The sequence below is a fragment of the Elaeis guineensis genome, chromosome 15 (assembly GCF_000442705.2).
Source record: "Elaeis guineensis isolate ETL-2024a chromosome 15, EG11, whole genome shotgun sequence".
Classification (NCBI taxonomy): Eukaryota; Viridiplantae; Streptophyta; class Magnoliopsida; order Arecales; family Arecaceae; genus Elaeis; species Elaeis guineensis.
The window spans coordinates 59,673,383-59,745,471 of NC_026007.2; the positions used below are offsets into that span (position 1 = coordinate 59,673,383).

Sequence of the window (72,089 nt, forward strand, 5' to 3'; positions counted from 1 at the left end):
ACATAATAAAAACCCAATTAATTGCATATTAAGACTTATAAATGAGTATTTAAAACTTGTGATCTATCTCTTTTCCTACTAATTCTGCCTTATAAATGAGCAACCAATGTTCTGTTCTTTCTGCCTTGACTTTTTCTTTTTAGATCCCTTGCAAGTCCTTAAATTATGGCTCCATTTTTTGTAATTTCCACATCTCAGAGAACCACCCCTTCTACTAATTCTAAAAGAATTCTTTGGCTCATCCACTTCTTTTCTTCTTGCCTTTTGTAGGTCTACTTGGAGGGGTCCTTAGAGGAGGGAGACATATAGTGGGGCACTCTATCCTTAGTCAAGCTTTCATGCTAGGAACCGGCTCAATGATCTTCTCATAAGCCTTAAAAAATACTTTTTTGGTGTACCATGCATTGACAAAATGGTGTACATCCTTTCTAGCATACATAATAGCTACCACAATATGACAGTATGGGATGTCAGTTAAATCCCACATCTTACAGCCACATGTACTCTCTTTCAAGTTGACAACAACTCTGTCACTACGATGTTTTACTTCAAATTTGTACCCACCTCTCCATATGCAATTGCAACCCATAGCTTCCAACTTATTTCTCTCCAACTTCTTCTCAATCTTTGGATAAATAAGACCTATAATTTTATCCAATTCTTCTCTTTTTGCTTGAAATCACTGCAATAAGAGCCTTTTAATAGTCTCAAACAAAGTGATAATAGATTTATCTCGAGCATCAGCGATGTACTTGTAGAATGACTCACAAATATTGTTTAATAATATACTAGATTTGCTTCTTGAAGAGAATGCATGCCTTGACCACAACTTAGGTGGATGCTGTGTCAGCCATCACCATCTCGTTTCATCCAACTGATGCAGCTCATCCATAATAGACTGAAAGTCAAAATATGTGGTCACCATGGCATATTTCTAAAGGATATCTCCATAATTCTTGTCCTTAAATTTGGTACTTTTAAAATTAGCGTGCAAATGCCACACACAAAATCGATGATCGACGATAGGAAGCATGGTTTGAAATGTCTTAACAAGACCTTATATAATTATTTAAAAAGTAAACATCATTAAGATTACCTAAGTACAATACTAAAATAATTTGAACTGAAGTTAAGTATTTTTGAATAAAAACTGACCTTCTGTCTATCTGACATAAAGGTCCAACCATGCTCTTCTAAAGATCCAATGTCACTCAATAAACATATTAAAAATCAGGTCCAACTATCCTTTATCTCTGCCTCGACCATGGCCCATGCGATAGGGAACATATTGTCATTACCATCTTTTCTGACTGTAGCTAGAAGCTGTCCTCCAAATAAGCTTTTCAAATGACATCCGTCCAGTCTAATGATAGATCTACAATCATTGACAAAATCATACTTGCATGTTACAAGACAACAATATAGTCTCCTGAAGATAGGCTGACTGGACTCATCTGGTCTATAAACCTCCATCAACATTGTACTTCTAGGATTAGTTTACCTAATTATCTGGCAATACTCCCATAGATAAGCATACTGGACCTTATGGCTCCCCTGCACCATCTCTAATGCTTTCTTCTTGGCTCTGTAGTATTGTGACTTTGAAATAGAAATCTTGACATCTCTCCTTACATGCTCTCTGAAGTCCTTGATACTCCATTTTGCATATGATCTGATCTCCTTAAGATACTTCTTCACTAGAAACTTGGGTGTGATGTTGTGATTTATGAATTGCCTCCCACATTAATGCTCTAATTGGAAGGTTTTGATTTGAAAGGTATCTTCCTTCTGTACTGATGAAGCATGAATCCTCCACCCACAATCTTGCTTGCAAACAGCCATAACCCGACTTATCTCATTCTTTTTATAGATAAAATCAAAGTTCTGCTGTATAATGTAAAGCCACAACATCTTCCTAAACTATGTGGCATTGCTAAACTTCATTCCAACTTCAAGTTTGATGGTCCATTTCATATCTATAGAATCATTAATCTCAGTATAGTGTGGACTAGAGATCCCATCATCTAAATCTATCACTACCTAAATTTTGAAGATGAGAGCTATCACTACTCTCTACTTTCACCCAAGTAGGTTGCTCATTTTCACATAAATCTATATCTTCATGGAGAGAAGAATGTTGTGTCCACGATCTCAATTTCTCATCAATAACATCTCTATCTACATACTCATCAAATAGATTATCATCATTATCATCCTCTAACTCACTTAATTGACTAAGTGATCAACTAGTCTGTTGGAACTATCAAGTGAAAACTCTTTCAAAGGGGCAATCTTTTCCTGTATATTTACAACCCCTTTTTATTTATCATTAACTTTAGACTTTTCAAATGTTGGTGGTCTTCTTCTGCCAACATTTTTTACAGCTAGTCTTTTAATTTTGGTTTTTCGAGTGGAGGTAGTTGCTTCCTGAGTAGGCATCGCGGCATTAGAAGGGGGTATCTCTTGAATATCTTCCTGGGTAGCAGTAGTACTAGTTTGAATCTATGAATGATCCATATATACTTAGACTATGTCAGTCCCTCTCGTGCAAGCAAGCATATCCAAAATATTAGTATTGGCTCTAAGCTCCCTCAAGCCATTTTCAAAAGTATGACCTGACATGAGATAGTAAAAGTGGATCCCAATTATATTGACATATCTTAATTGATCCATCATGTCTTGTAGCTCTGTGATGCTAAATCTATCTAGATCGCAGTTATCAAAAAATCTAGAGTAGCCTCCACTATAGTGATAATTACGATGATACTTGATGGATCCACCATAGTAGATTTGTACTGTGAAAAAATCATTCTCCATCTCTATAATAAGAAAGAAGTGATACATGAAAATCCAAACATAGGCTATATTTAAATCCCTACGGCCATATTTAAGAAGTCTTCAGTATGAGTGGACCCAAGAATGGAGCATACATTGGTTTCACATAATCAACTAAAAAAATCTAAACATCGACATAATAAACTAAAAAAATTGGCTTTATTATGTAGCATACATTTAAAAAGTCTTAAAGAAATATCCATATTCAATTGAACATCGATATGAGTGGAGTCAAGGATTTTTAAATACTTTCACAAAAGTGGCACATTAAACTAAAACAGAGATGAGGCTACATATTCAAAAAATCCACAATAGGACCATGATAAAGAGGTTGATGTTAAGAAAGCACTTATGAGGGACCACAACAATAGTCCAAAGAAGTTTTAAAGCAACACAAATGGGACCACAATTGCATACAGCCATAATCTCTATCCTATACCTATTTAACAATTGGAATAAAGACAACAATCAAATGCATACCAAATTTGGATTTCATGGCCAACCATCAATGGCATTTTAAAAAGCCTTTTTGGATGAAAAAAATGGTATCATCGTGGACTAAATCATTATTCATCAACCCAAAAATTAAGAAAGAAAGAAAAAATGAATATCAGTCTATGAAAAAGAGAATGGATGAGTGATTGGGTACCTCATCAGAGAGAGGACGATGAAAGGATGATGGAAGGATGATGGAAGGATGAGTTTGCATGACTGGGTCACCTAAAATTTGCTGGAGAGAGGATGATTGGAGGATGGAAACCCAACTGCAAAATCCTTGAAATTGGGATGGATGTGGTCGAAACCCATTTCAAACAATTTTCATGATAGAGAAGCATTTTTATCCATTGCAACAGCAAGCGGACGCCGTTAATGGTTAAGTGACCGTCGAGGCCTCATTAGAATATTTTGAAAATTTCAAAGATATATTTGATACTTTTTAAAGTACAGAGGGTGTAAGTGCAACTGGTCTAAACTTAAGGGGGTGCTTATGTAATTTATCATTTTTTTTGAGGAAATAGGAAGCTAAGAAAGCAGCCACCTCTTTATCGATCAGAAAAAAGAAAATACAATCAGAGTAAAAAGAAAGTGAAGCAGCAGATTACAGGTAAGTGGCTATGGGGTGAAATATTGCCATTTTTTCTTGTTGAAGGATATTGTTGTATGGAAGTCGACAAAAACATACTTCCATGCATCTTATGTTAACATGGAAGCAAATGTGGTTGCTGATTCTCCAGGAAAACATGCTTTGGAAGATAATTTCATTATAACTAACACCGTACATGTTCATTCTTATCTTTGGGAGTTGGTGAATGCTGACAGCATAGAGGAATACTCTCAAGGATATTTTGATTCTGTATCTTGACCAGTGGATTTTTTATATGGTAGTCGCATGTGGAGTTGATGTAAACTTATTAGATTTCTTTTGTAAATTCAAGGAGCTACTTTCATGCTGAAACACTTTCATTTTGTAAGTTGAGAAATAGACAAGAAGAGATCTTTTGGAAGGGAGAGATCAAAGGAGATAATAGAGCTAAATCTTCACAGTAGGATATTTATGATTTTGGAATCTTATATTTATGATTCAAATCTTCATAGTAGGATATTTATGATTCTGTGTAATCTTGTATTGATAGTAGAATCTTGTATAATCATATATGATTCTATATAATCTTATATAATCATTTGTAACCATATTTATATCACCTATCCCTCTATTTAAACATAGCAGACTCATCCTGATGAATAAGGTGAGGTTTATAGAATTTTCTCTCTCTCAAATATTTTCATGGTATCAGAGCCAATCTGGATAATTTTCTCAATTTTTTTTAAAAAATTTTTGAGTATTCTTTTACAGATCCTCAACACTCCACTTTTCTTTCAATCATAGCCAATCTCTCAAACTCATCAAACACACAAACACTTCCTCCTACTATAACTTGTCTATCAAAGTCAAGGGTCCAAACTACTATCTATAGAAGAATATGATGATTCCACTTTTTCGAGCTTACAAGCTTCTCGGATATGCCGACGGCACACTCAAGGCACCATTGATGATGCTCACTGACAAGGATGGCACATCCAAACCAAGTCCCGAATATGATACATGGTTAGTTCATAATCAATTTACTCTCACTGTGCTCTTGCTCTTTGTGGATTCCTCCGTCGGATCCTTGTTAGACTCTCCTCTGCTCACATCGCCTGAACTACTCTTGCCAATCTCTTTGATTCTCACACCATGGCTCAAGAAGACTTTATTGATTTGCAAAGGCATAAACTAAGCAAAAATAATAAATCCATGATGGCTTATCTAAAAGAGGTCCATGATGTTGCAAATCAATTTGTACAAATCAACAAGCCCATGACGTCAATACAGATTAATCGATGAATTACTTCAGGTCTGGGCTTGAAATGGGAGCCACTTGAGCTCGCCCTTGCTCCCACTCTTTCAACCCTGTCCACCGATGATTTGTAGGCGCTACTTCTCCAGCAAGAGGCATGACGTAACTTTGCAACCGCATCTGAGCCATCGCCACTCCTTATCAGTCTCTTGGGGCCAACTCCACAACCCACAGTGCACTGGGCAGATGGTTATGATGGCACTTCCTATGGTGGCGGTCGGAGCTCACCCGACCGATGGGGTGGACATGGTGTTGTGGCCGTCATGGTGGAGGTAGAACTTACTTCTCTCCTTCTCAGACTGATTCTTACACTGGTTCTAGGTGCAACAATGGCATGGGCTTCTCTCCGGCTGATTATTATGATTGAAGTGGGTCTGGCAATTCTTCAAGGCCCAACTTAGTTGCATCATGGTCTGGCCGCTTTGGTCAGCCAATTGGGCTTGCTCGTGATTTCTTTGGCCCAGCCAACCGAACTTGGTCCACTTTCAATAATTCACACTATGGGCCCAATAGATTTTTAATGCCAATGATCAAGTTATTTGTCAGATATGTGCACAACCTAGTCACATAGCCCCATTTTATTCTCTTCATACACAGATAGCCCAGGTTCATTCTTTATAAGGATCAGTATCTGGGACTCATGTTCTGGACTGGTATATTGACTCTGGTGCAATGCATCATATGATATCTGATCTCGCCAACTTCAGCATTAGGGATGATCAGTCAACCACAAATCATGTCTTTATCGATGATGGTTCAGGTTTGCCTATTCTTGCCTCTGGCTCTTCTACTTTACATACACCTTATTGTCCCTTACATATGAATAACATTTTTATGTGCACCCAAATTTTTCAAAAATTTACTTTCCATATCCAAATTTGTTCATGAAAATACCTGCATTTTTTAGCTTCATCTTGATTCTTTTATTGTTAAGGACCTCCACACGTGCCAGGAGCTTCTACGGGGACCAATTAAAGATGGGTTGTACAATCTCTGCCCCAATGCTAGTTATTCTTTGAACCTATAGGCTCTCCTATCTACCTCGGATTTAACTATCTTATGGAACCAACGTTTAGGTCATGCTTCATTTTCTATTATTCAGCGTAGTTTATCTTCTAGTGTTTCCTTAAATAAAGATCATGCTATCCATGTCTATTCAGCATGTCAAATGGATAAGATTGTACCATAAATAAAAGTTCTATGTTATTTAAACTTGTGCATACAGACATTTTGGGCCTGGCACCTATTACTTCTCATTCTGATCATTTATATTATATTCATTTTCTTGATGATTATAGCAAATATTCTTGGTTCTTTGTCATGAAAAATCATTCTGATGTTACATGAATATTTCATACTTTTCGCTTGCAAGTTGAGAATCTTTAATTTATTCCTATAAAATAAAAAATCTTCAATCTGGTGCTAAGGAATTTCTTTCCCATAACTTTCAAAATGATTGCAAAATAATGGTATTTTTCATTGTATATCATGTCTATACACACCTCAACAAAATAGTATGGGTGGCAATCGAATCAAGTCAGATCATAAACGGGTCGGGTTAATGCGGATCGGATCAAAAAATCATCAATCCAAACTCAACTTGTTTATTAAACGGATCAAAAATTCAAACCTAAATCGAACTTGTTTATTAAACAAGTAATCCAACCCGATCCGTTTAACCAGTTTATTAAATAGATCAAATTAGGTTAAATGGGTTAAAGAGGTTAAACAGATTAAATGGATTAAACAAGTCGGATTAAATAGGTCAGAAACATGTTAAACAAATTAAACGGATCTTAAATGGGTTAAACAGATCCGTTTAAATGGGTCAGAAATAGGTTAAACAGATTAAACAAGTTAAATAGATTATCTGACTCAATCCGACCTGAATATTAAACAAGTTAAATGAATCAGATATCTAAAATTCGAATCCAATCAAATTATTAAACGGATTAAAAGGATCAATCTATTTATGATCTAAACCCATTTAGCCTAAATCCAAACCTATTTATAGTGGGTCGAACATGGATCAGATTAATGGATCGGGTCATATTTTGTCAGTCCTACAAAATGGTGCTACTGAGCTAAAACACAGATGCATTGTTGATATAGGTCTTACGCTTCTTACTCATTCTCACCTACCTCCAAAGTTTTGGGACTATGCATTTGAAATATCTATTTTTCTTATCAACCGTCTTCTCACTAAATCTCTTCATTTTCAGTCATCTTATCAACTTTCGTATGGACACACTCCAGATTATAATTTTCTTCATATCTTTAGATGTTTGTATGTTCTCTATCTTCGATTCTACACACAACACAAACTTGAACCACATTCTCGACTTTATATTTTTCTTGGATATCCTCGGCATTTTCTTGGGTATAGATGTTTAGATCTTGCCACTGGTCGCATTTTTGTCTATCATATGGTAGTGTTTAATGAATATTCTTTTCCCTATGGATCCAAAACATCTACATCAGCCAATTTCAATACAACCCATGCAGGCTCCATGAATGCTTTTGGTACATCTTGCCCTCCCTCTGACTCTTATACCCTACCTGTTCCACCATCTGGACCATCCACTGATAATTTGGTGACTGATCCTCTCTCTTCGACTGGTGCGACTTCTGATGTCTCTGAGCCACCTCCTAGTTCACCATCACAAACTCATCACATGGTGACTCATTCTCATGATGGCTCTCTTTCTCCATCTCGGTTCGTTATCTCCAGACATCCAATTGCCTTTTCTGTTTCTACTATTCTTCAAGAACCAAAATCTTTTACTATGGCTCAGAAAGATCCCAAGTGGGTCTAGGCAATGTAGGAGGAATATCAGACTCTTATTTAAAATCACACATGGGATCTTGTTCCGCCCTCTTATATGCAAAATATCATTAGCTGCAAATGGGTCTATAAGATCAAGCAGCATGCTGATGGCACCATCGATCGTTATAAGGTCCGTCATGTGGCTAAAGATTTCAATCAACAGAAAGGGATTGACTATGAGGAGATATTTAGCCCTATTATCAAATTGGTTACTATTCGGACTGTTCTATCCATTGTAGTTTCTCTTGGTTAGCCTATCTGATAACTTAATGTTAAAAATACATTCTTACATGGGCACTTGACTGAAGAAGTATATATGAAACAATCATCTGAATTCTTGAATACTTCTCATCCTCATTTTGTTTGTTGGTTACAGCGATCTCTATATGGTCTTAAACAGGCCCCACGGGAATGGTTCCAATGCTTGAGCAGCTTTTTTCAGCACTTTGGCTTTTCTAATTCTCAGGCAGACTCTTCTCTATTTATACTATGACGGTCTGATTATATGGTGCTTCTCTTGATCTATGTTGATGATATTATTCTCACTGACACATCTGGTGCTCCATTTATGTCTCTTCTCACCGATCTCAGTCAAAAATTTATGGTGAAGGATTTGAGGCCTCTTCATTATTTTCTTAGTATTGAGGCTGTTTCTAGTTCTTATGGTCTTCATCTTACACAGTCAAAGTATATTCATGATGTTCTAACCCATTGTGCTATGCTTAACTATAAGCTTCTCCATACTCCTGCTGCCACAGGGTCTCATCTCTCCTTATTTGATGGTGATCTGTACAACAACCCCTCTCTCTATCAAAGTATGGTTGGCAGTCTCCAATATCTCACCCTTATGAGACCTGATATTGCTTATGTCGTTAATCAAGTTTGTAAATTTATGCATACGCCTACCACGTCTCATTGGGCAATCGTCAAATGAATCCTTCATTATTTGAAAGGTACCATTACTCATGGCCTCTTTCTTCGACATGGTTCTTTATCTCTGTTGTATGGTTATTCTGATGCTAATTAGGCTGGCAACCCTGATGATCGACACTCGATTAGTAGATATGCTATTTTTCTGAGTCCAAATCTCATCTCTTGGTCCTCTAAGAAGCAATGCACTGTTGCTCGGTCAAGTGCAAAGTCTGAATACAAAAGTTTAGCTAACACCACTGCTGAACTCATTTGGATACAGTCTTTGCTTCGTGAACTTTGTCTACAGCTTCGCTCTCCTCCGACCATGTGGTGCGATAATCCCTCTGTTATCTATCTCACGACTAATCCGGTGTTTCATGCTTGCACCAAATACATTGAAATTGATTATCATTTTGTTCGAAAGCATATCTTTTAGAAGCAGTTATCCATTGGCTTTATTAATTTCAATGATCACCTTGTGGATGGGCTTACTAAGGGATTTGCTTCACCACGCTTTGTGTTTCTGTGGTTTAAGCTCAATATACTTGACTTCCCATTATGCTTGCGGGGGGGGGGGGGGTAATAGAGCTAAATCTTCATAGTAAAATATTTATGATTCTGAAATCTTATATAATCATCTATGATTCAAATCTTTATAGTAGGATATTTATAATTCTATGTAATATTATATTGATAGTAGAATCTTGTGTAATCATTTATGATTTTGTGTAATCTTGTATAATCATTTGTAATCAGATTTGTATCATCTATCTCTCTATTTAAACACAGCAGACTCACCCTGATGAATAAGGTGAATTTTATAGAATTTTCTCTCTCTCAAAAATTTCAGGAGGCAAGAGAATAAACGAGCTATGACACATGCCTCCAACTCCTTCTCTTTTTATGATAGTAGGGCATAAAGAAAGAGAAGGAAGCCAAGCAACCCTACTCTCTCTCCTTCCCTCTGCTGCCCCCTCAAACCCCAACCAAATCCAAGCAAGAAAAAGAGGTAAAAAAATCCACAAAACAAAAGACAGAACCTTTTTTTTCTCTATTGCATGACTCTCGAAACGAGGAGATATAAGCTAAGAAAAGCAAAAGAAAGCCTTTAGAAAAATAGAAATGGCAAGAGTTGGAGCAAAGGAGGAGAAGATTAAAAAAAAAGATAAATTAGGAAGGAGGAGGGAGGAGGAAGGTCGGCAATGGAGAAGAAGAGAAACAATGGGAGAGGAAGGAGGAGGTAGGATGTGTGGATAAGAGTACTTTGGTCATTTTATAAGATAGTGGTGCCATATGGTAATCATGTGATATTATTTCATTAACAGAGATAAATGAAATGATTATTTTAGAACATCTCAAAAATTTGAAAGACTAATTTGATATATTTTTTTTTTTAAATTAATGGAGTACAAATAAAATTGAATGAGAGTTGAGAGTGTGTTTTATAATTTATCTTTAAATTTTTGATAATAATAGTATTTCTCTAAGAGGACATTTGGTATGCGGTGATCATCTAAGATTAAAGATGATGTGGGTGGAGGTGACGAGATCACCATGTTCGATTGCACCACAATGATCCTCTATGACAATAATTTCAAATCAGCCCCATTCCTTAAATCACCTCCCAACTCAGTGATGGGATATTTATCCTCGAGATCAGAAGTCTAAGATCACTCTCAAACAATGATCTTGGACTAAAATATAAGGGTCACTACAGTGAAAATGGTAAAAGATGATGCTATAAAAGGTATTTTACGACACTAATAAGCATTTAAAATAAGCTTTACGATGCTTCAAAAAGTGTCGCGAAAGCGTCGCCTATGTAAGAGTGGAGACGAAAAATGCCGATGTTTTTTAAAAGCGTCGCAATATTTTCTAACGATGCTTTAAAGCATCATAAAATTAAATTTTACCAACACTTTTTAGCGTCGTTAATGACAACGTGTCCTCCACTCTACCAAGATGCTTTTCGAAGCGTCGGCAGTTAAGTCACTAGCGACGCTTATAAGCGTCGTTAATCAGTCTATTAACGATGCTTATAAACGTCGTTAATTTTTTTAACAGAAAAAAAAATATAGATTTTATATATAAAAAAAAAATACATACATTTCTGTATAAAATTATATCAATTATTCAAACATAAACCTGTACAATCACCACCATTCACACCAAAAGCAAACTTCAATAGCAAATTTAACCAAACCAAAAGACATTGTTTTATATAAATAAAAATAAAGTACTAATCGTCCATTACAATCAAGAGTTCAGCCTAACTAAAAATATACAGAAAATATAAGACTACAATAAAAATAAAATGATGTCAATCTGTAGGCGGATGGTCGTCGCTATCTCCACATGACGTGCCGCCGTCTCGACGGGTGTCTGATGTGCCAGGAGCCTACAAAAAATATATGAAAAGCTTGATTTTCATATCTATAAATAAAAATATATAAAATTTTAAATTAATATAAAAATATATATTTAATAATATGTGTTTACCTGAGATGGGCCATACATCTCTAATAAAGATGTAAGTCGATCAATCTGTCCCCTTATGGCTTGCATCTCGGCACAGCTCTGTCGCATCTCCTCCATCTCAGCGGTACGACTCTGTCTAATCTCCTGTATCTCCACCTCGAGTCTGCAGATGCGTGAATCCTGAGCATCTACTGCAGCATGCTGCATATATCTACTAACCTCAGATAACTGAGTAGGGGTGACTCCTACTCCATAATCCCTCACTCGACCGTAGCGCTCTGGTCCCATCAACTCTGTGAATATCTCGACCTCGATACGGCTCTACTGCGTAGATACTGCGGACTCGTCATCACGCTCCACAATGAGAGATGTAACCCTCTCCTATATTTATTTTGAAAATAAGAGTTATACATTAATAGCTAAGAAAATTATATTAAAATCATTGCAAAAAATAGAATATTAATAATATCGTATATATAAATCTCTCGACTCATCTCGAACAAAAATACCATCCTGATGAGTATGAGTCATTCGATAAAACTTCACTTTATCGGGTTCCCTTCCATGCTCATCCACCTACATAAATAATTTCAATTTTAAGCAAACAGTTATAATAATTAAAAAAAATATATGAGTATCATGATACAAACATGGTCCACGATACATAATGATATTAGTTATATAAATATTTTAACATAAAAATTAGAAGTTAATTATGAAAGTTTAAGGAACATACAAACTCCTGTCGGAGTCGTGCATAACTCTTCGACCCCGATGTATGAGGAACAGACTGAGCTACTCGTGCAGCTCTACCAATAGCAGAATAAGTCTGTAAAATAAAGTAAAAAACTTGTTATATATATAATATATAATATACAATATAAATCAATATTTTTATAAAATATTTAAAAGAAAAGATAATGAGCAGATAATATATCTGTGCCCTCTCGGAGAACCAATAATGAACCAACTCCATCCACTGATGAGGAGGTACATCAGGAGGATAATTCCTAGCAACCTCTTCCTCTGTCATACCCTGTCTCATATAGTCCCTCTTCAATTGTGCTCTATATTCTTTTCATTTGCGGTTGAGAGACTTCATTACAAAATCATGAGTGGATGGAGGGAGAACAAACTTGCTCTATAAAAAAAAAAGTCGCGGTCACCGCGTCGGAGAAGCTGGAGTTGAGGAAGCCGCGGTCGCCGCCGGGACCTGCAAGGGAAGTCTAAACCGGAGGTGGGGTTGCTCCGGCAAGACCCTCCGACGCTCAAGTCAGTTCTCTGCCTCAACAAGAATGGAGTGCTCGAACGGAGAGTTTAGCAGAATTTTTAGATAAGGCAAAAGAGCTTAGAGAATAATGTATCTGGGTCCCCCTTTTTATAGGCGGGGGAGGCAACAGACTGATGGCGACGTTTGTAACCGTCTGGTAGTGGGCCGCCCATGGTCAGGGGAATTGATTGCGAAAGATAATGGAGCAGACACGTGGCCATCATCATAGCCCGCCACATAGGGCCTATTGCAGGTAGTGGAGCGGCGTCCGTTGCCGCTAGTTGTCAGCGAGTAGTGGGATCGTGCAGCACCTGCCGCAGGGATCGGAGCAGCATCATAGCTGTTGACACAGCCTGTCAGAGAGTAGTGGGATCGTGCAGCACCTGTCGCAGGGGGAGGTGGAGCCGCGCGAAATCTGCTACAGGAAGTGGAACAGGATCTTGGCAGTTATTGTTATCTGCCAAGGGACACGGATCTGTTGATCAAGGCTCTACAACGGTCGGAGTTCGGCCTTTGCAGGAGTCCGGGAGGAGCCCCCCCTGTGGTTGAGGTCGTGGGTGGGGTCCGACTCCAGTAGCTGATACTGAGGTCGGAGACTGGGGTCGGAGCTTGGCTCCCGTAGGAGTCCGGACGGAGTCGTCCTGCTGCTGATGGAGGAGCCCGGCTCCCGTAGGAGTCCGGGCGGAGCCGTTCTGCTGTTGATGGAGGAGCCCGGCTCCCGTAGGAGTCCGGACGGAGCCGTTCTGCTGTTGATGGAGGAGCCCAGCTCCCGTAGGAGTCCGGGCGGAGCCGTTCTGCTGTTGATGGAGGAGTCCGGCTCCCGTAGGAGTCCGAGCGGAGCCGTTCTGCGTTGATGGAGGAGCCCGGCTCCCGTAGAAGTCCGGGTGGAGCCGTTCTGCTGTTGATGGAGGAGCCCGGCTCCCGTAGGAGTCCGGGCGGAGCCGTTCTGCTGTTGATGGAGGAGCTCGGCTCCCGTGGGAGTCCGGGCGGAGCCGTTCTGCTGTTGAATTCGGCTGCGGGTATTTTTATACCCAACACCAGTCCCCCTACTTCCGAGTTTGAATTTCAAGCGAAGGAAGTACACAGAGAGAGATGCGCGCAGCCGGAATCGCCCCTTCGAACTTTGCGCCCTGCCGCCCCCATTTAATGCGCGTACGTCAGAATCCGTTTTTCGGTGAAGGTAACTTGAAGAGTCTTTTCGGAGCTCCCATCGGAACGCGATCCTAAGCGTCGCTCTGCGGGAATTCGCGAGCGGTCAACCCTCAATGGCGGTGAAGGGGATAAGCGCGCCACGCGGCACACATCAGTTGGCCCAGGAATACCCGCCGCCATAATTGCGCCAGGATCCATCGGCTATTTAAACCCCTTAGTCCCTTCGTGGTTTCATCCTGGCGCCATTCTTTTCATTTGAGAGTCCTGCTTCTCTCGCCCCAGTTCTTGTCTCCTTCCCTTACACCATGTTATCTACTCGGGAGGCTGTCCTCGAGAGAATTCTTAGGGTTTGGAGGAAGGAGAGAAGGAGAATGGCGGCCGGTGAGAATCTCCGTCGTCCCAAAAGGAGCCCAAGGAAGAATTCCTTCAACAACAGGGGTTTAATAACGGGGGCTGTCGGTGAAGTTATTCTGCCCGCGAATCTCGGAGTAGCAAGGTGGGGTGATACCGGTCAAGAGGGCAGAATAGCCGTCATAAGCCATGACGGGATCCTTGACGCCGTCGGGGCCGAGAGACCAGAGGCGGTCGGTATCGACGGTGGGGCAGTAGAACTTGTTGCGGGGACGGTGGAAGTAACGCATGCCGACCTTGCCGGAGCGTCTCGGGTGGCGGCCGTCGTTGCCCCTTCCGTCTCCGGAGATCTACCCCACCCCTTTCCCGCTAAGGTTGGGACCTCGGGAACAGAATGAGGCGAGATGGGTGAGAGCTGTTACACGCACTGGAGAATGCGACTGAGAAGGATAGAGACGGAGTTCGTAGCTCGGAGCGGTCTCCGGTTCGTCCCGCCCGAACCGTGCCCGCGATACTTGCGATGACGTGTATCTTCTTTTTCCTGACCCACCGGATCCTGTAACGTGTACTTCTGTTAAATGAAAAAGTGATTTTAGTACCTTGTTTGCATCTTGTGTTAAATAGTTGTCTGCCGAACTTCTTCATTTTCCTTTCCTTCTCTTTGTCTGTGTTACGTCGTTCCAGGGTCGTCGGCGACCTTTTCAGTTCATGTCGTTCAGAGATACCCGCTTGTCAGGTTTGCTCGGATTTTTCTCCGCTGAAGTCGAGGCTAAGTTCGGCTCCCTTGATAGTCCGAACGGAGAAGCCCTCCGGAGGTTGGAGTAGCTCGGCTCTCGTAAAAGTCGGGGCAAAGTTTTTCTGTAATCAAAGTCACAAATAAAGCCCGGCTTCCATAGAAGTCCGGGTGGAGTTGTCCTGTAGCTGATGTTAACAGTAGAGCCCGGCTCCCGTGGGAGTCCGGGCGAAGTCCTTTTGGCGGTGGAACCCGACTCCCGTAGGAGTCCGGGCGAAGTCCTTTTTGTGGCGGAACCCGGCTCCCGTAGGAGTCCGGGCGAAGTCCTTTTGACGGCGGAACCCGGCTCCCGTAGGAGTCCGGGCGAAGTCCTTTTGTGGCGGAACCCGGCTCCCGTAGGAGTCTGGGCGAAGTCTTTTTGGCGGCGGAACCCGGCTCCCGTAGGAGTCCGGGCGAAGTCCTTTTGGCGGCGGAACCCGGCTCCCGTAGGAGTCCGGGCGAAGTCCTTTTTGGCGGCGGAGCCCGGCTCCCGTAGGAGTCCGGGCGAAGTCCTTTTGGCGGCGGAACCCGGCTCCCGTAGGAGTCCGAGCGAAGTCTTCTTGGCGTAGGAACCCGATTCCCGTAGGAGTCCGGGCCTTCCACTTCGCTCATGTCAGGACGAGGTTCTCCTCCTGTTCCTGACAGGGCTGCAGGGGCACATTAGGGCGTTGCGAGGCCTCTCCCCCCATCCGGTCTAAAGGAACCGGGCCTTCGACTTTGCTCAAGTTAGGGCGAGGTTCTCCTCCTGTCCCTAACAGGGCTGTGGGGGCACATTAGGGCGTTGCAAGGCCTCTCCCCCCATCCGGTCTAAAAGAACCGGGCCTTCGACTTTGCTCAAGTTAGGGCGAGGTTCTCCTCCTGTCCCTAACAGGGCTGTGGGGGCACATATGGGCGTTGCAAGGCCTCTCCCTCCATCCGGTCTAAAAGAACCGGGCCTTCGACTTTGCTCAAGTTAGGGTGAGGTTCTCCTCCTGTCCCTAACAGGGCTGTGGGGGCACATATGGGCGTTGCAAGACCTCTCCCCCCATCCGGTCTAAAAGAACCGGGCCTTCGACTTTGCTCAAGTTAGGACGAGGTTCTCCTCCTGTCCCTAACAGGGCTGTGGGGGCACATATGGGCGTTGCAAGGCCTCTCCCCCCATCCGGTCTAAAAGAACTGGGCCTTCGACTTTTATAAGGTTGCCCTCTCATTTTCGATATCGTCCGCTTGAATTGTCCCAAGACAAACGGGCACGCATTTTTTGATTAGGACGAAATTACTGATAGTACATCCGTAAGTTTTCTGAGCTCCAAGATCGCGGGAGGTCGGCTCCTCCGAGTTCCTTAAGATAATAAGTTCCAGGTCGGACTACTTCTTTGACCTCATAAGGTCCCTCCCAGTTTGGGGCAAGCTTCCCCTGGCCCTGTGGCTGTGAGACAGCAGCTCGCCGGAGCACTAGATCCCCTGCTTTGAATACCTTGTTCTTGACCCGGGCGTTGTAATATCGGGCAACCTTCTGTCTGTAGGCTGCCATTCGAACCTGAGCAATCTCCCACCTTTCTTCCAGTAGGTCGAGGTTGGCTCTGAGACTTTGCGCATTTTGGGGTTCGTCGAATACCACGACTCGTGCCGACGGGAGTTTAAGCTCGATCGGGATGACAGCTTCCGTACCAAAGGCTAAAGCAAAGGGAGTCTCTCCTGTAGACAACCTCTGGGTGGTCCGATAAGCCCATAGCACATGATAAAGTTCGTCCGCCCAAGTTCCCTTTGCTTTTTCGAGCCTGGTCTTAATCTCCTGCAAAAGGGTTCTGTTTGTTACCTCGGCTTCACCGTTCGCCTGGGGATGGGCCACTGATGTGAATTTGTGGGAGATGTTTAGATCTTCACAGAATTCAGCAAATTTGGCTCCCGCGAATTGCCATCCATTATCAGTGATGAGGGTTCTAGGCAAACCGAACCTGCACACGATCGATTTCCAGACGAAATCCTGCACTTTCGCTTCTGTGATTTTGGCTAGTGGCTCGGCCTCAACCCATTTGGTGAAGTAGTCGATTGCTACAAGGAGGAATTTCCTTTGACCAGATGCCATGGGAAAGGGGCCAAGAATATCCATTCCCCATTGCGCAAAAGGCCATGGGGCACTCAAGGGTGTAAGCTCGGTAGCAGGTTGTCTCTGGACGTTGGCGTATCTCTGGCATCGATCACACTTTTTGACATATTCAATTGAATCATGGTGCATTGTTGGCCAGTAATACCCTTGGCGGAGTAGCTTGTGGGATAGAGACCTGACACCTAAATGGCTTCCGCAAGCTCCCTCGTGCACTTCCCATAAAGCGTAGTCAGCTTCCGAGGGTCGGAGGCATCTCAAGAGAGGCAAGGAGTACGATCTTTTGTACAATTTGCCCTCATAAAGGATGTACCGGGAGGCTTGATTTCGGAGTTTCCGGGCTTCTTTCGCGTCCTGGGGGAGGGTCCCATCTCTGAGATAGGTTATTAGCGGGTCGACCCAGCTGGGCTCGTGGTCGATCTCCATTACGAGTCGCGGTTCTTCCGTACTCGATTGTTTTAAAACTTCAAAGAGGACGCCTTTTGGCAATTCGGCCGGAGCCGATGTCGCCAGTTTGGAGAGAAGATCGGCTCTGGTGTTCTCCGACCTTGGAATTTGTCTGATGTCGAAATTGCCAAAGGCAGGGATGAACTCCTTCACCTTCTCAAGATATTTGGCCATACTGTCCTCCCGCGCTTCAAAGCTCCCGTTGGCTTGCCCCACCATAAGTTGGGAATCGCTGTGCACCCGGAGTTGACCTATTCCGAGCTCCCTGGCGATCCTCAATCCTGCGATCAGAGCTTCATACTCCACTCCATTGTTTGTTGCGGAGAATTCGAAACGCAGAGCGTACTCCGCAACGACTCCCTCCGGGCTGGTCAAGATCAGGCCTGCACCCGTGCCTGCCATGTTGGACGATCCGTCCACATGGAGGGTCCAAAAGCTATCGGACGAACTGGCTTCTTCGTCGGGGGAGTTCGGTTGAGTCCTCAGGTCGTCAATTTTGTTTTGCTCAGGTTCGGCCTCCTCGGGGATGGTGCATTCTACTACGAAATCCGCCAACACTTGGGCTTTTATCGTCGGTCTAGGCTTGTAGTTGATGTCGAATTCTGTGAGCTCGATGGCCCATTTCGCCATTCTTCTGGAGATATCAGCTCGGTGCAAGACCGCCTTGATCGGTTGGTCAGTGAGTAACGTCACCGTGTGCCCTTGAAAGTAAGGCCGGAGTCTCCGAGCTGCAATCAACAAGGCGTAGGTCAGTTTTTCTAATTTAGTATACCTGGTCTCGGCGTCCCTCAACACGCGACTAATGTAGTAGACTGGTCGCTGGACTTTCATTTCCTCTTTAACAAGGACAGCTGCAAGGGCTGTGGGAGAGACCGTCAGGTACAAAAATAATTCCTCCTTAGGCTCGGGCTTCGCCAGTAGTGGAGGCGAGCTAAGGTAGCTTTTCAATTCTTCGAATGCCTGTTGGCATTCAGGGGTCCAACAGAAGTTCTTCGGCTGCTTGAGGGTTTGAAAAAAGGGCAGACATCGTTCGGCCGACCTTGCGACAAAGCGATTAAGAGCCGCGACTCTTCCCGTGAGGCATTGAACCTCCTTGATCGACCTTGGGGCAGTCATATTTTGGATGGCGCGAATTTTTTTCGGATTGGCCTCGATCCCGCGCCCCGACACCATGAAGCCCAGGAACTTTCCTGAGGTTACCCCAAAGGCGCATTTGGTCGGGTTCAGCTTCATTCTATACTTTCGAAGAGCGTCAAAGGTTTCCTCGAGGTCGGCTATATGATTTTCGGAAGACCTGCTTTTCACGAGCATATCATCCACATAAACCTCCATGTTTCGGCCGATCTGCTCCTTGAAGATCTTGTTCACCAGTCGTTGATAGGTTGCACCCGCGTTCTTGAGGCCGAACGGCATAACCCTGTAGCAGTAAAGGCCGTGATTAGTGATAAAAGCAGTCTTTTCTTCATCTTCCGATGCCATTCTAATCTGGTTATAGCCGGAGAATGCGTCCATGAAAGTGAGAAGCTCATGGCCCGAGGTAGCGTCCACCAGTTGGTCAATCCTGGGAAGGGGGTAGCTGTCCTTTGGGCAAGCTTTATTCAGCTTTTTGAAGTCGATACACATCCTCCACTTGCCGTTTGCTTTCTTGACCAAGACAACATTGGAGATCCACTATGGATAATTGACCTCCTTGATGAATCCGGCCTTGAGAAGTTTATCCACTTCCTCGGCTATCGCCTTCTGCCTCTCCGGGGCATGACTCCGGATCTTTTCTTTTGTTGGCCGATGTTTAGGGTCGACCGCCAGATGATGTTCCATGACTTCTGTCTCAATCCCTGGCATATCCGTCGGGACCCATGCAAAAACGTCCGCATTCCTTCGGAGGAAATCCACGAGATGCGTCCGCACCTCCTCCTCCAGGCTGGAGCCGATTAACACCACATGCTCCGCATTCCCATCATTCAAAGGAATTGGTATTAGGTCCTCGATCGGGCCGCCCCTCTCTTCAGCGAGGTCGTCGCGCGCATCCAACCCGTCGACTGGACAGAGGTCCGCTTGATCGCTTCTTTGCAGGGCAATATTGTAGCAGTGCCTGGCCAGCGCTTGGTCTCCCCGAACTTCTCCAATCTCCTTGTCAGTGGGGAACTTCAACTTCAAATGGTAGGTTGAAACAACGGCTCTAAGGGCATTGAGGCCGGGTCGGCCAAGAATTGCATTGTAGGCAGACGGCGCCTTTACCACCAGGAAATTCACCAGGGCTCTGGACTGCTTTAGATGCTGACCAGCGGTCACAGTTAGAGCTATCATTCCTTCCGTCAGAACGGCGTCACCAGTAAACCCTATCAAGGGAGAGCACATCGGCCTTAGATGACCGCCAAGAGTGGCCATTCTCGAATAGGCGCTGTAGAATAAGATGTCGGCCGAACTTCCGTTGTCGACGAGAATGCGACGGACATCATAATTTGCTATGTTCAAGGAAACTACGACCGCATCGTTATGAGGGAATTGGACTCCCTGGGCGTCTTCTTCAGTGAAGGCTATGGGCTCTTCAACTTTTTGCCGCTTGAGGGGTGCAGCTGATGTACTGGTTGCCTCCGACCGGGATTCTCCCGAGATGACGTTGACGGAATCCGGCGAAGGCTGGTCATCCGGCCACCCTTTATCATCAACCATAGCCGGAGGTAGTTGTGCGGAAACCTCACGGGAGGGCATCGGATGGGGAAAAGAGGATTGGATGCCGGAAAAGATGGCCGGAAGCGGGTCCATTGAGCGCTCCTTCAAAAACAAGGGTGCTGCGAAGACACAGGCCCCTTCCTCTAGCGCCAATTCTGTTGGTGCAAAAATCCGTCTGCGCCGGAGAAGCTGGAGTTGAGGAAGCCGCGGTCGCCGCCGGGACCTGCAAGGGAAGTCTAAACCGGAGGTGGGGTTGCTCCGGCAAGATCCTCCGACGCTCAAGTCAGTTCTCTGCCTCAACAAGAATGGAGTGCTCGAACGGAGAGTTTAGCAGAGTTTTTAGATAAGGCAAAAGAGCTTAGAGAATAACGTATCTGGGTCCCCCTTTTTATAGGCGGGGGAGGCAACAGACTGATGGCGACGTTTGTAACCGCCTGGTAGTGGGCCGCCCATGGTCAGGGGAATTGATTGCGAAAGATAATGGAGCAGACACGTGGCCATCATCATAGCCCGCCACATAGGGTCTATTGCAGGTAGTGGAGCGGCGTCCGTTGCCGCTAGTTGTCAGCGAGTAGTGGGATCGTGCAGCACCTGCTGCAGGGATCGGAGCAGCATCATAGCTGTTGACACAGCCTGTCAGAGAGTAGTGGGATCGTGCAGCACCTGTCGCAGGGGGAGGTGGAGCCGCGCGGAATCCGCTACAGGAAGTGGAACAGGATCTTGGCAGTTATTGTTATCTGCCAAGGGACACGGATCTGTTGATCAAGGCTCTGCAGCGGTCGGAGTTCGGCCTTTGCAGGAGTCCGGGAGGAGCCCCCCTGCGGTTGAGGTCGTGGGTGGGGTCCGGCTCCAGCAGCTGATACTGAGGTCGGAGACTGGGGTCGGAGCTTGGCTCCCGTAGGAGTCCGAACGGAGTCGTCCTGCTGCTGATGGAGGAGCCCGGCTCCCGTAGGAGTCCGGGCGGAGCTCGGCTCCCGTAGGAGTCCGGGCGGAGCCGTTCTGCTGTTGATGGAGGAGCCCGGCTCCCGTAGGAGTCCGGGCGGAGCCATTCTGCTGTTGATGGAGGAGCCCGGCTCCCGTGGGAGTCCGGGCAGAGCCGTTCTGCTGTTGATGGAGGAGCCCGGCTCCCGTGGGAGTCCGGGCGGAGCTGTTCTGCTGTTGAATTCGGCTGCGGGTATTTTTATACCCAACATAGAATATTAATAATATCGTATATATAAATCTCTCGACTCATCTCGAACAAAAATACCATCCTGATGAGTATGAGTCATTCGATAAAACTTCACTTTATCGGGTTCCCTTCCATGCTCATCCACCTACATAAATAATTTCAATTTTAAGCAAACAGTTATAATAATTAAAAAAAATATATGAGTATCATGATACAAACATGGTCCACGATACATAATGATATTAGTTATATAAATATTTTAACATAAAAATTAGAAGTTAATTATGAAAGTTTAAGGAACATACAAACTCCTGTCGGAGTCGTGCATAACTCTTCGACCCCGATGTATGAGGAACAGACTGAGCTACTCGTGCAGCTCTACCAATAGCAGAATAAGTCTGTAAAATAAAGTAAAAAACTTGTTATATATATAATATATAATATACAATATAAATCAATATTTTTATAAAATATTTAAAAGAAAAGATAATGAGCAGATAATATATCTGTGCCCTCTCGGAGAACCAATAATGAACCAACTCCATCCACTGATGAGGAGGTACATCAGGAGGATAATTCCTAGCAACCTCTTCCTCTGTCATACCCTGTCTCATATAGTCCCTCTTCAATTGTGCTCTATATTCTTTCCATTTGCGGTTGAGAGACTTCATTACAAAATCATGAGTGGATGGAGGGAGAACAAACTTGCTCTATAAAAAAAAAAGTTAAATGAAATAAATTATATAAGTGATTAATAATTAATATACAATATGAACATCAATTCATTACCTCTATAACTCGGAGGAGCTCAACTTTGTACGTTGGAAGCATGTCATTCCATTTTGCATAGCCCAACGGACATAGCTGAGGTCTCCGAGCAACAGTCTCCAAAAATAAAGTCAATAAATAGGCAGCTTCCTTAATTGGTTGACCTAGCTGATTGCACTCCACAACAATTCTCTCGCCCTCACGCATCTGCCACACATCTCGTACTATTGTGGGTCTTCGTCTGGGGCGTACTCTTCCGGATCCGTCTGCAAAAAATACATAAAAGTAACGATATCATAAATATATATAAAATAAAATAAAAATAAAATTACATGAAAGATAATATATACCCTGCACGTGTATCTCATCATCTGGCTGATAAACAGGAGGATCGTGCTGTGCTGATGATGAAGAAGGACAGGGCTCAGAATGCTGTGCAGCTGAACTGACCTCAGGCTGTTGTGCTGAAGAAGACGTACCGACCTTTGTCTGTAAAAATTGAAACTGCACACCAGTATATCGTCCCCTGCGACGCATGATGTCACCTAGCATTTATATAAATAAAAAGTAGAATCAGTTAATATATGGAGTAAAATAACACAATAATTAATGTAAATTATATACATCATAAATAATTATTATCAGTAACAATCAAGCAGTAGTATTTTCTTCAAATTCTGTCCTAACCAACGTCGTCGTAGCATTTAAATCATCAGCTGACACAAAATTATAGGGCATACATTGTGTATAAGTGTCATCGTCATCATCCTCCACTTGATTTTCCATATCATATAAGTCACTAGATTTTGTTTGGATGACAGTAAACAAATCTTTATCTTTTGCGTCTTGTACATAAAATACTTGACAAGCTTGAGATGAAAAAATGAATGGGTCATCCTTCAATAACACACCAGTATGTATCAACCTTGAAAATTTTACAAGTGTAAATCCATTTGCATCTTGTTTCAAATCCCTTGGTGAGTTTATGTCTACCCAATCACATCTAAACAATACTACTTTAAATTTTTCATAATAATCCAACTCAGATATCTTTAAGTACACCATAATAAGATTTTTCATCCGCTTCCATCATAACACCGCTATTCTGTATTTTTCTAAATTTCTTTCGTTCTCTAGTATGAAATTTAAAGCCATTAATTATGAAACCATTATATCTATTCACAATCTTGTTAGGTCCTCGAGCAAGAGCTATTAGTTTATCTGAATTATTTATCTCCATCATCTTTGATACCTAAAAAAAATAATATGAAGTGCTGTTGAGTTATCTGATATAAATATGTATCAAAAATTAATGTATCCCACAATTAAATATAAATCATACCTGATTCGAAAGCCACATAGGGAATAACTCGACCAACCATCACTGTTCAATCCTTGCATTAGGATGAATGTTATGATTGGCTCGTCTCTGATAAATTAAAAATTCACTGCATAAAATATAAATATATCATTTAGAATATTATATCTAATATAAATTTTAAATCTTAATGTCATGTCTTAAATATACTAACCTGCGATGGTCAGATATTATGTCACTATGAAGTAACACATAACGATGTGCTTGTGCTAAGGATTTTTGATCAAGTACAATACTTTCAACTCTTCTCAAAAATTTTTCAGCAGTTGAGAACTTATACAATTCTGCATTCTCCACAAAGTCATTATGCCGTTGAGGTCGACTAAAAATAGTCTCTACACCTTGAAGATATCTTGAACAAAATGTCAAACATTCATCAGCAATATATCCTTCAGCAATCGAGCCCTTGGGATAGATTCTATTTCGCACATAATCTTTAAGACGCACAAGATACCTTCAAGAATTAAATATTTATTAAAATATCAGTATGCTGTTATTTCTAATAAAATTATCAAAAAATTTAAAATTTGTAATAATACCTCTCAATAGGATACATCCATCTATAACGTACTGGTCCATCAACTTTAACTTCTAAAGCTAGGTGAATAAGCAGATGTACAACAATAGTGAAAAATTCAGGAGGAAAAATCTTTTCCATCTGGCAAAATGTAATTGCAATATCGGACTCTAACTAATCAAGTTCTCGAGGATCAATAACTTTGGAACATAATGCCTTAAAGAATGACGATAATCGAAGTACAATTGTAACAACTTGTTTCGACAATGACAATCTTAAAGCTATTGGAAAGATATCTTCCATCAATATGTGACCATCATGACTTTTGAGATTTAAAAGTTTAGATCTTTTAGATGCACACATCATGAAATATTTGATGCATATCCATTAGATACCTTGATACTTTTCAAAACTCCCAAAAAATTATCCTTTTCTCGAGCAGACATTGTGTAACATGCAGGATCAAAAAATTATCCATCAGGTACCTTGATACTATCCCATTCAGAAAATACATTAATTCTATAGGTCAATTACAGTAATCAAATGATATGCAACAAGAACCGAAAAAAATTTCGACAATATTTTTTCTTAGTTCTCCCGTATAGAAAAAACAAAAGAAAAATACAGTCCGAAATTTTTTTCGAACCCTCAGCATACCATTTGATTATTGTAATGACCTATAGAATTACTCACATTTTTCAAACTGTCCATATTGGACAATCAATTGACCAATGTATATAATTCTTTTACCCGTACAAAAATAAATAAATGTACGGATATAATAGAATATATATATTAATCAAAAGATGGGTCTATAGTTCTATGCAATGTAATTTTTTTTAAAATTAATTCATAATTAATATTGCTTGGCATCTTTCATCGGTCTGAGCGCGTAGGGCTGGATGCCTTCGGCGCCAACTGGGACCAAAGACCCGAGCGCGCAAGGCCGAGACCTAAGTCTCATGCATGTTAATTAAATATTATGCAATGTGTCGTAAACTTTTAACAACTAAATTAGATAATTATTCGATGGCAACCAAATAATAAAAGAATCAATAAAATAAACCCTTAAGATTGCTAGCAAAAATATCCCTCAGTCTAACAAAAAAATTGATATATCAATATATTATTTATATATTATATCAATATTATGTATATAATATTATATGATATTTAATATTATATAATATTTAATATATATATTACATTATAATATATTATCGATCATATTATTGTACTTTATGTTTATATAATAAAAATATTAATTCTATAATAATAATCAATATATTTTATATGATTAATATTTTATAGGACTAATAAATATATCTTTATGAAAGCTATTAATTGTTAATATATCAATAAATATAGTAATATTTTATTTATAATATATTATATATGATTAATAAATATATATTTTTTTAGAATATATTATAGTTAATTTTGATATTATATAACTAGTGATTTTGAATCATAAAATATAAAATAAGTTACTTATGAATATCTAAGGATCTTGTGTCTTTAATGATCGTATCATTATAAAATTTAGATCATTGGTAATCTTAAATTATTTTTATAATTTTATTTAGATTATTAAATGCTATTTAAATAAATTTAGGCCGGTTCGTTTGCCTGGGACGTGATAAACCGGTCCTATGGAACCAGTGAACCGGCAGGGTGTTGGTACGAACGGGGTTCCCTTTTCAGTTTCCAGATACCAAAATTCCACGGTGAGAGCGGCGCATTAACCTCGTCCTTCTTTGATCCAGGCTCCAACGACAGGAGATTTTTTGCTATTCGAACCGCTTCAGTTTGGATCTTGATTACTTTCTGTCGCCCTTGTAAGCTTCGATCAGAATTTCGGTAAATTTTTCTCTGTTTTTTTTTTCCCTCGACTTAATGTGTCTAGAATTGTTCTTCTGGCGCTGCTTTCTGCTTTATTATTTTTTTCTCCCCATCCTTTTTTCCTTCTATATTAGCTATTCATTAGAGTAATGTATAGATTCGAAGGTCTTATTGGTCTGTAGGTTTCGAGGCACCCGTGGCCTCTTCTTCTCCCAATTTCTCTTTGATCCTTAGGTTGGCACGTTTTGGAATTGGTATGTGTTGTTAGATCCTAAAGAAGGCTGTGTCTGTGGAAATGGAATTCGGTTATTTCTTATAAAAGTCGATTTTCTTTTTCTGGATGAGTGTTCCGAGGATGAGGACTGATCTGTGCTGACTTATTTGCTCTAATGTTGTTTCTCATAGCGGTGAAGAAGAAACACAAAACTAAACTGTCCAAATAGGTAAGAAAATCGAAAACTGGAACTTTCTTCTTTGCAAGAATCAAATTCATTTTGTCTGATATTTTGTGTGTTTTTAGCATCAAATGAAGTTAGATAGTATTTGGAAGTTTGTGTTTTCTTATAATCTGCTGTCAAACGGAATGCCAAAACGACATCGTATTATTTCAATTTTCGAATTAGCATCGGTCGTCTTACTGAGTTTGAAATTTTTGTTTGGTCCAGATAAATTGTTAGCTTCACTTTTCATCGTGAAAGAAACAAAAAGTTTTTATTGTTATATTTCTTAAAATCACGGGCTTCATTTGGAGGGTTTTCTTTTTTCGAAGATCATGATTCCTTCTTTTATGAAAATTTTAAGTCAGAAACTTTATCTTTTTTGGGAAGTTTTTGCTTGCTAATAGGGTAAACGAACAAACATTAGCATGACTTTGAAGGTTCCACCTTGAGTGAAAAAATATCCAACGTTACGAATTTTGAGATGTATCTAGTTTTCACAGCATAAAAACTATTTAGCATAAACACAAACTTTTTTAATTTCAGATAGCATGCAAAATCACAACATATTATGATTTTGGAATAGATCCAGCTGCACCCTTAATGTAATTTATATTTTTTAATGCTTTGATCTTTCCACTCCTTTCCTTTTGTCCTTTCATGTACTTAGTGTTAGCATGGTTCTATCTCATGCTGATGTCATGACCATATATTCTCATTTTATAGGTAGTAGATACTTTGATGGCTGGGCTGGTTAATGTGCGTATAAACCCTGTTTGCCCATCCCACTATCTGAGGCGCTCTCCTCTTCCTACAGTGATCTTTTCACCATCGATATCTGCAAGGTTACCAGAAATCTCACTTAGCCTCTCTTCCAGTATTATGAGAGGCATCAGACCTCTCACTCTGGCAGCAGCCTCATTGGAGCCGGCAAAGACTATATCTGGCACCCACTTTGACAACACTCAACCTTCAAAAGGTCATTTCCAAGAACTCTTGAGATCTATGGAGGTATGCTTATCTATGATATAATTTTATTTATCGAGTCTCAAGTTTGAAATCCTATATGATTCGTTGTTTCTAGAGGTGCTTGATATTTGGCGTAGTGCTGATGCGGTGTGCTTCGATGTGGATAGCACTGTATGCTTGGATGAGGGTATCGATGAACTTGCCGATTTCTGTGGCGCTGGAAAAGCTGTAGCTGAGTGGACAACTAAGTAATTTCCTTTGTGTTGTTACTTTGGTAATAAAACCATGGCATATTTTGATGAATTCAGTTTAAGAAGTTTCATTCGATTCTCTGATGCTCACAGGGCAATGACTGGTTCAGTTCCTTTTGAAGAGGCTCTAGCTGCCAGACTTTCTTTATTCAACCCTTCACTGTCCCAAGTTCAAGATTGTCTAGAGAAGAGACCCCCAAGGTATCAATTTTTCCTCGTCCAAATACATGCTAAAGTTTGGTTTCCGATTGTCATATTGCATATGGAGTTCCAAGAAGAAGCTTCATTATTGTCACTCTTGATTAAAAGAGTTTCATTAACTCAATCTTTAATCGGCAAGTAATATGTTTCATCTTGTTAGTTGATATATGAATCATATGTGTGCTCTGTTATGACACGTTAACTAATGATAGCTCTAATTTTTCTATTTTCTTCTTGATTCAAACCTGTAATTACTATCTTATTTAATGATAAGTAACTGTTCCACATTATTATTCCATTTAATCTTAGCTCTGAGCTCACCTACTTGACTGATATATGCATTGATTATTCTGCATCATTGGGTCTGCTCTTTCTTGTAATTGTGCATCATCACTTCTGTTTTTCAACTCATGTCACTCTATGGTTCTGCTCTTTCTTGTAAATGTGCATCATCACTAAATCTATTAGGTGCCTAGCAGCCTGATTGATTGGACATAAAGAAATCTTTTTTCCTGGTTCTTACAACCAATTCATAGAAATCCATATTAAGGTCCCACGACGTAAGGTCGCTGCTTGGTTCTTCTTATTTGATTTCTTAATCAAAATATCAATTATGTCTACTTTTAAGTCCTGATTGGTTCCTGGGCCTATCAGTCTCATGTGGATGAACAATTTATATGAGAGAGAGAGAGAGCACCACGTCAATCCCAAAGGATAAAATTGCATTCTGTAATTTATAAAAAGATCACAGCAGTAGAACATGTTTGCTTTCACCTGAACTACCAAAGAAGGAAAAGATACACCAATTATATTTATTTAATAGCAGGGCAGGGTGAATCCTTTTCCAAAATGAACTTCAATATGCTTTATGTTGCTAGATATGATGGATTGTCATCCAACAGGTGGTCAAAACCAACCTAAATACAAACATTGAGAAATTAAAATTTCATAAACCCATTTGGAAACATTTCAGAAAAATTATTGAAGTGTCATTACCTCAATTGTTCCATGATAAAACTTATTCAAAACATCATATCATCCATGTATAGCATAAGAGTCCTTTTTGAAGAAACCATGAACTTTTACAAAACCTATGTAACCATGTAATATATGACAAGCTGAAAGTAGTTACTATCCTATTTACCCCATTGATATATAAAACCTATGATACTTTGCAGTTTCATAAAACATGTTCAGTGGGGAAAAAGCAAATAATGAACTCAACTTTTCTTTATCTTATCATGATCCCTTTTTTCTAAGCATGATGAATCATTCCCTTAATTGACATCATTTCATTTACCTCCTCCTTTTGGTGTCTACTTTTGATTAGATAGGAAAGGCATGAAGATCTTATATGATTAAATGAATCAGATACAGGGCATATAATCAATAAAGACAGAAAAGGGGAAGTAAAGAGAGGAAGAAAAAAGAGCATAAGTGCAAATACTAAAGGATGCTGATGGAAGGAAACTGTAAGGCAAATTACGAACAAACCAGAAAAAAGAAATACTGGTTTCTTCCTGGATATTCATGTAGGAACACCTCCAAAAGGAATTGAAACCAGTATGTAGAATTATACCTCCAAGAGAGGAACAAGAACAGTCAACAACAAATAACATAACTTGAATATGCCTTCGAATCTTTAGAAGATATTGCTTCTCTGTAACATGACATCATAACTTACCATATATCATGAGAATGGTGGGTTTGGCTTATATCTGGCCTTGTTGCCCAGCCAAACCAGATTCTTTGAAAAGTTGTTATCTGGGTATAGGGCTTTTTAAAGCACATTGCATGAACTGTGTGCTTGAAAATTGCAGTGTTAGTGATATATCACCGGTGCATCAGTAACGCTATGCTTATTTCTGCTTACTTCTTTCCTGCACTTTACAACAATTCACCTATAGCTGCTACTGCAGTTCTCATACCATTGAACATGTTTCAATCATGCCACATTTGTAGGATTTCTCCCGGCATTGCTGACTTGATTAAGAAACTGAAGGCTAAAAACACTGATGTGTTCCTGGTATCTGGAGGCTTTCGCCAAATGATCAATGTATGCTTTTGAACTTCGATGTTCATGCTTTATATAAACAGTTATTATAAAAGAATATTATTAGCAAGATAATATTTTTTTATTAATTTGTGATGGAATTGATATAAACATGAAATTCTAACTACTTGATTTTGTCTATTAATAAAGTACTTTTCTTTCTTTTAGTCCATGAAATTAGATGGCAAATGAAGCATGAGAAATGAAAGGGAGAACTTAAGAGTTTTGTACCTTGATTGTAAACAAACCCATGGTTGCAATGTTCAGATCTATGTATCACGCATAAGAGGTGGAAAAACTGGGTCTTACTTGGGTCTGTCATGACCCTAGGCCCCACAGCAGTATGAACATGCCATTGCCACTACATATCTTGAAATTATGCCACAATGGCCACCCATACCAACCCTTGTTGCAGAACATGCCACATTACTTATACTTGTTTTGGTGCTGCTGGATGACCCAAAAGCTCAGGTGTGTAGATGTAGCATTGATGACTCTTTATTATATTGCTAGAGCAGAAAGACAATCCAGTAATCAGGACCGAATGGAGGCCCCAAATTTTGACACCTCATCATTCACCTCTGGCCCCTCCAGCTGGGCTTGATTCCATCAGGTCGTCAAGGTCTAGCCATATCAAACCCAACTAGACCGGTTCCTCCAGCTGTGTTGATTCAGAATTATCCAAATCTGATCCACCTGAACTTAAGCAGATACACAAAATGTTCGTTTAAGTCTGGGTCCAAATCCTAGACCTGAAAGATTTCCCTCATTTCAAGAGGAATGATATAACAAGAAATTCACTCACTGGTATTGCTGATATTTGGCCAAATTGGACAACTGATGTTGTGGCTCTGCAGTTTCCTCCTTTAAGTGTAATCTGTTGTGGAAGGACATTTTTTTCTTATAGTTGTTTGTTTTACATCACTTGCATATTTCTTTTTTTTTTTTTTTAGTTGAAGAGACATATTCTTGAAAATTATTAATGATATGAAGTTTTTGTGAAGCCTGTTGCCATGCAGCTTGGAATTCCTTCTGAAAACATTTTTGCAAATCAATTGCTGTTTGGGAACTCTGGGGAGTTCCTCGGGTTTGACACCACAGAGCCTACTTCTAGGAGTGGTGGGAAAGCTACAGCAGTGCAACAGATAAGAAAGGTCCATGAGTTATCTTTTGGCAGGATGGTTTCTTTACACCAAATGTTGCTCAATGATGATAATCTTTTCAACTATGTTGTACTTACAGGACCATGATTACAAGAAATTAGTCATGATTGGAGATGGTGCAACTGATCTTGAGGTATCTTTGATTTTTTCCAAAAATTCATCTTGGCTCTTTACGGCATTATATTAGAATGGACTCCGAAAATATGTTATTTGAATTGTACTAACGGAAACAATTAGCTTGTGTCCGGCTATCATTCTTAGCCATGACTTAACATTATTAGTTATAGATTTGGAATTAACCAAGAAGAAAAGGATAGGAGATTAATAAAATAAATTGTTTTCACTATTATGTTTCTGTTTTCACCCATCAAAAAGGCAAAAGAAACATAATAGATCATGGATAAGATCAAAGAGGACCAATAACAAAATTAATTTATTGCAAATGAGATTAAGGTAATGAGGTATAGGGACCTAGATCCTAAACTGACGACTCTAGATCAAGGTTCAAAGTACTGAGAATTAATGTTGTATCAGCAAGGGTATGGCACATGCTGTATTAAGGATCATCCCAACAGAGTATTGATGGGTATGCATAGATGCTACCAAAGACACTTGCCTCTTGGTATGGCCTTTTTTGACCTCTAAAATCTGATTTTGGGTTTTTCTATTTTGTATCATCTAAATATATGATTTCACAAGCATTAAAATGGGAGTATCAAGTTAAGTGCCCTAGTCAAGTTTTTTGTAGGTATTGACGTTGTTAACATGCATAAATATCACATAATTTGCAACCTAGAATACATGTAAAAGAGAGATATAATATATATTAAAATTATCGTAATTGGCAAGCAAGCAAATAAAGAAAGAATATGTTTATAATATCATTCGACAATAGTATCGCTGTCACATGCAAATGATTTCAATTATTATCAATGATCACATGCAATGCAACAACTTTCTTATCTGTGTCTTGTTTATCCTTTTTTTTTTTTTTTTTTTTTTATAACATGGACCGAAGTGCAAGCATTCAGTCATTTTTCAAAAGAAAACCTAGAAAAGAGGTACTTAGTCATTTCCTGTTGTGGAGCATTGGTCTTGGATCTGTACCAGTTGATTTGCATTCGTGCATGTTGGTTGTCTTTCACAAGTGGAAAAAGAATTGAAATAAAAAAGAGAGAAAATTTCTTTGAGCATTAAGGAAAACATGCAGTTGTGGAAATCTCTTGATTGGTGCTGAAATAGAGAAGCATATGTTTCTATAAAAAATGCTATGGTTCCTTAATACATATATGATACAACAAGTGCTTGCACAAGTTAATCTCTGAAACCAGGAGGGGAGAAAGGAAACAGATCTTCTTATCCATAGCGTGCACTTAAATGATAGGGTTCTAGTGAATGTTGTAAGAAATGAGAAAGATGAAGAGAAACTGTATCTGAAATGGAAAGATAAGAGAAGAGTCAGTGGGTCACCCAAAATTTGGGGTAAGGAGTATTATTTTAAGCATCTAAATTGAAACATGAAAATAGAAGTTAAATGGAATTAGTGATTACTTATTTAGAATCTTCTTCATCCAAGTGACCAAAATAACTGGCTATTATTGATGATGGCTAGCTAGCGGAAACCAGCATGATCATAACAAGTGACATACAATGTGTACTCACATTTCAGTCATCAAATGGCCACTATGAGTCAATTGAATTTTGCCCATGTACAATCCATGGAAGTACTCATTTTATATTCATTTTTCAGTTAATTCAATAGCTAAAAAATGTTGCCTTTTGAATGATACTCTATTGTCCAATTGTAATTTGTAAGGCTATATATTTTGGCATTTCTCTTGATAAGGAGGATTTATTAAAGCCATTATTAAATTGGGGCTCCAAGACAAGCTCTGACATGATAGGAACTTAAATTTGAATTTTAAGACCAATTAAGACGAGGAGAGGATTGACTATAACAAATTGATGAGAAACAATATAGAAGAGTTGGGGCTGACAATTGACATAGCCCATAAAAGAAAACGCCCACCCTAAATAGTTGGATATCAGAATTATTCTTAATTGCATTGTTATTTATTTTTGCACCCAGAATGCTCATGGGCATTGTCTCATATTATTGGAAAGCATTCTTGTATCTGATGGGAACTGTTATATAACCATTTAAGTCTCAAATTTTATACGTTGACTTTGAAGGCTAGGAAACCAGGAGGGGCTGACCTGTTTATCTGTTATGCGGGGGTCCAGATGCGAGCAGCAGTTGCAACAAAGGCAGATTGGTTGGTCTTCAGTTTCCAAGAACTATTGACCTCCTTGTGATAGCCCAAGTTCTTTATCTCAATGCGATTCATTTTGTTCTGATTTTCTTATATTTCCTTGGGCTGTTCTACAAGTACAAATAATTTATTTATATTTTTTGAAACATTAGCCATATGCTTCATTACAAGGAAGATATGCTGCAAGGGTTTTTATGTATTCAAGTTATGTATTCAAGTTCCGATACGAACATGTATCATGTTCTCTTTTATTTGGTTTTATAAACTTTTGTGTGTTCGGATTTATATCTTCAGTGTATGACGTAACGATATATGCTGCAAGGGTTTTCGTCTTTTGCTGATATGCCTTCACAATGTCCATCAAGGAGGATTGGATCAAAAATTTTTGTTGTTTGCAATTTAGGAGGGATGGAGGACTGGCAAATAATTTTATCTCCAAACCTTCCCTGTTTCCTATTGTCTACTCCCATTTTTTTTCTTTGTTTTACTTTCTCTGTAGATATCTGATGTACAGGGCCGGCCTTGGGGCGGGTTGAACTGGGCGTCCGCCACAGGCCCCTAGGTTCCAATTTTCCTGAGAAGGAAGAGGAGGCCCTCGAGGAAGACGGTGGCGAGGGTGTTGCCATAAGAGAGGTTGTCGGAGCCGTGGAAGTCGACGATGGTATAGGCGAAGTAGGCATTGGCACTCATGCCAGGGGCGAGGGTGAGAGGGAGGTTGGCGAATGCGCCCATGATGATGGAGTCAATGATGGAGGAGGCAGTCATGGCGATGATGAGGTCACGACGGATGAATTCGAGGTAGATGGTGTAGTTGGGGTCGATCGACGAGAACTTGTACGTCGACGTGGGATTGTCGTAGTCGAAGACCGAGCACGTGGCGTCGGAGTCAACGAGGATATAGGCCATGGTTAGGAAGGTGGCGGTGCCAACACGGATCTTCATCGTGAAGGTGGAGCCCCACTCGGCGAGTTTGAGCCGCTTCCCAAACCAAGATTTGACCACGGTCGAGTTAAGCCAGCCAAGTCGGGAGTTGGCCGACAGCGAGGCAGCCGGCGTTGGATCCATTGACCACTGTGGGGGGGGGGGGGAGGAAGTCCGTAGGGATGGGTTGGTTTAAAGAGGATGGGGAAGGGAAGGTGTAATTAGGGATTAATTTGTAATATTTAGGATTCTTTGGAGATTTATGGGATCTTCTGCGGGTGGAGTCAAAAGAAGATCCTAATTCGTATGCACCTCTCGTTTGTTTTCTTTACCGTTTATTTCCTCCAATTCTCTTTCTAGCTCTCCGTTTATGAAGTCTTTATAAATGAATTGTTATCTAAATACATCAATTGCATGTAGAGAATTATTGACCAATGACCATACTTAATACTATTGCCTTCGTTGAAAATTTTTTTTCAAAATTAAAATTATTAAAATCATATTTACGATCAATGATGTTACAAAAAAAATTAAATGATTTAATTATATTATATAGAGGAAGAATTATTGTCAAATATTAATTATAAAAAATTTATAAAAAAATTTACATCATAAAATACATGTAGATTAATTTTTCAATGATAATTAATATTTAAAATATATTAATTTTTAATAAAAAAATTTTATTTTTTTATTTGACCTCTGATCTAAAAAATGTCGTGACCAACCCTGCTGATGTACGACATGCTAATACGGTTTAACGGGCAATCCAGGCCATGAACAGTTAGTTGCTCGCAGCTCCTGGAGGATATAGCAAGGTTTTGTTCTTTTCAGAGCTCTAAAAGGCCATGCTATTAGTTTTGCTTTATGTGACCATTGATCACCTCGAGCACAAGCCAAGAAGAGACTTTAAGACCCTAAAAAGAAGGTTAGGGTAGATGATTTTATCACACATTGTTAAGCTAAACGATTTTATCACACATTCTTGCGAATCCAATGATTGAAACTGTAGGATAAATGGAATGTGGCATAAGAACTGATCTGGTTAGATTTGGAAAATGTGGATCAGGACCTAGCGTGTCCTATTGTACGACCTCGTATTCATGAGTATATCATGAGTTGAAATGCCAAATACCGGTCATAGAATATTTTTCCCTTTTATTTTCTTTCTTTTTTTCAGCAAAATTTACCTTTCTTTCTTCCTCCTCCTTTTTGATCACGCAATACCCCCCTTTTCTTGCCAAATTCACCAACCAAGCTACTGCTCCATGCAAGATCGAAATAAAAGTTAATAAAGACCAAGGAATTTGGCATTCTTTCCCATTTATCTTATGTTTTTTGAAAAAGGCAACGGTGATGCCATCACTAGATACGTGCATAAATCTGAAATGTTTCTCACACTAAAGAATGTACCGATAATTAACTGCAGCTGGGACGCTTATAGGACCATCCCGAACCTCAACATACAGCAGAAATATGAGTTGGAGCCAGCAGTCCTATTGAAACCGGACATAAATTCTGCTAAAGAGAAAGAAAACTATATATATATATATATATATATATATATATATATATAAATGCAACATACAATGAGTAGGTTGACCATCTCGAGATACCCTTAAATTGATATCCAGAACAAATGTCTACAGCACAGAGATGCATCTATGCATTAAGATCAAAGTAACCCAGTATTAATTCACCGTTCAGATTTCCACAACATTAATTAAAGCAAAGAACAGTCAAAATAACACAAGATAGTAATGAGCTAGCTTCTGTAACACAAAGTTTACAGATAATGCCCTCTTTGTAAACTTCACTCTTGAGATTTGATGACAGACAATGCTAATCATTATCCTTCCCAATCTGCGACTCGTCTAAATGTTCATCCGACATGAGCATATCGTGGTTCATTAGCCTCAGCTTCGTTTGTTGGCATAGTTATCAGGCTCATCATCCTCATCCTTGAAACTGTCATCCAACAAGTTGTCTTGACTTTCATTCTCACAACCAGCATCAGCACTGCTTGTGTTGCTGCTGTATTGGTTGCCACTGCTGCCGTAGTCTGTGGCACCGCTCCCATCATAGCCACCACTGCCACCATAACCACCTGCAGCACCACCAACACTGCTGGCATAGTTATCAGCAGGGGCACCACCGACATAGTTGTCACTACCACCACTTCCTCCTGCAACACTGTGGTCCCCACCACCACTGCTACCACCATAACCACCGGTACTTCCACCACCATAACCACCTCCTCCACTGCCGTAGGTATCTCCACTGTAATTACTGGCACCACCATAACCACCGCCTCCATATCCCTCTCCAGCACTGTAGCTGCCGCCACCACCACCATAACTACCGCCTCCATATCCCCCTCCAGCACCGTAGCCCCCACCAGCACCGTAGCCAGCTCCACCATAGCCACCGCCACCACCACCATAGCCTCCACGAAATCCTCTCCGCTCTGCAGCATAGTTGACTCTCACCATCCGGCCATGAAGATCCTTAAATAGGAAAAAAAGAAGATCACTCAGTCATGCTAGAAGATGAAACATTGGATTTCAGAGACAAATGCATACTGAACAAAATTAATACATTTTCTCATGTAATAATGGATGTCTGCCAATTGTCTTGCATCTCTGATCGAATCTAAACAGTTGATAACAGTGCATTCCTTAAATAGTCAGTATTCATAAATGTCCTGATATCATTAAAAAAGGATGTTTATATTCATGTTAAAAGATCAAGCACGAGATTGTAGATAGACCACGTATGTCAAGCAAAGTTACCAATTACCCACAACCTCACATAACAGTACATGTTTAGTAATTGTTTTGCATCCCTATTCCAACCTAGAAAATTGTTAACAGTGTATGGCGGGGAGAAATACCCCACAGGTCACCACCATACACACAAATAAATTTCTTTTTCCTTTACCTTTTCGGCTCTACCTTGCATGGAAGTCACCAATACATGGTATGATTTTCAAGCCAGTGCAACAAACACCATACAGTCTTAACAAACTACCCATGGCCTCGGAAAACAAACAAAATTCACATGCTATGCACAAATAATCACCTACAGTTGCGCAATGCATGTGTCTAGTTGAAGACCTGGATTTTTCAGCATTTAACACCATCTTAGAACATCAAATCACAATCATTATAGAAAATGCAATGCTGCATATAATCTAACATTTTTGTGCCCATCTAAAAGCAGCAGCTTCAGTAGAGCAAGAGTTGCAACAAAATCCAGAATGCAGAATATTGTCTGGTTTTCACATCCAGCTTTGATAAAAAATTGTCTTTCCCTGCTATCAACCCCAACAAAGAGCAATCCAGTCAAAAGAGGCAAAGCCTTCTTATATAGAAACTACAAACTGACAAGACCAAATATCGGTTCATGATAGTAAGGATATGTCTAGCATAGGCAGAACACGGACCAGCTGACTTCCAAAAACCACACCATTGGCAACCCACAATGGCTACTTTTATTACTTAGCCCTCAGAATTTCCTCTTTCCCTTTTCTGGTACAAAGATTTAGACACCAAAAGTCCAACAACTATGAAGGCTTGTGCTTGCTCCATTTGTTTAAACCTTTCCTTCAAAATATTAAGCATTGTTTCTTTAATTGGTTCAGAGTAAGTCTTGACATAAGAATATGATTTTATGTTTTCAAAATAAATAGCATTAGTTCCACAAGATCGCAAACTGAAAGGGCATTAAAAAGATCCCATACAGCTAAGAAGACCCTATCGTAAGAGGTAAGACTCCTGCACATTGTAACATAATCATGTTTGAGGTGAAGCAATTAAGAGATGTGCAGTGATGGATATCCTAACATAAGGCTGTCAGAAATTATAACATGACAATGTTTTAAAGAATCAACTAAGTGACTAATGAGATAGAGATCCTAACACAAAGCTCTGTCGCATGATATAATTTTATCATGTTTGAGATGAAGCAGATGACTGACTGATATTAGAGATGCCATACAAACAACACAAATCAGCCTATTTTCCCATTTTATGAATTTAGGGGACAAGTCAACATTAAGCCAGTAAGATGTTCTGAAAAGTCCACAGACGGCCAATATCAAATCTTCTGATGATCTGAGGCACAATTGATTCTACAACATGACAGAATTTTTTGAATCATTTGCTTTGATTTTTTTCACATTCTTAATGTTTACCTCATACCATTTACCAACCTTCAAATATCACTTCTATGATATCAAAAGACAAAAAAGGGGCCCTAACCTTCAAAAATTTAAGAAAACATGCCATAAACATTTTAATTCAAGTGACGGGAACATAACCCAAAACAGAAATTTCAAACCTTCTTACACAAGTCAATTAGATGGTTGACACCTAACATGCAATTTGTTTAGGAGAAATGACAGCAGTGTTTTATCAAAGAGAATTTCAACACAACATTTTGAAAAGTTGGCATTACTAAATTAGAGGGTATTATAAGCACACAAAAACTAAATCAAACAAATAATCCAAATTCCCATTTGAAAACATCATCAGCACATCTTCAAATCCAATATAGTTCTTTATTTTCTTATTCTTCCATGGTAAATATAGAATAAATTACAGAAACACACCCTAGCTTTAACTCAATTTCACTTACACCTTCTATACTTTAAAAAGCATTAAACTAGCCGTTCTAACGATCGATATATTCTAATGTGGTCCAGCCATCTATCTTCGTTCAAGAAATTTTATAAAATGATGAAAATATTCTTATCTTCATCTCCTCCCTCCTCCCTCCTTCCTATTCAATTGATCCCCTTCTCCTCCATCGCGGCATCCCTTTTCCTCCTCCTCCCCTTCCTCTTCCATAGTGGCTCCCTCCACCTCCACCCATTTCTTCATCTCCTCCCCTTCCTCCTCATCCACTTCTCATCCTCCTCCAAGCTGCCCATAAACCATCCTCCTCCACGATGGCCACGTCCACCTCCGGCCCTTCTTGCCTTCCCCCTCTTCTTTCTCCCCATCCTCTTTTCTTCCTTGTCCTTCTCCAACTCATTCCTTGCCGGCAGCCACTCTTCCATCCTCCCCTTCCTCCTCATCCACTTTTTCTTATCATCTTTCTCCTTCTCACCCTCTTTCTCCTCCAAACCCACCCATTCCTCCACCTCTTTTCCTTCCTCGTCCATTTCTTCTTCTCATCCTCCTCCTCATCCAAGCTGCTCATAAGCCATCCTCCTTCACGACGGCCCCTTCCACCTCCACTCCTCGCCTGCAACCCATCCTTCCCCCTCCCCTTCCTCCCTACCCTCTTCTTCTTCTTGTCCTCCTCCAACTCATTCTTTGCCGACAGCCCTTCTCCCTTTCTCTCTTTTTCATCCACTTCTCTTTCTCATCCTCTTCCTCCTCCAAGTCTATCACGAGGAACATTTCTGTTCATTAAAAAGAAAAGCTAATACTATTTGTTGATAAGATGAATGGTTGCACCATATTGAAATATATTGATAACTAAAATGATCAATTTGATACTTTTTAAAGTATATGAGTATAAATAAAATTGGAAGAGCGAGGTGTTCCTGTAATTTTTCCTAAAATATAAGCAATCAATGATTTTTCATTATCATGAATAAATAACAAGAAAATTCAGATATGCTCACAATGGCTGAGAAGTACGTCTTTGTTGCAAACCAACTCAAAAACGTAAGTTATAACAGGGCTGAGCATGGGTCGGGTTCAGTTGGGTTGAGAGAAAAATTTCGCCAAACCGAACCCAAATGGATTGGAGAAAATTCAACCCGCTGCCAACTGTTTATCATATATAAATCATTTGAAACCGAAGTGAATAATTTGCAGCAGGTTCGGATGGGTTGTATCAGTTTAGCCTTCAATGTTGAACCAATGTTGATTTTAAGTCCAATATTGACCCACTTAAGCTTATTTGCTTTTCTTTTTGTCAAGTTAATGCAAAAAAAAACCTAAATCTTTAGAATGAAGTCTAAATGAAGTATTGAAGTATTGAAGTCTAAACGATGCCGTCCAAAATAAAAGTGAGTTTATGAAATACTACATCGGTTGGGTTCGATTTCATACGGATTAAAAGTGTAGGAACCGAACTTGACTGTAAATAATCGATTTTTTATAAACCCCAATCCGATTCCACCCGATTTATGTCTTTCAACCAACCAAAACCGATGTTTATTGGGTCAGATTGGATGGGTTTCTTCGGATTTCGGTTATTTGCTCAGCCCTAAGTTATAATATATACTAGGAAAAGAATCGTTTGCCAAAGTTGGAAGAATAGAGCATGCAATGGAGTCTGCTCTCTAATAAGAACAAAAGAGAAGTCAAAGTTGTCCTTGAATGATGAAAGAGATGGGGGAAAAATACACTGCATAGAGTCCAATAAGGTGCAGGTCCCATGGTGGTGGAGCTCAGGGTGTAAAGACACCCAAAAGAGAGCTAGGTTGTGAAGAAGGCACATGGGAATAAAATAGCACACGATATGCAAGAAAGCTAAGGTGTATTTCTGGTAAAATATGAAAAAATGCTGATTGCACACACTAATGAATGAATACAGAACACCAATAGCAAAAGAGAATCATTTGGGACAGTGTCTTTTGTTCACATGTAGCGCATGCTACAATTAACTCAGTTGATAAGTGTATTCCATCTTCAACATAAAAAGTTGGAATTCAAGAAGACAGAACAAAAAGACACTCAGACCATTGTAGGAAGAAGGTATTTAAAACAATTTTCCCTATCCAAAAACTTGCCTCTGGATGAAACCTAGTAACAAAACATACCCATGAAGCCAAGGAAGTATCGAATGAGTAGCTCTTATTTGTGTTTATGCAATATATCATAATATTCAACCTTCTCTTATGTATCCTATGTAACCTATGAATAAATCACATCCAAATCAAATGATATTATAACTGAACTACTTAATGCATTTTATCAGAGTAGTAATAAATATCAAATAAACTCTTGAGCTTGCATGAACTGTATAATTCAGACCTTTGTGTTGCATGACTTGCCAAACAGGCACTTAGCATTCCCCTGATTTTTATCAAGATTAAAAAAAAAAAAAAAGAATACCACTAATTATTTGGCATGTTCTGCCCTCTAGTTCACTTTCTCTGTATGCAAAATGAAATGAGATTTAACTGATTGAAACTATGAATCCATTCCTACTTGCAGCAAGGCTTGCTTGGAGGTTGGTTTATGTGACTATTGAAAAACATTGCCAACAATGAAGCCTAGTAATATTTCTCCAAGTTCCTATTAATATGCTAGAAGCTATCAAAATTGAAGTACCTTTCCATCCATTCCAGTCATGGCAGCAGAGGCCTCCTCAGTGGATGTAAAAGTTACAAACCCGAATCCCCTGGACCTACCAGTTTCTCGGTCAATGATAACTCTAGCTGTGAAAAGCAACATCTCAGTTAGTTCACTAGCATGACAAGCAAATTGTTAACAAATAACAGATGAGGAACACATGCCTTCCACAACTTCACCATAGCTGGTGAATGCTTCTCTCAGACTCTGATCATCCGTGCCATATGAGAGTCCTAGAAGGGAGACGTAGAAAGATACTAGCAGTTACATACATGAAATTAATGACTTGTGAAGAAAAGAACCGCCAAGAATTCATGAGAAACCTCCAACAAAGAGTTTCGAGGATGACATGGATCGTATTGCTTGATACACTGATAGATTGGAAGCTGTAGCTTTCTTAAAGAGATTCCCAATTTTATGGGTAAAAGCCATTGTTCAGCACCTGAATCAAAAGGAACTGTCACACGAGCAGAAAGAAATAATTAAATATAAACCTTGAACACTATCTATCCTTTACAATGAATTGAGACTTGTACTATAGTAACTCTACTACTTTGACATTCAATTGAACTAATGTTGCCAAAACAAATAAGGTTCAGTCTTTCAAGTAGTTATCAAAGTCCAACCATGAAATGGATAGGTTGAACAGAGTATGCTACAAAGCAGAAGATCAGAACCAGCAAAATAAGCATATTTAAGCATGCCCTAAGAGGACAAACATCAAACAAAACAGAAAATGGCTATATTGTAGAAACAATGAAAAATGTTCCTCCTTGAATTCATTGAGGAAGCCAAAGAATGGCCAGTGAACCATGGTTTTACAAACCGCCCTAACACAGTATGTATTGGCAATGATCAAAGTTACATGTGATCCAAGATACAATCATCTGAAGTTACTGCACAACTTTTTTCCATATATTGAAAACTGAATCAACAGCTAGAAAATCCAACAACTCATCCCATAAGTAACTAGCTGGCTCACATGCATAGCCAGTAAAATTAAGAACTGAAATGATTCTATAAATTCAGAAACAACCAAGCTAACCAACCAAATATAAGTATGAATTTTCAAAAATAAAATGTTGCAAAATGATTCTTTTACAAATAGTGCCTACAAGTACATGGTCCCTGTCTTCCCTGCTGCATAACAATGTCGATCTGCCCACTCTTACATTAAACTATTCAAGATCCTCCCCATATTTATCATCTTTAATGCAACTTCAACCGTCTAACCACATGCGATCAATACACCGATCTTACAAAGTATGGATGGTCAACCTGAGCGTTTATCAAAACATAAGACGCGTTCCCTATTCATTTCCAAGATCTCATGAAATCCTATCCACCAAATAGTAAAAAAGCAGCATCATTTACGGATGAATAAAGGGGATTCAACAGGCCCAAATCCTCATATTCATCAAACGTTACCATCTCTGTAACAACAAGAGCTTCTCAAACCAAAACTCTCCTCAATATATTTAGCAACAGATTTAAATAGTAGCGGGACTGACAAAAATGGAGCTTGAATCGATTCACATGTACGACAAGAAAGATGCCGATTATTAGCAAAGTCCATAAAAACTAACAAACATTAAAGACAGAAGATAGATAATACTGAGAAATCGATCACTAGGGAGTGTTTTAAGGACAACAAAGACGAGAATCTATAACAAAATCTTCCAAAGATTGACCGAAAAAACTGTAAAGAAAAAGAAAGAGAAGAGAAGAAGCAGCGATGAAGGAAATCAAAGAATCTATCGATTCGATAAGAAACACAACAAAGGAGAAACGATAGCTAAAACTAGGGTTAGGGTTTTGAGCAGTACCTCGGTGGAGGTCCCTTCCGACTTCTCCCTCTCTTTCGACTCGGCTAAAAACCCAACGTCGGGATGGGTTGGCTCGGAAAGCGTTAGCGACGGTCGGGAGTATTTTAAACGGGCATCGATGTAATCCTGGCCGCCCGCCTTAGAGAAATGGTGTTGTCGCCGTCTGATAGAAGAAATCTTAACCGTCGATTTACGCAGATAGTGGACTTACCAAGATTTTTTTTTTTTTCTTTTTGTTGGCTTTTGTTTCGTGCTCCTGGGGACAAAATTCTTAAGCCTTTTGCCTATTTTACACGTGCAATACACGTGCAGATAGGTGGCTTCAAAATTCTGCCCCGTGGAGGATGGATGGGAAAAAAAAAAAAATCATAAAGAAAAGAAGATGAATGAGAAAGGAGATGAATATATTTTTTACATATTTAGTAAAATATAAAAGAATGGATAGAAATAATTTTCTCTTCTATTTGGTATACAAGGAATGAATGATATTTATATAATATTTTTACTAGACTATCTTTTAATAAAAATATTATTATCATCAATTTATAATACTTATTTATATTAAAAAAATAAATAATATATATAATTATTATAATATATAATTATATAAAAATTATATAAATAATTAATTAATTAATAATTTAATTTAGATAGTTAATTAATGTTATAAAAATAGTAAATGAAAATAGAGAAATAAAAAATAATTTTAATTATTTAATTATAATTATCAAAATTATGTATTAAAATTAAAATAATTAATAATAAAATTTAATAGTGTATGATTAATAATATATATAAAAATATATATAAATAACATGAATAAAAAAGTAAAAAAATATTATAGTTTTGTCAAAAAAATTAATAAGAAATAATTTTGTCAATATAAAAATCCATTCATCAATGTCTATCATCCTTCCTTGTATCCTCTTAATTTGAGAGGATGGATGGACAATCTTTCCTTTTTCGTCCATCCTCTTTATAACTTTTTGAATCAAATAGTAGATGAAAGCTATCCATCCTTCCAATCTCATCTATCCATCCTTTCATGATCCTAACCAAATACAGTGTAAGTTTCTAATTGAGGATTCAGAAGTTAAATAAATTTATTTGGTTGTAAGAAAAGTTAATTAATTTTAAATATGAGATAAATATTTTAAAATTTTTGAAGTTATTTTTCATAAGGTAAATTTATAAACTATTCTATGTTGCTAGAGTGAGGGGAACTATCCAAAGATAAGAATGAGCTAACATACTTGCTCCATGTTAGTTTATTCCACAAACTAATGGAATGTTTTATATGGGATGATTGAAACAATGTGGAAAGGAATTTTTTTCTTTTGTTTTTTTTTTTTTTTTTTTTTTAGAAGTGCCAAACAAAGAAAGAAAAGAAAAATGATGCAGAAGGCTTGGATGCCAGTAACACATAAGAGAGAGATGACTTTAACAAATTAAAAAAAAAAAAGGAGAATGCATAACTATCAACGTTCAAGAGGCATGAAAATCAAAAGGTAAAAAAGAATTCACATTAAACTCAGCATTCTATTTTGCACCTATATCTTCTAACTAATCAATGCTTAGCATCTCGTAAAATGTAATTAAGTTGCTTTAAAAGTTTTGGGAGCTCTTATAACCTGCCAAATATAATTCTGCCATAGTATACCTTAATCCATTGGACCACATTAGTGAATCTACCCTATCCATACTTAGGAGCCTTACGAACATAAACATTGTGCCATAAGCCTTTCCAAGTGGTTCTAAGATCCGCTGCTAACCCAAGCATGAGGACAAGGAGTTGGAGGCTACAGATATAATTTTTGCTGCATGGTTCTTGATGACAGAAACAGCCTCTTAAGAACAAGAGGCTTATTCGCATAGATTTGTATAATTACAATCAAATATTCCAATAAAAAACTTCATAGGATATGCTCTTTTATGAATAAATATCATGAAAAAGTTGATCAATTTTTTTATTGATCAACTTATGTTCTCACATTTTTCAAAATGTATAAGTTACTTTCCTATGAATAGCATATATCCATTAAATGAAGAAAAATTTTATCCATCTAAAAAATGGCTAAATCATTTTCTCATCAACCAAAAAAATAATATCTTTAATTCATTCCCAATATACCCCTAACCTTATAATAACAATATAATATGATATGATATGATATATCATATTATATTATAATAATATAATATAATATATCATATTATATCATACTATATTATATTATTATATAATAATATTTATATAATATATTATTATATATTATAATATAATAATATAACAATATATTGTATTATCTTATTACATATAATAATGTTATATACTATGTATTATATTATATTAATATAATATAATATTTTAATATAATATAAAAATAATAAAATAATATATAATAATATAATAATATAATATATTATAATGTAATGATATATTATATAATATTATTATATACTATATTATTATATTAGATTATATTATAATATTATATATAATAATATTTATATAATAAAAAGTATTATGAAAAATATGGATAGATCTTAGCAATTTATTTAGAAAACTAGTAATACAAAAGAAAATGGGTAATAGATTTTTGAGTCATTTTTTAATGCATAAAAAAATATGAATAAATTATTTTTTTATCTAAATATTATCTAAAAAATATTTATTTAAAAAAATATAAATTTTTAGATAAATTTTTTACCCTCAAAAAAAGGGCCCATAAGAATAAAATAGCATGTTTGGAACCACTTTCATTTCTTATTATTACTTTTAAATACAAAATTTTAGAAATAATGCAAAAAAAATATGTTTGATTTTATTATTTTAATTTTTTATTTTAAAAATTATTTTTTTTATTTCTAAAAAAATGAAAGTAAGAAATTCTTATTTTTATGATTTCAAAAATAAGAACCTTATATGTTTTACCACCACCATTGGCATTACCTCTATTGTTGCTCCATTATTGCTATTGCAGTAGCTGTCCTCTCAATCACCATCATCATAATCTTTATTATCATCATATCCACCACTACTATCATTATTCTCTTTATCGTCTCTACTACTACCATCATCGCCGCTATGACAACTGCCATCGCTACTCCACCATCTTTGCCTAACTACTATAGTCCTATGATCTTTAGACACTACCATCATAATTGCTACTATCTTTATATCTTCAATGTCCCCACTATCATTGTTGTTTATTTCCACCTCACTTGCATGTCACTATTAGCAACACCACCATAATTACAACCTCTATTATCTTTGCCACCATTATCACTATTTTGATCAACATCATCATTTTTATATTCATAAAAATAATTAATTATTGAAAAATAAAAATAAAATATTTTTATTTTGAAAATAAGAAAAATAAAAGTGATACCAAATGATAACTAAAATATTTCTTTTTCTCTTTTCTGATCCTTCTTTTGCTGATAGACTAAAAGCAATAAATAGATTAATAATCTATTAAGCCATTAAGGCTCTATTAAAGCAATATTCACCATGTCAAATTTTGACTTGCAGCAAAATCATTATCCATCGATATGTTAAGATTTAGATTATATTAGTTTGCTTTACAAAAAAAAATGAAAAGTAAACAAAGTGCAAATAACAAATAAGATGGATGACTTTTGGTATTGATTTAGCATTACAAAGCTGCAAAGTTTTTTTTTTCTCAATAAATATTTATTTCTAAAAGAGGATTAATAAAAATAAAATTGGAAATATGCATAGTTTTAGATAAAAGATGAGGTCGTAATCCCTAAAATAGTTACTATTAAAAAGTAAGGGTTTGTTTGAATGATTGGACTAAAAATCTTATAAAATTATTGACCTTATGATTGATTTTGATGATTGCCAAATTTTGAGTAATTATGATTCTAATCATGTGTTTCAAGATTGGATGTAGGATTTTTTAAGCATTCAAAATAAAAAATTTATCTTAAGAATAAATCCTCTCAAGATACCATGCCAAAGCATTTAAAAAAATAAATTCACACAAGTTTGGATGGTTCGGTATGAAGAAGTAAGATTGGAAGAAGAGAAAATAAAATTGAAAGAAGCAAATATATTTAGATGAGATTGGGGCCAAGAAATTCAAGTTTGGAAGATTTTGAGTCAACTTCAGAAGATTTTGAGTCAACTCTGGTACGTTGGCATACTTGACATACCAGTTGAGTCGATCCAGTAGAAGTCTTAGTTGATCCAGTCTCAGAAGGTAGCAAATGACGGAAGGCTGAATTTTCTGGCAATAGTCATTGAGCCAATTCAGAGATCAACTGAGTCGATCCCGTAAGAAACTGAGCCAACTCAAAGAAAGGTTGAGTCAACTTAGTGACTGTAACAGCTAGTTTTTTAAAACTACAGTTTTTTGCTCTCCAATCACTCTAACGGCTAGTTTTTGTTCCTAATGGCTATTTCAAGGGCTCCAACGGTCAAAATTTATTCTCCAATCTTTTTCAAGATTATAAATAGCTAGAGAATTATTTGAAAAGTAAGATTAAGTGGATTTAAAAAGAGAATCTTTTACTTTTGTGAAAAATATTGAATATCTAAAAAGAAAGAGAAAAGAGAGAGATTTGAGCATAAATTTTAGTGAGATTTCAAGAGCATTCATCTTCATCATGTTGACTCAAAGATTGATTTTAATGATGACAAAAAGTTTTTAGGATAAGTTATAAAGTTTAACTATGTTTATGAGAATGTGCAGATTTATTGTTCTTAATGCTCACTCAAGATAAAAAATTCAAATTTTTTTAAAGATTAGACAAAAAAAATCACCACTCAAGACTAAGTGAAGAATATTTTGACTTAACATACCCTTCAAGGAGTTTTAATAAGGATTAAATCAAGTTAAGAAGGCAAGTCTAGTTTAAAAATCAAATTGAAGAAGAAAGACTGTTAAAGACCTCATGGCATGCTTGGCACGCTGACTGAGTCGACCCAATGAAAATTGAGTCAAGCCAATCTTAGTAAAAGAAAAAGATAAAAAGATTGAATTTGAAAGTCAGAAGACTTAGTCAATCCAGAATTCAAGTTAGTCGATCCAGACAAGATTTTAATCGATTCAGTCAGAAAGTTAATCGATCAAATCTCAGAAGACAGAAAGTTACAGAAAGTCAGTTGTTTAGTTATCTGATACTTAGTCGACTAAGAGAATTTTGAATCGACTCAGTAAGAAATTTAGTCGACTCAGAGAAAAGTTAGTCGACTAAGTCACTATAATGGTTAATTTTTGAAAACTTCAGCTTTTTGCCCCAAACATCCTCCAACAGCTAAAATCTCTTCTCCAGTTATTACAAGTCTATTTAAAGGTGAAGAATCAAAAACAAATAAGAAAATAGATTGAAAGAAGAAATCATTCAAAATTGAGAGTTTTATTGAATATCTAAGAAAAAGAGTGAAAAGAGAGAACTCAAGCACCAAATTCAGAGGGCATTCAAGAAGTGATCATCCACAATATTTAACGCATCCTCTCAGCATTCAAAGAAGAGAAAGTCAAGCATCAAAAAGCAATCCTTCGGCCTCTTCATCATGCTTCAAAAGAGTTTTTGCATTTCTATTTGTTTTGTGCTGAATTTTACTCATTGTATTTTTATTTCTTTACAAGTTTCTTTGAGAGAAAGAAACTTAAGATTTAGGTCGGTCCAAGCCTGTAATTGGATGAGTGTATGATTATAGTTGGTGAGCCAAGGTTAAAACTCACTCGATTGATAGTGAGTCCGAAAAAATATCGGTATAGGTTTGTAGTTGGTGATCCTAAAAAAATTAACTAGATTTATTTGTGAGTCTAAAAAAATAAATACACTATAATCAAAGAATGATTATAATAAAATTTTCAAAGAGAGCTTGAGGAGTAAATGTAAGAGTGGATTACTTCGAACTACTATAAATTTTATGTGTTTGTGTTGTGCTTGCTTTCTTGTCTTAGTTTCTTGTTTTACTTATTTTTATTTCTTGCATAGCAACTTAGCTTAGTTTTTATTTTGACTGCTACATATTATAATCGCCACACAATCATTCAAGCTAGAAGCACATATCTGCTTAATTTTTAATTTGATTAAAATTTTTAAAGTAACCAATTCATCCTCTCTCTTGAGTAGCCATATCTGGATAACAATTGGTATCAGAGCAGGTGCTCTAATTTTTTTTTAAATTCTAAAGTTAAAGATCTTATGGTTGACCCATTTGGTTCTTTATTGGGTGAAGGATACTCAACCATTAGACCTTTTTTTTTCAATGGCACCAATTATACTTATTGAAAAGCTAGGATGAGAATTTTTATTCAAGCACAAGAATATGACATGTGGAGTATCATACTCAATGGTCCTCACACACCCACAATGATTGTCAATAATACATGTGTGCCTAAATCTAAAAAGATTGAAATGAGCTAGATAAGAAGCTAGCTCAATTAAATACTGAAGCTATAAATATTTTATATTGTATATTAGATTATAATGAATTCAATAGAATATCAACATGTTTATCTGTAAAAATGATTTGAGATAGACTTGAAGTGACCCATGAGAGTATAAGTCAAGTCAAAGAATCTAAAATAAATATGTTGATTCATAAATATGAGTTGTTTAAAATAGAACATCATAAGACAATAAGTGATATGTTTGCAAGATTTACTGAAACTATAAATGAGTTAAAGAGTCTTGGAAAAGACTATTCTAACAGTAGTCTTGTTTGTAAAATTCTTAGATCTTTACCAAAGGCTTGGAAAGCAAAAATAACAGTGATCCAAAAAGTCAAGGACCTCAGCAAGCTTACTTTAGAAGAATTAATCAGATCGCTCATAACACATAAGCTCAATATGAACCAAAGCATGGAGGAGGAAAAAATGAAGATGAGAACCCTTGCACTCAAGTCATCGATCATTGAAGAAAGTTCAAGTGATTCTACTGAGAATTCGAAAGATGATGAAGAAATGACGGTGATTATAAAAAGATTTATGAGATTCATGGAGAAGAAACAAATTTTGAACCAATAAAAGAAAAAGAGAAAAAGAATCAACTTAGAAAATATAGAAAGGACTATCCTCTGCTGAAAAAGAGTTCAAAAAAATTAAGAAGGAAAGCTATATTGGCTGATTGGAGTAGTAGTGAGAGCTCAAATTTATAAGAAGAGTCATCCTTGTGTAAAGAAGAGATAAACTTATGCTTGATGGCTTACAATGAAGAGGTAAGCTCAATTCAAGCTAATGATTTTACTTTTGATGAATTACATGATGCATTCTATGAATTATTTGATGACTTTAAAAGGATATCTAAAAGGAACAAAGAGCTTAAGAAAGAAAATCAAAATTTGAGTAAAGATAAAGATAGATTAGAAGAAAATAAGAAAGAATTGCAAACTAAATAAGATGTCTTAATTAAACAAAATGAAAGTCTATAAAAAAAAATAGATAGACTAAAACTCATGGTAGATGAAAAGAATAAATTACTAGTTAGACAAAAAAAATTTGTTAGAAAAGAATGAAACCTTAAAAAATGAAGTAAATGAACTAAAATCAATTGTAAATAAATTTCTTATTAGTTCACAAAATTTGCATATGTCAATAGATAAACAAAAAATGACTTCTAAAGCTAACTATAACTCCTTTGTAAAACTAAAGTCTTCAAAAGTTTTAATTGACAAATATCATTTTGATAAAAAATTTATTACATACTTTAAATGCAACAAAGCTGAACATAAATCATTTGTTTGTTAGGTTAATACATATAAGAATAAAAGGATCAAGCAAATTTGGATTCTAAAAGAAACTGTTGATACTAATCTCAAAAGATCCAAGTTAGCTTTGAGTACCAAAATACACTTAATTTTTGTGAGTATAGGTGTGCTTGACATCCCTCTAATCCAAAAGAGAGTGGTACCTTAATTGTGGATGCTCAAAGCATAAAATGAAAGATGGAGGAGTTAAAACTCTTAGAGACAAGTTGGTAAATTGATAACTACTCCTACCATTCAATTAGAAAGTATATTAATCAAGTGCATGTCAAATGATTCAATATTTTATCTTATTGATTTTGATGATGTTATTTTGATTTATTATTATAATTGAGCATTATAATTGATTTTGATTGAAGATATATTGAATAAAACTGATTTATGTATTAGAGTTTGAAAATAATTTCAAATAATGACATATTTATGTTTGATAAGCTAAATTTCTTGAAGAAATATTTTTCAAACTCAATTAGTATCTTAAATTATAGTAAATACTTATAATGACAATAAAGGAAAAAAAATTTGATAAATGGAGAAAACAAACTTGGCATATCAAATTATATCGAAATCTTATCATAATGCGATATCAATTTGGATATGAGATACAAAATTCAATAAAGACAAGAATTAATTTAGTTATATCAAGAGTAAGCAAGGAATGAAACCAAAAAATTTAACATATAGTAAGGAGAAGAAAATTTTGAATAAAAATTAAATTTAATTGATTATAATATTAAGGGGGAGCTAAGTATTTTTGGATTGTTAAAAAAAATTTACTTTATTAATTTTATTGATTACCTTCTTTTAAGTTATTCTTTTTGATGCTGTCAAAAAGAGGAAGAGTTATTGTTGAGTATATGCTTGAGCAGTATTACTTTGCATATATTTTTATTATTTGGTGGTTTCATACTTTATAAATGTGTAATATTTTTATAAATTTACTATATATTACGTTGCATATACGCAAAAATTTTGTCATCATCAAAAAAGAAGAGATTGTTGATCCAAAGATTGATTTTGATGATGATAAAGAGCTTTGAGTATAAGTTATAAAGTCTAACTATGTTTATGGGGATGTATAGATTTATTGTTCTTAGTGCTCACTCAAGATAAAAGATTCAAGATTTTCTAAGGATTAGATAAAAAGAATCACCACTCAAGACTAAGTGAAGAATATCTAGACTTGACATACCCTTCAAGGAGTTTTGATGAGGATTAAATCAAATTAAAAAGATAAGTCTAGTTTAGAAATCAAATTGGAAAAAAAAAACTGTCAAAGATCTCACAGCATGCTTGGCATGCTGATGTGTCTTAAATTTACTGCAAGCGCATGGTGTGCAGTGTAGCACGCCCGACGAGTACCGATCGATCCCACGAGAAATTAGGTTTTAAACTATTTTAAATACTTGCTCAGGCGAGCTTTAAAGAAAAAGAGAAGAGATTGTTTGTTGAATTACGAACTACCAAAGCAGTAAACTAATCAATTATAAAGGTAAATTATCTCAAAGATCTAGGGCTCTTGAATCCACTAGACCAATGAATTAGGGAGCTTTCCTATGATTTCTCTTATAATGTCTCTTGATCAAGGTGCAAAATATGAACAAGCATAGATCATGAAGAGATTTAACTCAACTATTATCTATCAAGCATTTTGTTTTACCCTAATTAAGAGACTTTTTTTTCTTCACTTCTCTTGTGTTGTCCAAGTATAGGCTATGAAGAGATTCTGACCCAAATATAACCCATCAAGATGTTCATAAGAAAAGAAAAGAAATGATTTAGAAAATTGTGAGCCTTCTACCAATCATCCACTCTTGCATCGAATCAAGTATGGACTATGAGGAGATTCTGATCCAACGATAGCCCATCAAGTTTTCTGATGAGAGAGATGAAGAGAGAAGGACTCTAAAAATTAAAAGCTCGAAAAGAGATGTTCAATGGAGCAGGCTTTTATTCATGATCTAGTTTCATCACAAACTCCAGAGGGATTGCTTAGCCAGATATAGTTGATTTGAAGTCTAAAAAAAATTAAAATAAAATCTAATTCTACTTGCTGAAATTTAATTTATAAAAATTAAAAATTACAGAATTAAAAGATGCAGAAATTTAAACTATCCTATTGCAGAAATTAAAATTACAGAAATTAAATAGAAAGAGAACAACTAATTTATTGCTGAATAAAAATTTTGATATAAAAATTTTTAACTCCTAAGCCATTAACAAGGTTTGAAGTTTGAACAAAAAATAAAATAAAATTTCTTACAGAACCAGACTTCTCTCCCTCCCTTGGCTTGGGACCAACCTCCCCTTGGCTGACTCTTCTTCTCGTGTGTTGGAAGGGTGGAAGAAAGTGAAAATAAGATGGCTAAAAAATTTTAAAAGTGGGTATGCCTGCCTGTCACACAGACCCCCAACAAGAATTATGGTGTAAAAAGAGATCTCCCAGAGTAGAGGCATTGAAGCTTTTTTATAGATGTTAAGAAGGAGGGGGTTTTCATGGTTTTTAGATGTGGGACTAATGGGTGAATAAGGGCTAAAAGATGGATGGTTGAGATGAAGTGGTAAGAGAGATTTCGATGGCAGCAATGAAAGAAAGATGATGTAGAGTTTCTATTAAAAACTTTCAAAAGTATTTTCTCCGCAGTTGTTCACGTGCTTAGGCAACACGCGTGTTTTCCGTGTCCATGCTTCATGTCCCGTCGTGCGTGCATCCAAATCTTCATCTGCGCCCAACCCGCTTCTTCTGTTTTCTATGTGATGGCCGTGCGTTCCACTCTGATGTAAACCGCATGAATAAAATTTATAGAGTGCTCCCCTTCGTGGAGCTACTAATAGTGCATCCCATGCAAGAGCTCAGCTGCAAGCGTAGACCCCACTGTGCATTCAATATCCCAACTTCAATTCTTTCTGAACCGCATAAAAATTACTGTAGCATTTCACGACTCACCACCCTTCTTATGGACCAAGTGGTCCATGGCGGACCACTAACTTGTGGATTAGATCGGCTTGATTTTTATTTTTGAATTTAAATCTATTTTAACTCTATTTTTGATTCTGTTTGATCCCTTTAAGCCTGCAGATCGTGCTCTTCATGTTGATGCATCTCTTTCCTGTAAAATATACGAAGAGTATCAAAAAAATAAAGATAATTTGATTCATAAATTAATATTTTTATGGATAAATTTATACACTTATCGCACCCTCCAACTTATTTATTGCTAGTCTCTTAACAATGCGATATATATATATATATTTTAAGATTTTTAATAATATTTCATTAAGATCACCCTTCATAAAAATAGATTTAGGATTGAAAGTCAAAGAGTTTAGCTAGTATCACTAATTAAATATTGAGCTTTAGAAGTAAATTTCATAGCTAATATAATTAAAAAAAAAATTTAGAATACATCTAAAGATCTACAGCACTTGTGTTTGTCATGACCAACTTAGCACTTAAGTACTGGCTTATAAACTATAAATGTATCTTCTTTTATCACTTTAATTTAGTTAATTTTTATACATATCCAAATAAAGTTCATGAACTTAAGATAGCTTTCACACTGCCCTCTCTTCTTTTTTTTTTGCTAGTGCTGAGCATCCTGGCCTTCCCTTCACTGTTTGATGCGAACCGTCACACTTGACTTAGATACAGAGATCTGGTTACTAAGCTTAGAGCAATCCACATATACTCTGTATTTTTATTTTAGACAGGTAGCTCTTTTCTCAAATTTAAATTTTTGATTGGAGTGTATATCAATTATAAATTTTTAGTGATAATTGAATCCTCAATCGACCTCACAATCAGCATTTATTTGTCTTGTCAGTGTGCATGTGCAGTTAGAAGTGCTAATAGCCTTTAAGTGATCTAAATAGCTGCTAAAAGTCTGTCCACTAATCGACTTCTTAACTCGCTACAGTTATTAGCAAATACTTTCTAACTCTTATTATTTTTTTTCTAGTCTATTTTACTCAAAATATATTTTTTTAATTATTTTTTTTATTTTTACCTTCAACTTAAATATTATTATTTCTAATGAAGGAGGAAATACAATGAATGCAAGAAAAAGAAAGATGTCACCTGATGAATGTGTTCTTTTTTTTGAAGATGATTTGGTGCGATGTTGGTCTGAAAGTCCGAAGCCTGAAGACTGGTATCTCTATTTATTCAATAGAAAAGATATTAGTTTAAAGAAATTGGGTTGTCTCCCAAAAGCGCTAAGTTTAATGTCTTCAGTCAGACAAAATATTTCAAATAATTTAATCATGATAAGTTGGCTCTTAGAGAACCATGGCTTCGTCAATAAATTTTTTGGTAATTCCAAGAATGATTTTTGGATAATTCCAAGAATGATTTTAATCTTTGATCATTAACTTTAAACGCAGCACCATTACTTGGATTTTCAATTTCTATAACTCCATGTGGGAAGACTTCTTTAACTAAGAAAGGTCCTGTCTATTTAGATCTAAGCTTTTTAGAAAATAGGTGTAATCTAGAATTATACAAAAAAAAATTTTGTCCAGGAGTAAAAGATTTTTTCATAATTGTCTGATCATGGAATACATTGGTTCGTTCCTTGTACACCTTAGAATTCTTGTAAGCCTCATTTCTTAGTTCTCCTAATTCATTAATTTGAAGCTTCTTGTGGTTTTCAGCTACGTCCAAGTCTATATTTAAATTTTTAATGGCCCACATGGCTTTATGCTCTAGCTCAACAGACAAGTGACAAAGTTTTTTAAATACAATCCTATAGGGAGACATTCCTAGGTTGGTCTTGAAAGCGGTTCGATATGCCCATAGTGCATCAACTAATTTCAAAGATCAATCTTTTCTATTGGCATTAACAATTTTCTCTAGAATTTATTTGATCTGTCTGTTGGACACTTCTACTTATCTACTAGTTTGAGGATGATAAGACGTGGCCAATTTATGGATGACATTATATTTTTTTATTAATATCGCAAAGGGTCGGTTGCAAAAGTATGTTCTCCGATCACTAATGATTGCTCTAAAAATATCGAAACGATAGAGAATATTTTTTTTTAAATTTTATGATCATTTTGCTATCAGCAGATCTACAGAGAATAGTTTCTACCCACTTTGAGACATAGCCGATAGCTACTAAAATATATTCATTTTTAAATAAGTTTAAAAATGGATTCATGAAATCAATCCCTCATACATCAAAAATTTCAACCACCAAGATTGGATTGAGAGGCATCATGTTTCTCTTGGTGATTCGCCCTATTTGTTGGCATCGAGCACAACTTCTACAGTACTTGTATGCATCCTTAAATAAATTAGGCTAGTAAAATCCACATTAGAGGACTTTGACTGTTATTTTCTTGAATGCAAAATGACCACCACATGCTTGATCATGACAGAAAGATAAAATACTTCTAACCTCATTATCCGAGATACACCTTCTAATGATTTGATCAGAATATTGCTTAAAGAGATATGGATCATTCTAAATGAAATACTTCACTTAGATAAAGAATTTGTATCTGTCTTGAGTGGTTCAGTGAGAACAAACTTTATCAATGGCTAAATAGTTGACAATATCGACATACCATAGTTCAGTAGACACAGACATGAGTTGCTCATTAGAAAAAAATTCATTGATAGGTGGTTTACCAAATGGTGCGACTATGATTTGGGACAAGTGATCCGCTACTGCATTCTCTATTTTTTTTTTATCTCTGATTTCTAGATCAAATTCTTGAAAAAGTAAGATCCATCGTATCAAGCGCATCTTGGCGTCTTTCTTTGCAAGAGATGTCTAATAGTTGAGTGATCAGTATAGATAATAATGTGTGACCCAACCAAATAGGACCTAAAATTTTTTAGGGCAAAGACAATGATCAGAAACTCCTTTTCAGTAGTAGTGCAATTAAGCTGCGCATCATTTAAAATTTTGCTCGCATAGTAAATAACTGTAGGCAGCTTATTAATTTTTTGACCTAAAACTACATCCACAATATGATCAGACGCATCACACATCAGTTCAAAAGATTTAGACCAGACAAAAGGGTGAATGATGGGAGCAGAAATGAGTGCCTTTTTAAGAAATTTAAAAGACTCTAGGCATTCAAGAGTGAACTCAAATTTGATTTCTTTTGCTAAGAGATTTATTAATGGGTGAGCCACTTTGTTAAAATTGACAATGAATCTTCTATAAAATCTAGCATGTCCTAGAAATGAATGAATTTTTTTAATAGATTTGGGTGGTGGAAGACTTATAATAAGATCTACTTTAGCTTTGTCCACTTCAATTTCTTTTTTTGAAACTACATGGCCAAGAACTATCCATTCTCTAACCATGAATTAGCACTTTTCCCAGTTAAGAACTAAGTGCTTTTCCTTATATCTTTCTAGAACTAATCTCAGATGATCTAAGCATTCGGAGAAGGTCGGGCCAAAGACAGAAAAGTCATCCATAAAAATTTTTAGAAACCGTTCAACCATATCTGAAAAAATACTGATCATGCATCTCTGAAAGGTTACCAGTGCATTACATAATCCAAAGGGCATACGTCTATAAGCAAATGTTCCAAATGGATAAGTGAATGTAGTCTTTTTCTGATCTTCGGGAGCTATAGGGATCTGATTATAGTCAGAATATCCATCGAGAAAATAGTAGAAGTCTTATCTGACTAATTTTTCTACCATTTGATCAATAAACGACAATGAAAAGTAATCTTTTCTTGCTGCAGCATTCAATTTTCTATAGTCTATACAGACCCTCCACCCCATTTATGTTCTAGTTGGAATAAGTTCGTTTGCTTCATTCTGGACTACTGTTATCTCAGACTTTTTAGATACCACTTGTACAAAACTTACCTATGAGTTATCAGAGATGGGGTAGATGATTTCATTATCAAGTAACTTTAGAATTTTCTTTTTGACTACATCCTTCATGGTTGAGTTAAATCTTTTCTGAGCATCTCTAGTTGGTTTGGCCTCTTCTTCTAGGTGTATCCTGTGTTGAACTATGAAAGGACTTATTCTCTTAATATCAGTCATGGTCCAGCCTATTGCTTCATGATTCTTTTTTAGAATTGCTCACAACTCCTCCTCTTGTTTAGGATTTAGGTCAGATGCGATAATTACAGGCAATATTTTCTCTGGACCTAAATATGCATACTTAAGGTGCTCGGGGAGGGATTTCAATTCTAATTTGGGTGCCTCCTTTATTGATGGTTTGGATGATGGATTAATCATTTTTATGATTGATTCAATGGGAGACTCTTATCTCTGGCTATTCCTATTATCTATAAATTTTTTTTTGATTTTCTTAGATTCATTGATTGGTTAGAAACTAGACTCGAAATCGACTTCCTCATCGTTAATGTCAATGGGTTCATAAATTTTTTCTTGAATTATATTTACATCAGCATGCTGTGTAGATTTCTATTCTAGATTGAATATATTCAACTCAATAGTCATATTTCTGAAAGATAGCTTCATAAGTCTATTCCGACAATTAATTTCAGCATTTGCAGTAGCTAAGAATGATCTTCCTAAAATAACTGGGATATGACTCTTGGGGTTCGCAACTGGTTCGATCTCTAAAATGATAAAATCTACAGAGAAGATAAAATTATCAATCTTGATTAAAACATCTTCTACTATTCCTTTAGAGATCCTAAGAGATCTATATGCTAATTGTAATATGATTTTTGTCGGTAGAAGTTTTCTTAATTCTAGTTGCTTATAAATTAAAAATAGAAGAATATTTACACTAGCTCCTAAATCTAGCAAGACTTTCTCAATATGGGTTTCTCCAATATCACATGAACTTATCAGAGATCCTGGATCTATATATTTTATTAGCACATGATTAGATAAGTATGAGCTCATACTTGCTGCTAAAAATACTCTCTTAGGTATAGTGGTGGTTCTTTTTTTGGTACAAAGATCTTTTAAAAATTTGGCATAGATCGGAACTTGTTTAATCATGTCTAGAAGAGAGATATTTACTTGGACTTGCTTAAACACCTCTAAAATTTTATCCACATATTCTGATTTTTTATTGCACCTTAGTCGATTTGAAAAAAGAGCTATAGAAATTATAGATTTTGGACTTGATGTACTATCACTATTAGAAGCTTGAGTTTGTTAGGTAGGTTATTCATAAAGTAACTCAACAAATGAGTTTTCTCTATCATTGGATGTACTTACCTTATTGTCCACTTATTTTTCAGATCTTAAGGTGTGAATAGCATTCACATGATTGACTTAGTTTTCTTGTTGGGGTCATGGATCATTTTGGTTTCTCAGATTAGGTTCAGGTTGGCTTGATAGCTTACCTCGTTCTCGCTCGCTCATAGCAGAGACTAGCTGACCCACTTATATTTTCAAACGGATAATGGCTTGGGTGTTAGTGTTTATAAGTTGACCCGTGGTTTGCATGAATTGCTCAGTGTGGCATTGGTGTCAGCACTGGATTTGACCGGGACTTCTAAATTTTTCTCTAGAGAACTAAGTTTCTTCTCATTATTATTGAAGCCTGGTGAGTTGTTTATCACAGGATTAGGCCTTGGATTTTGCTGGTTGAAGATAGGACCACCTACATTTGGGTTTTGTGATCATGAAAAATTTGGATGATTCCTCCAACCTGGATTATATGTGGGTGCATAAGAATTGTTTACTGGTCTCTGGTATGTGGCATTTACCTGTGCACATCCATTTTCTATTAGGTTCATCAGGAAGGGGCATTCTTCAAGGACATGATCGATTGCACTACATGCATTGCACATGGGTGCAAAAACTTGATTCACACTAACGGATCTCTATAGTTTTAAGGCCTCTAACCTACGTGTTAACGTTGCAATTTTAGTCTCTGCAGTTAGAAAATTTTGAATTTGGTGCATTCCTCCTCTTGAAGGTGTTGGTTTCTCAGGTTTTCTAATAATTTTTCATTGTAAATTTTTTTCAGCTAGATCTTCTAAAAATTGTCAGGCTTCAGTGGGTTTCTTGTACATGAATTGAACTTGACACATGGACTCTAGCATGGTTCTAAAATTTAAATCTAACCCTTCATAAATTATCTGGCATAGGCTCCAGATTTTTATTCCATGGTGTGGGCATTGGGTCAAGAGGTTCTTAAAGCGATCGAAGTATTTCTAGAATGATTCTCCAGCTAGTTGGTAAAATTGATTTATCTCATTCCTAATCCTAGCTGTTTTGTGATGGGGAAAGAACTTCTTTAGAACACTCTTACAAAACCCTCTCAGGTAATGACAGATTGGTTTGGAAGACTATAGAGCCACTTTTTAGCATTGTCCTTCAGGACAAAATTGATTAATCTTAGCTTAACCTTATCCTCTGATAGTTGTTGCAGTCTCATAGTTGTATAAACTTCTTCAAACTCTCTAATGAATATGTATGCATCCTCTATTCTCGTAAATTTTGAAAGCATATTGATAATTTGAGGTTTAATTTCAAAATTATTTACAGTGAGTTGGGGCAACCTGATGCAAGAAGGTTGGACAAAACTGACCGGATAACATAAATCCTTAAGGGTTTGGGATTGATTGAGTTCTTCTATTGTAGAAGCTTTTGGATTTGAAACAGAAATCCAATTAATTCTTACTAGTCGACCCGACACCCTTCTCTATAAAAGAAGTAAAGAAAATATTTTTTTTTATTTTTTTATTTTAATTTTTTTTCAATCAAATTTTCAATCAAAAGAAGAGAAAAGAAAAGAAGAGGAGTCCTGACTAAGGTTTTTCTAATTCTAGATAGCTCCTAACTGCCCAGGTCGCCTTCGAGCACTCCAAATTCTAAATCGGCTAATCGAATCAGTCAGATAAGTGTAAGATTGGTGAAAGATTTTTCATACTTTCACAACGGATCTAATTAGATAACCACCTTTCTTCAGAACGTAGTTTCTGAACCACTTTTCTAGACATCGATAGGCTAACCCACTTAAATTCGGTCCAACTCTTGAGTTTTCTTGTCTTAATGAGCTCGAATATCCCTAAGGCTGATGTCTAATTAATTTTATTTAAGAATTAGGTTATGTAGATGCAAGGAGGTGATTTGTGGGCTAAGAAAGAGTGATCAAATCTCTACCTTATCTGATTAATGGGTGATGCCTTTAAGATATATTATGAAAATATAATGCAAAGAAAGTAAGGTGACCAAATAAAGTGAAAGATTTTTAAAGTTTAGTTGTTTCTTTATATTAATTAAATCTTATGCGACTAGTATTTTTTTTTATGTTAATCTAATTATAAAAACTAAAGTAAATATTGAGTTTTAGATTAGTGAGTTATGAAAAAAATAAAAAAATTTAACTAAAAAGAAATTAAATCAGCTAATAATAAAAAAAAAACTTATGTAATCTAAATAAAATACGAGAATTTTAATCTATATTAAAAATAAAAAATTAACTAAGCAAATAAAGCAGTAATTAAAAGAGAAATCTAAGAATTAAAGGTAACATTTTTTTTATGCAAATCAAAATCGATCCTAGGACAACCATACAACATAACTTTCTATTACGTCAGGATAATCTTATGTCAGGACAGATTTTGATTTGACTAAAATAACTAAAAAGATAAAAAAAATTACTAAAATCAAAATTAAAAGCACGAAGAACAAGAATCTGAAATACAATTTAAACATGCCAAATTCTTCGACAACGACGTCAAAAACTTGATGTGTCTTAAATTTATCGTAAGTGCATGGTGTGCAGTGTAGCACGTCCAACGAGTACGAATCGATCTCATAAAGAATTGAGTTTTAAACTATTTTAAATACTTGCTCATGTGAGCTTTAAAGAAAAAGAGAAGAGATTGTTTATTGAATTATGAACTACCAAAGCAGTAAACTAATCAATTATAAAGATAAATTATCTCAAAGATGTAGGGCTCTTGAATCCACTAGATCAATGAATTAGAGAGCCTTCCTATGATTTCTCTTATAATGTCCCTTGATCAAAGTGTAAAATATGAACAAGCATGGATCATGAAGAGATTTAACTCAGTTATGATCCATCAAGCATTTTACTTTTACTCTAATTAAGAGACTCTTTCTTTCTTCACTTCTTTTGTGTGGTCTAAGTATAGGCTATGAAGGGATTCTGACCCAAATATAATCCATTAAGATTTTTATAAGAAAAGAGAAGAAACGATTTAAAAAATTGTGAGCCTTCTACTAATCATCCACTCTTGCACCGAATCAAGTATGGACTATGAAGAGATTCTGACCCAACGATAGCTTATCAAGTCTCTTGGAGAGAGAGATGAAGGAAGAATGACTCTAAAAATTAAAAGCTCGAAAAGAGAGGTTCAATGGAGCAGGCTTCTATTCATGATTTAGCTTCATCGCAAACTCCAAAGGAATTACTTAGCCAGACATAGTTAATTTAAAGTTTAAAAAAAAATTAAAATAAAATCTAATTCTACTTGCTGGAATTTAGTTTGTAAAAATTAAAAATTACAGAATTAAAAGATGCAGAAATTTAAACTATCCTATTGCAGAAATTAAAATTATAGAAATTAAATAGAAAGAGAACAACTAATTTGTTGCTGAATAAAAATTTTTAACTCCTAAGCCATTAACAAAGTTTGAAGTTTGAACAGAAAATAAAATAAAATTTCTTACAGAACCAGACTTCTCTCCCTCCCTTGGCTTGGGACCAACCTCTTCCTGGCTGACTCTCCTTCTCGTGTGTTAGAAGGGTGGAAGAAAGTAAAAATAAGATGGCTAAAAAATTTTAAAGGTAAGTATACTTGTCTGTCACACAGACCCCCAACAAAAATTATGGTGTGGAGAGAGATCTCTTAGAGTAGAGGCATTGAAGCTTTTTTATAGATGTTAAGAATGAGGGGGTTTTCATGGTTTTTAGATGTGGGACTAATGGGTGAATAAGGGCTAAAAGATGGATGGTTGAGATGAAGTGGTAAGAGAGATTTCGATGGCAGCAATGAAAGAAAAATGATGTAGAGTTTCTATTAAAAACTTTCAAAAGTATTTTCTCCGCAGTTGTTCACGTGCTTAGGCAACACGCGTGTTTCCCATGTCCATGCTTCATGTCCCATCGTGCGTGTGTCCAAATCTTCATCTGCGCCCAACCCGCTTCTTCTGTTTTCTATGTGATGGCCGCGCGTTCCACTCTGATGTAAACCGCGTGAATAAAATTTATAGAGTGCTCCCCTTCGTGGAGCTACTAATAGTGCATCCCATGCAAGAGCTCAGCTGCAAGCGTAGACCCCACTGTGCATTCAATGTCCCAACTTCAATTCTTCCTGAACCACATAAAAATTACTGTAGCATTTCACGGCTCACCACCCTTCTTATGGACCAAGTGGTCCATGGTGGACCACTAACTTGTGGATTAGACCGAATTGATTTTCGGCTTTGAATTTAAATCTATTTTAACTCCATTTTTTGGTTTCGTTTGATCCCTTTAAGCCTGCAGATCGTGCTCTTCATGTTGATGTATCTCTTTCCTGCAAAATATATGAAGAATATCAAAAAAATAAAAATAATTTGATTCATAAATTAATATTTTTATGGATAAATTTATGCACTTATCACATGTCGATTGAGTTGACCCAGTGAAAATTGAGTCGACCCAGCCCCAATGAAAGAAAAAGATAGAAATGTTAATTTGAAAGTCAGAAGACTTAGTCGATCTAGAATTCAAGTTAGTCAATCAAGATAGGATCTTAGTCGACTCAGTCAGAAAGTTATTCGATTCAGTCTCAGAAGATAGAAAGTTACAGAAAGTTAATTTTTTAGGTGCTTGATATTTAGTCAACTAAGAGGATTTTGAGTCGACTCAGTGAGAAACTTAGTCGACTCAGAGAAAAGTTAGTCGACTAAGTCACTGTAACGGTTAGTTTTTGAAAACTTCAGCTTTTCCCTCAAACATCCTCCAATTGCTAGTTTGTCACCTCCAATAGCTAAAACCTTTTCTCCAATCATTCTCAAGTCTATTTAAAGATGGAGAATCAAAAGAAAAAATAAGAAAGTGAATTGAAAGAAGAAATCATTCAAAATTGAGAGCTTTATTGAATATTTAAGAAAAAGAGTGAAAAGAGAAAAATCAGGCACCAAATTTAAGGGCATTCAAGAAGTGATCATCCATAACATTTAGAGCATCTTCTCAGCATTCAAAGAAGAGAAAGTCAAGCTTCAAAGAGCAATCCTTCAGCCTCTTCATCGTGCTTCAAAAGAATTTTTATTTTTTTATTTATTTTATGCTGAATTTTATTTATTGTAGTTTTGTTTCTTTACAAATTTCTTTGGAGAAAAGAAACTTGAGGTTTAGGCTGGTCTAAGCCTGTAATTGGATGAGTGTATGATTGTGGTTGGTGAGTCAAGATTAAAACCAACTAGGTTGATAGTGAGCCCAGAAAACTATCGATATAGGGTTGTGGTTGGTGATCTCAAAAAAATCAATTGAATTTGTTTGTGAGCTCGAAAAAATAAAGATACTATAATCAATGAAGGATTATAGTGAAATTTTCAAAGAAAGCTTGAAGAGCGGATATAGGAGTGGGTTGTTCCGAACCACTATAAATCTTGTGTGTTTATATTGTACTTACTTTATTTCCTTAGTTTCTTACTTTTTTTATTTTCATTTCTTGCATAGCAACTTAGCTTAGTTTTTATTTCCACTGCTACATATTATAATCACCATATAATCATTCAAGTTAGAAGTATGTATCTGCTTAAATTTTAATTTGGTTAAAATTTTCAAAGTACCCAATTCATCCCCTCTCTTGGGTAGCTATACTTGGGCAACACATCGTTTCTACATCCTCTCAAGCTTTAAAGAAAAGAAGATAAAGCTTTAAAAGATCAATCATTTAGCTCCTTCTCTACGCTTCAAAAGAGTTCTATTTTATTTTTTTTTTGTACTAAAATTTCATATCTTGTAATTTGTTTCTTTACACGTTTCTTTGGGAGAAAGAAACTTGGAGTTAAGGTCTATCCAAGTTCGAAATTGGATATTATATTGATTTTAGTTGGGGAGTCCGAAAAATCAACGGGATTAATAGTGAGTGTAAAAAACTATCAGTGTAAGATTATGGTTGGTGATCTCGAAAAATCAACTAGATTTGTTTGTGAGCTCAAAAAATAAATATACTATAATCAGAGAAATTATAATAGAATTTTCAAAGGAAGCTTAGAGAGTGGATACAGGTACGAATTGCACCAAACTATTATAAACCTTTATGTGTTTGTGTTGTGACTTTATTTTTTTCTTTACTTGTTTAGTTTAGCTTTAAATCCTTACAAAGCATCATATATATATATATCTTGAATCCGCTGTTATTTGAATCACACACTTCACAATCACTTAATTAAGTTAATTCGAAGCACATACTTGTTTAGATTTTAAATTTGATTAAAATTTATAAAAATCCAATTCACCTCCCTATTAGGTTGCTATCTCTAGGCAACAAGTGGTATCAAAGCAGGTGCTCTGTTATTGACCTAGCAGTCTAGAGCTAAAGATCATGGCCACCCAAATAGAATTCTTATTTAATGAAGGATATTCTATAGATAGACCTCCATTTTTTAATGATTTTGATTATACTTATTGAAAGTTAGGATAAAAATCTTCATATAAGCACATGATTATAAGTTATGAAAGATTATAATAGATGGCGCATACACCCTCAAAGCATTGATTGAGCATGATAAGAAAATGGTCCAATTAAATGCTAAGGTCATATGAGTTTGAGCTAGTACAACCAGTAAAATCATAGGATTATAAGCTAAGTTAGGTCTATATTCATAAATATTTAGAAGTAGCTTTGGAGTAGGCCGGACCCGAATTTCATAAGAAGAAAAATAAATTTTATGATCTTGCTAGTTGTATTGGTCGAACCCATGAATTTCATAAAATTTTCAATACACTCATCCAAGCAAGCACTTAATAGATTATGAGAGAATTGGGAGCTTTTGATTCAGTTCTAATTTACACCGATAGCATGTATATTTGAAGGAGAGAAAAAATAATTTTCAGCATGATTCTACATGCCTACCAATTTTTTTTAAAAAAATCTCTTAGCATGTTTCAGTTTCTATCCTCATAATTGAAAGAATTTTTGGATAATTAAAATAATTTAAAATAAAATTTTAATTATAATGCTCAAAATCCATAAATTCAAAAGTTATCCCAAACAATTGTATGGAGTGAATCACCAACCAACCAATATACTCGTAGTCAAATGTAAATCATGAATAAAAAAATATCTTTATCCGCAACCCAATTTCACTTGCTCCTTGATGTGTTGCAGAGATAATTTAAGAGTCCAAAAAATTATGTTCCTTATTCACCGTATCCTGCTCTTTTTAGATAAGAGATATTCTATTTTATATCTCTATAGAAGATGACTACCTTTTGCAGTTATCATGGGATAAAGAATAACTTTCCACTCTTATTCAAATAGTGGAGAGTTTTTCAAATTGTTAAACTTCTCTTTTTATATTCTTTATTTTAATAAGCCCATCATGGGCTGATTGTATGAAAATACACATTTCCAACATCTCCTACTAGCACGTCATGGGCTTTTTGCTATCATGCACACTTCAAAGCACAACTCTCTGTATTATTATATGAAACAATTCATATTAGAAAATAGACCGTGTGACCAATGAGCACACCTATATTGGGAAACTCAAACGATGCGCCTGCTAGAAATGACACAGTAGCTTTAAATTTCAAAAAATAAATACTTTGATAAAATAAATATATCTCATAGTGCCCCAGACTTATTTTGTTATATCAATCAAAGTATACTTAATCTCTTAAAAAACTATATTCGACTTTCCATTCTCACTATATATCCATAATTATGTTCAACTTCCTGGAAGTAAACATAATTGGTCGGTTAGTGAACACATAAAGATGTAATATCAAACATAATCTTTTAATCTCACTCATATTGCTTGGTTTCATAGGAACTATTTTCCTAGACATGCACCATAGAGTTGAATTATACATGATCTTATGTAACACGCTAAAGTAGCCAACATTCCCCCATCATTTTATGATATAGTCGAAAGTCTCATAAGGTACAATGTGAGGCCAGTTAATATACACATAACCTTAAAGAATTCATATGGTGAGGAGGTAGGGATTCAATATTTACACTCACCTTCCTTATTGGTCATCTCAAATACATGTGGTATGAACACATGGAACAGTGATTTTCTCCTTTTAAAAAAGGATGTATATATGTAAATATAAATATATTACTATATGGATCTTAGTTCAATCTCAATGTCTTACTATTTGTGACTAGTTTGAGATCTTATTAGTTTGCTTCACCTACAACTAATCAAATTCTTGCATATAGTTTCACCTTAGGCAAATATGATAGTGAGAATCATGTTCAGTCTATTATTGTCATAAACATTATCTTGACCTTTGTCAAGACGATATATAACGTTACATGCTTCTTTTGTTCTCATTCATAATTTAGCATGTCATATCCATACCAGCCCACTCTTCCAATGCTTAGGGTGATCGCTTGTATGAGTAAGCCGATCTTTTATCAGACGATATAGTTTTCAAAATTCATGTGTGTATGTGCTATTAAATTTATAAAATATATGAAAACAACATAATATATACATATCATTGAAGCAGTCTATAAATATAGTAATACACTACAACTTATGTAATCCTAGAAATTTTATACAAGACAAATACACATCTCTAGGAATTGGTTTCATCAAAGGATCAGCAGTCATATGATGCATAGAAATATATTGTAAAACTTCTTCTTTCTGTACCACAATATCTCTAACAAAATAATATTTAGTATCAATGTGTTTGGTCTTGTCATGATACTTTGGATCTTTAGTATAAGCAATTGCTACTTGGCTATCACAAAAGATTGTTATAGGTATATGCACATTAGGGACAATCTCTAAATATTATAAGAATTTTTTGAGCAAAATTACTTCTTGTGTGGTGCAGCATATGTCATAAACTCAGGCTTCATGATTGACAAAACTATGTATATTTGTCTTTTACAATTACATATTATGGCATCATTATTAAGTAAAAAATACATATCCCAAGGTTGATTTGTGTTCATCTGGATCTCCACCCCAATCAACATCAGTATATTCAATCAAATATAAATCTTTCCCTTGATAACATAAATAAAAATCTACTATGCCTTGTAGACATCTTAAAATTTTTTTGATCACTTTCTGGTGCTTTGGTCCAAGATTTGACAGAAAATGACTGACCAAGCCAATATCATAGTAGACATCAGGCTCAATACACATCATTGCGTGCATGACACCCAACAATACTGGAGTAAGCGATTTTTTCATTTATTCACGTTCTTTTGGAGTCTTAGGGCATATGTTTTAACTTAAGATCCTGCCCTTTACTACTGGTGTATCAATAGAACTGTAATATTGCATATTGAAATATTCACGAACCTTCTTGATATATAGTTCTTGAGATATGGCTAAGAATTTCTTCAATCAATTTCTTATGATTTTAGCTCTAAGCACATATGCAACCTCTCCCATGTCCTACATTTCAAAATAATTGGAGGATGGCCATTCCCTAATGACAAGGATAAAACTTATTAAATTTTCAATTAGCAAAATATCATTCACATAGAGAGATAGAATTATGAAATCATTCTCAGATCACTTGATATATACATAGTGATCTTCATCGATCATCATAAATCTATATGATGTTGTGGCACAATGAAATCTCAAATATCACTATCTGGATGATTGTTTCAAGCTATATGTGGACTTTTAAAGCTTGCACACCTTGCGCTCTTGGCCCACTATCTCAAAATCTTTCGGTTGTTCCATATAAATCTATTCATCTAGTTCTTCTTTGAAATATATGGTCTTTACATCCATTTGATATAATTCTAAATTTAAATGTGTAACTAGTATAAAGATTAGGTGAATCGAGGCAAACCTCACTATAAATGAAAAAATTTTCTCATAATCAACACCCACTTATTGAGTGTAACCCTTAGCTACTAAATGTGCTTTATATCTTTCAATAGATCCATCTATCTTTCATTTAATCTTAAGAACTTATTTATTCCCAGTGGCTTTACATTGTGGTGCTAGATTAATAAAGTCTTAGGCATGATTGGTTGTCATAAACTACATTTCTTCCTCCATTGCTTTCTTCTATTCTTCTTTCGAAAAGGATGAAAGAGTTTTTTCTATTATTTTAGAATCACTTTCAACTTGTGGAGCAATTATAAGAGCCTCACCCTCGATGTCGAAGCAACCGATGAGATATTCTTTCATGGTTGCTTCTATGTATATGAGATTTTGCTTAAGCTAATTTATTGGTAAGTGGATTGCTTCCACTTGGTTTAGGATATCATGACAACTCATCATTTGATTGTTCAATGGTTTCACTTTCATTAAGATCTTCTTTTTCATAGAATTGAAAATCTTTATCAACCTTGCCTCTGCTTGAAAATTCACTTTCTAAGAATGTGGTATTTCTTGATTCAAATCCAATCATGCTTCCATCTGCTTGTTCTCCAATGAATGCATATCCTTTAGATTGCTTAGAGTATTTATGAAGATACACTTTTTTTCCTTTGGACTCAATTTTTCATACTTGTAAGATGGGTCATAAACATAAGCAACTGATCCCCATGTCAGCTCTTCGATCAGACTATAGTTCATAGGGAGTGGAATTAACTGATTTTAAGGGGACACAGTTAAGAATATAAGTTATGGTCAATATTACATCACTCCAATAAGATATTGACAAATTAGCTTATGTCATCATTGATCTAATCATATCTAAGAGTGTCTTGTTCCTCTTTTCTGCAACAATACTTTGTTAAGGAGTTCTAGGAACAGTTAATATCTGGATATACCTCTTTTAACATAAAAGTTTTAAAATTATTCAAATAAGTATTCACGCCCTCTATTTATTATTAAAGCTTAGATATATTTGTCAAACTAATTCTCAACTAAGTTTACATACTTTCTGAAGTAATCTAATGCTTTGGATTTATGAAAAATCAGATAAACATGACCACATCATATGAAATTATCAATGAACATAAAAAATTGCAAGCTCCATGCCTTGCTCTCATATTCATTGGACCATAAACATCAGAATGGATCAATTACAATGGGGATTTTGCTTTAGTTCCCTTATCAAATGGTTTTCTTGTTGTTTTTTTAGCTAAAAAATGTTCACATATAGGTAGGTCCACTTTGGAAATTGAACCAAACAAACCTTTTCTTGCAAGTATGTTCATTCGGTCTAGACCTATGTCCCACTCTCATATGCTAAATATTTATATCTACATCATTACTACTAGAAGATGCATTTAAAAAAAAAATAACTATAAACAAAAATATCACATTGTTTAACATCTAATACAATAAAACTATCCAGAATGTATCAAGCATCATAAAATAAATCTCAACTATACAAGTTCAAACCACTATCATAAAAATTCAAATTGAAATCTAAACCTAGAAGAACAACAATTGATATTAAGTTTCATCAAATTTTTAGAGTGTACAGAATGTCGTATAGAAACAGCATTCGGCAATCTTGAAAATTCAACTTGCAAGTGTTAATGCCCTTGACTTCAACTTTTGCATTGTTCTCGACATATATCTACTTCATTCCCATTAAAATTTAATGATATTCCATGAACTTTTCATGATTTCTAACTACATAGTCTGTAGAAGTTGAGTCAACAGTCCATAAAAGATGAGATTCAGTAAGTAAAATTATGCTAGAAATATAATTGAAAGCAATATAATGAGTAAGACTGCACCTTCTTTGGCTCGATGCACTCACGAGCAAAGTATTATAACTTGCCACAATTATAGCAGTTAATCTTACTCGTCTTTCTTCTATTTTTCATCATGTACAATCTTGTTGTGGTGATTAGATAGGTCTCTCTTTCCATTGGAGATAGCCTTCTTCCCTTTCTTGGAAGATCCAAGTCCCTTTTTATGCTTAAAACTTGTAGCTTTGTATGAACTAGATTCAGTAACATATGATTGCCTACTTGATTTGGCAGCTTCCAAATGTTCATCCTTTAATTCAATATGATGATGAATATCATCAAAAGTCTTGATACTTTCATTGTGTATCATATTGACCTTTATATATTTCTAGCTTTGTGGAAAAAATCTTATCCTAGCTTGGACCTATTGTTTATTAGTCAGAACATGCCCAACTATCCTCAGCTTTCTAATCATATTGGACATCTTCCTCAAATATTGCACAATTATGTAATGTTGACACTTCATATAAGTATCAAACTTACTGATCAGCTTATGCAAGCAAGTAGCTGATATATTGCCATATTTGTTCTTCAAGGCTATCCACATCTCCTAAGCAATTAGGACTTCTCATATTTAGGCACCAAGTCATCATGTATTGTGCTCAACAACATAATATGTGTGGTGCTATTCTTCTTTTTTCGGACTTAGTATGTCTTAAGTTTGTGCTTATTCTATGCAGTATTTTATTGCTCAAGTTTAACCATAGCATGATCGAGAGTCTTAAGGACTTTTCTTCCTCAAAAATCTATTGAATCTTGTAGTGCCTTATGTCATAGTTGTTACCGTTCAGTTTGTCTCCTTTGTTCAGTTCAACAATGATAATTTTAGATGCAATTGATATTTTTAATTACTATACACAGACAAATAATAACAAAATTAATAACTAGCACTTTATTGATATACACACATTTTATATCAATTGCCAATTATAATAATGATAATATGACAAATAGATGCAAAATCAAAGGTTAGCAATGCTCCTAATCATCTCTCACTTTCTAATTATCTTACCATCATCATTATAGCTCATTTCATATTAACATATTAGTTTAAGGCAAGAACCAAAACTCATTTCATCGATCTTAAATTGTTACAATTGCATCAACATTTATTAAATAACAATAAGCGTGTCCTTATATCATATTAATCAATGAACATAAAACATAAGTCATAAACCATGTCATCAAAAGAATAAGTATGCTTTAACAAATGTCTAAAAGATAATAACAACTAAATAAATTAAAAAA

General features: G+C 36.3%; 3 protein-coding genes across 7 annotated transcripts; 1 reads left to right on the forward strand and 2 right to left on the reverse strand.

Moving 5' to 3' along the window:
- The first annotated feature begins 25,717 nt into the window (after positions 1–25,717).
- LOC105058085 (phosphoserine phosphatase, chloroplastic) lies at positions 25,718–33,560 on the forward strand. 4 transcript variants are annotated; one of them, XM_010940874.4, is made up of 9 exons: positions 25,723–25,896; positions 26,284–26,321; positions 27,042–27,294; positions 27,400–27,532; positions 27,629–27,736; positions 29,699–29,792; positions 30,794–30,943; positions 31,032–31,085; positions 33,146–33,560. In XM_010940874.4, exons 3-9 carry the CDS (start codon positions 27,057–27,059, stop codon positions 33,266–33,268), a joined length of 900 nt encoding a protein of 299 aa, XP_010939176.1. In that variant the 5' UTR covers positions 25,723–25,896; positions 26,284–26,321; positions 27,042–27,056; the 3' UTR covers positions 33,269–33,560. The 4 variants fall into 4 exon arrangements, with proteins under 4 accessions (XP_010939179.1, XP_010939176.1, XP_010939178.1 ...); XM_010940875.3 differs by having other exon boundaries at positions 25,724–25,874; XM_010940877.3 differs by lacking the exon at positions 26,284–26,321 and having other exon boundaries at positions 25,718–25,874.
- A 223-nt stretch (positions 33,561–33,783) lies between these two features.
- Positions 33,784–34,290, reverse strand: LOC140853972 (adenine/guanine permease AZG1-like). Its single transcript, XM_073249091.1, has one exon. It carries the CDS (start codon positions 34,288–34,290, stop codon positions 33,784–33,786), a length of 507 nt encoding a protein of 168 aa, XP_073105192.1.
- A 1,450-nt stretch (positions 34,291–35,740) lies between these two features.
- On the reverse strand, positions 35,741–43,413 carry LOC105058086 (uncharacterized). Of its 2 annotated transcripts, none has more exons than XM_010940878.3 (5): positions 43,289–43,413; positions 41,786–41,904; positions 41,627–41,695; positions 41,442–41,548; positions 35,741–36,653 (listed from the first exon to the last, which is right to left on the reverse strand). In XM_010940878.3, exons 2-5 carry the CDS (start codon positions 41,892–41,894, stop codon positions 36,063–36,065), a joined length of 876 nt encoding a protein of 291 aa, XP_010939180.1. In that variant the 5' UTR covers positions 41,895–41,904; positions 43,289–43,413; the 3' UTR covers positions 35,741–36,062. The 2 variants fall into 2 exon arrangements, with proteins under 2 accessions (XP_010939180.1, XP_010939181.1); XM_010940879.3 differs by having other exon boundaries at positions 41,786–41,919; positions 43,289–43,409.
- Positions 43,414–72,089: the final 28,676 nt, after the last annotated feature.

Excerpts from the sequence above, each read along its gene's own strand:
- LOC105058085 (XM_010940877.3), top strand. The coding sequence starts at position 27,057 with ATGGCTGGGCTGGTTAATGTGCGTATAAACCCTGTTTGCCCATCCCAC. Across the intron at positions 27,737-29,698 it reads CTAGAGAAGAGACCCCCAAG|GATTTCTCCCGGCATTGCTG; the intron begins GTATCAATTTTT and ends CCACATTTGTAG. Across the intron at positions 30,944-31,031 it reads CAGTGCAACAGATAAGAAAG|GACCATGATTACAAGAAATT; the intron begins GTCCATGAGTTA and ends TTGTACTTACAG.
- LOC140853972 (XM_073249091.1), bottom strand. The coding sequence starts at position 34,290 with ATGGATCCAACGCCGGCTGCCTCGCTGTCGGCCAACTCCCGACTTGGC.
- LOC105058086 (XM_010940878.3), bottom strand. The coding sequence starts at position 41,894 with ATGGCTTTTACCCATAAAATTGGGAATCTCTTTAAGAAAGCTACAGCT. Across the intron at positions 41,696-41,785 it reads CTCGAAACTCTTTGTTGGAG|GACTCTCATATGGCACGGAT; the intron begins GTTTCTCATGAA and ends TCTCCCTTCTAG. Across the intron at positions 36,654-41,441 it reads TGACTGGAATGGATGGAAAG|GATCTTCATGGCCGGATGGT; the intron begins GTACTTCAATTT and ends TTCCTATTTAAG.